The sequence below is a fragment of the Apodemus sylvaticus genome, chromosome 13 (assembly GCF_947179515.1).
Source record: "Apodemus sylvaticus chromosome 13, mApoSyl1.1, whole genome shotgun sequence".
NCBI classification, from domain to species: Eukaryota; Metazoa; Chordata; class Mammalia; order Rodentia; family Muridae; genus Apodemus; species Apodemus sylvaticus.
In genome coordinates, this window is record NC_067484.1 from 23,397,356 (window position 1) to 23,469,444 (window position 72,089).

Consider the following 72,089-nt stretch of genomic DNA (forward strand, 5'->3'; position numbering starts at 1 on the left):
ATCTAAGTTTTTGGACTGGTGATAGAATTATCTACTTGGTTTCAGAAGAAACTGTACAGTGAAAAATGTCCTCCCATCTAAATTACATGGACTCTGTTCTTACCCTGTGTGGTAACACCATAGTGTGACAAACTTATTTCTCCTCCCTACAGCCTAAATGCCAGCACACTAGTCTCCTTGTCACTCTGCTTCAGCGGCTGTCACACCTCTGGGATCCAAGGTCTGACACTTCCTGTTGCATGGATAAACCATAACTTACTCAAGTCTTTTCTTTTTTTGATAAATATCATTCTCTACGTACTTTAGCAAATAATCCATTGTATAATCTTTTATGAATAGCTTTTGGCTTTTTTTTTTTTTTAACAACATGGCCAAGTATATCTCTGGCTACATACTGATTTTTAAAAACCATTCTGCAAACATGCCAGTTTCATGTTTCTAAGTCTGTTCCTTTTGCTTTGAAAAAACCCCCTTTTCTCTCAGCCAATGAAGTCTACTTCATAAGACTCGGCTGGAGAATCGTTTTCTCTGAAGCCTTCTAGATTCCTCTGCCCCCACGTCTCCTCTCAGTATTCACTCCACACCTTCAGAGTTATCCCAGCATTCCACTGTCACCCATATGATTGGGAGCTGGTCCAGAATTCTGGTTGGTAGCTTCATCTCCGAATCTCTCAATATTTGGCACACAGTAGGTACCAAGTACAACATCCAATGTCCTGAACTTAGGGGCCCCTAAAGCAATGATGTGCAGGTGTCTCTCCCTGTCAGTGACCTCTTGTGGATTTTGAGGGTTGCTGCCAGGACAAAGATGGACTGTGGGTTTTCCCCTCCCCTCCTAGTTCCTTCCTTCCTGCCCCGCCTCCTTTCCCTCTTGGGACTCTGTTACGGCTGCCTATGAAGGCCCTGCTCATCCAGGCTGGACAGCAGCTATTACAGACGTTTAGAAGGAAGTGTAAAGATGGAGCCTTTGCTATGCTCACTTCACAGTTTCTTTTCTCCTCTCAAACTAAAAGACCAAAAGGCTTGGCAGTCAAATGTACATGCAAGTCACCCTTACAAATACTGTCCTGGACAGGAAGTTGAAGATTACTCAAATACTTCCCATTCAATCACTGTTGAATCACCAAAGGGCAACCTGGGGTTCGTCTTTAAAAAGACATTGGGTTAAATGGCTGGTCATGGTAGCATGTACCCATCATCCCAGCACTTGGGAGGGGTGGGGGAGGAATGGAGGATCTCAAGCTCAGTGCCATCCTGGGCTATATATCTAGAGCCTGCCCCCTGCCTCCAAACCAGGATGGGCTAACACTAAAGTGTGTCAGTGAAGAGCCTGAGGCTGCCAGTTGTTAGACTGTTTCCACGCGGTGGGTAGTTCCCTTTGCTCCCTCTTCAGTCTGCTGACACTATCAGGACTGTCTCCTTCCTCACAGAGGGACTGGAGTCTGTGGTTCTCTCTCATGGGAGAGGACTGTTCCTAGGAGGTGGAGGACCCCTTAAGGGACAGCAGGGGCACAACACTTTAAAGCCTCGGTCTGCACAGGTCAGGGATGTGGATGGAAAGAGAGGTGACATACCCAGGAAAGCCCTGCTTGGCTCTCTGCGAGTCCTTTGGGACAGTGGTCTTCAAAATGACTTCCTTGCTTGCCTCATAAAAGAAATTTGAGAAACTATGTTTCTTGTCCTTTTAGAGGTCATATCTAAAATGTTTCACTTTGACTTTAATGATGCTAAGCTTTATTATTTCTATCACATTATAAGTATTGGCATTTTAAAATAAGATTGTTACGTCATTCCTCAAGTATATCCAGGGGATCTGAATAGAATAACCCCTCTATCATCCATTAAAAAAATACACGAACAAGCTTTCCTTTAAAAGAAATTTTATATCATTCGCTGGTCTCTGAGCATGTCTTTCCGTTACACTTGTTTCTGAGCATTTTAGTGTAATATTTCAGGCTGGAAAGGTTTTTTTTTTTTTTAATTGACTCACCTATATTTCTCTTTGATTTGAAAACATCTTTATAAAATGGAGTCTCGGAGTCTTTTAAGGTTAAGAAAACCATTGTCCTCTTTGTTAGTGTTGCTGTTTCTTTCTTGAGACAGGGTCTCTCGATGTAGCCCAGGCTGATCTGGAACTCCTACAGATCAGGATGGCCTCAAACTCATAGAGACCCAACTACCTCTGGCTTCCAAATGCTGGGATAACAGACATGAGCCATCGTGCCCAGCAGGAAAATCCATCTTGACTGCATAACGAGTACAATGTATATTGGTCACTTTTCTGTTGCTGTGATGAAAAGCAACTTATGGAAGAAAGATTATGTTTGGGCTTACAGTTCCAGGAGAGAGCCTATGCTGGGGTAGGCGTGGCAGCAGGTACCAGAGCAGGAAGCTTAGAGATCACACCTTTAGCCCCACTGAGGAAGCAGAGTAGACTGGAAGTGGGTGAGCTACAAGCTCTCAAAGCATGCCCACTGTGACATCCTTCCTCTAGCAAGGCTGCAGCAGCTAAAGGTTTCATAGCCTCCCTCAATAGACAGCACCATAGCATAGACTGAGTTCTCAGATACACGAACTGTGCGGGACATTTATCATTCAAATCACCACTAATACCTAATTGATACAAGCAATATAAGATACTATATAAAAACAAAGCAACATGGTCTTTCTGTATAACCCAGCAGTAGCTATGTAGCTCAAGATGGCCTTGAGTTTACAATACTCCTGACTCAACCTCCTAAAGTCTGGGATTACAGGCATCTGCTACCATGCATGGTAAACAAATTTAGGCATAGGCAGAGTGTAGAGTTACTGGAAAGGTTGCTCAGTGAGGACACTTGCCACCAAGCCCAACAGCCCGAGCTGACCTTGACCTCTACACTCATGCAATGGTGTGAGCATGCAGGTCCTTGAAACATACTTGGAACATACGTGGCAAGCACTACAGCCAAGTAGGCGACTTCCCTTAAGGGGCTTAAGCCCTTGTTTATACCAATAAACCTTTACCTTTTTTAGAGGTGCCATGGGAAAGGGAAAAGCAAGGTGACAGCAGGGTTAAGGTTGGGGATACAGCTTGGTGATAAAGTGTTCACCTAGCATCTACAGAGCTAGGCCCATGGTGGGCCTCATTGAAAAGATGACTTCTGTCCAAGGGTAGTAAGGAGTTTGAGTGCAGGACTCTGGGGAAATGGGTACCAGGCAGAGGACACAGCCTGTGCAGAGGGAGCAAGTGGGGCGTCTCCTACCCTGAAGATTGGACAGACTGACAGGTGAGCGAAAGGTGAGCTGGGGGAGGCCATGGAGGGGCAGTGCTCAACTTAAAACTCTTCCAAGTAAGGAGAGCTTCACTCTGAACAAAATGAGGAACGTTAATAAAGAACTGAGTTGAGGCTTTGTTATTTATTTATTTTGGCACTGAGGATCAAACGTAAGATCTTGTGTATGGCAGGCAAGTGCTTTACCCCGGAGCTGCGTGCGTAGAAGCAGCCTTTACTTATTCCCTTTGTGACAGAATCTCACTATTTAGCTCAGGCTGGACTTAGTCTCTGCAGCCTTCTGATTGGTGCGATTACCTGGGGTATGCCACCATGCCTGACTGGTGGTGATGTGTTTCTGTTATGCTGGAAATGGGAAGGCACAGAATGCAGCCTGACTCAGGCATGAGGTCATCGTGTGGGGAAGAATAATGCTTAGTTTATGACCTGTGAAGTTTGAGATGTGGCAGATACCCAAAGTCCGGGATTCAGATAAAAGGGCTGAGCTGATATAAATTTGATGCTTGTCATCGTGAGATGATATCATATATCTCTAATGGGACTCAAAGTCAAGAGACTGGATGAGATCACTGAGAAAATATGTATAGATTTAAAAAAAAAAACCAGGAGATTTAAGGATTGAGCCTGGGGCCACTCAGTTAAAAGGTTCTAGAGAAGAGGTGGAGCCAGCAAAATGGCAGGGACAAAGAGACCAGGAAAACCAATAGGCTCAAACAAACAAACAAACAAACAAACAAACAAACATCCAAAACAGCTCTCTACCCAGTGATTACCTGTGTCAGCTGTCATAAAAACAGTGTATCAGGATGGGATCTAACCATTGCATTTAGCAAAATGAAGCTCTTTTATTTTATTTTATTTTTTTTTTTGGATTTGGTTTTTTGAGACAGGGTTTCTCTGTGTAGCCCTGGCTGTCCTGGAACTCACTCTGTAGACCAGCCTGGCCTCGAACTCAGAAATCCGCCTGCCTCTGCCTCCCAGAGTGCTGGGATTACAGGCGTGCGCCACCACTGCTAGGCGAAGCTCATTATTAACCTTTCCAAAAGTCGTTTAGCTAGAGTGTTAAGTTGTAAAGCATGATGGGAGGAGCTGAGGAGGGGGTGGAGGAGCTGCCTCTTCAGCTGAAAAGTGAGAGCACGGCACATCTATGACTTCATGTGTGCAGTCATATGTGTGTGTTTACATGTCTGCAGATGTATTGTATGTCTATATGTGAATAAATTTGTGAACATATATGTGGAATCTTGGTGACTTTCCTCAGGTACTATTTATTTATTTATTTATTTATTTATTTATTTATTTAGAGAAAAGGCCTGTCACTGGGACCTGGGGTTCAATAATTAGGTTAGTTTTGCTGGCCAGTGAGCCCTAGGGATATTTTTGTCCCCCACTTCCTAGCGGTAGATTACAAGAAGGTCCAGCTATGCCTGGCTTTTATGTGGGTGCTGGGCTCTCAGGCTTATCCCTAGCTCACATGTGTTGGTCTCAACACATTACATCCCTTGTTTTGGGACTTTATAGAGCCAGTATTATACGCTAAGTATGCCACTACTGGATGGGGGAACTAAAAATGAAGTTTTATCTTATGGAACACTCTTGCAGAAGTTTCTCAAATGGGGCAGAGAAAAGGCTTTGTAGGAGTGGAGAAGTAACAGCTGTTGGTAGGCGTACGGAATGACCGGTGGAGAGGGAACAGGGGTGTCACAGAAAAGAGGAAACAGTGGTGTGTGGGGCTGTGGACCTGGTGAGAAGGGTTGGGACCGCCTTCAGGGCAGAGCTAGCTTCAGCCAGTGTGTGAGCAGTTCCTCAGAATTAAGACATTCCTTCTAGGAGGGAGGAGGCTTATGAGATGGTAAAATAAAGGTCACATGTCTGGGAAAGTGGAAACTTGGATGGATTATTTGCTTTTTGAAAAAAATTAAAATATAGTTACATCATTTTTCCTTCCCTTTTTCCTTTCAACTGTTCTCACATGCCCTTTCTTTGTTCCTCTAAAATTCATAGCTACTTTTTATATATACATACACACATATATATACATATATATATACACACATATAAATTAAACATATACATATACATTATACATATATATATGTATAGATTATATATGTAATATGCATACCTAAATAATAAATAACATATATACCTAAATAAACAAATATAACTTGATCAGTCCATTTAGTTATTTACTTGAATGTATATGATTTCAGGACTGATCACTTAGTATTGATAACCACTTAAGAGACTCATCCCTGGGGAAGACACAGTATAAGGAGCTCATGGTAGACAATACACTTTCCACTGCTTGGGAGATGGAGAGAAGCAGTGTCCCAGGAGATAGTCAAGTTCCCAGAGCACAAGGTCCTCATCCCACATGGCCTACACTTCCTAGTGTGCACGCCCTGAGGTCCTTTCCCCTTCGTAAGTGCAATCAGTGCTTTGCTTTAGGTCCTGTATGATTCCCTGTATGTCATTATGTCACATAAGACCATAGCCATGCCAGGTGTTAGTGGTCCCCACTCTAAGGAGGCAGAGGCGGGAGGATCACTTGAGGTCAGGACTTTGGGGTCAGTTTTGGTAACATCTCTTTAAATGAGAAGCAACGATGTGGCTGGGGAGGTAGACCAGTTGGTGAAATAGTATCACTCAGCATGAGGATCTGGGTTCAATGCTTAGCACTCCATTAAAACTCCATGTGCATTGGCACATGTCTGGAATCCTAGCATGGGTGTGTGTGTGTGTGGGGGGGGGGGTGTATGGAGGGTGGGGAGGGGAGGCAGAGATAAGAGGAGTCCTAGAGCTCACTAGACAATTAGTCTAGCCAAATCTCTGAGCTCCAGGTTCAGTGAGAGACCCTATCTCAAAACAATACTGTGGAGTTTGACAGAGGAAGACACCTGATGTTGGTTTCTGACCTTCACACATCCATGCACACACCACACACCAGGTAGGAATACACACACACACACACACACACACACACACACACACACACACACAGAGGAGTTCTGAGAGTGAGAGAGAAAAACATCATAATGATATAACCTTGCTATAACTCCTATCTTAGCTGGCTCTGAAGAAGCAAGCTACCATACTGCGAGCTTCTTGGGGAGCAGTGTTTCTCAATCTTCCTGCTGCTGCAAACCTTTAACAGTGTGTCTCATGCTGTGGTGACTCCCCACCCTCACCACAGAATTCTTTTTGTTGTTACTTTATAACTGTAATTTTGCTGTTATGAATCCTAATGTAAATATCTAATATGCATGATATCTGATGTGACCCCTGTGAAAAGGTGGGTCGGCCCTCAAAGGAGTCTGTGACCCATAGATTGAGGACTACTGCTGTGGAGTACCTGGGAAGGCCTCTAGCTGACAGGCAGCAAGGGACAGACTCGTTTTGAAAGGTGTGAAGTTCTGAAACTGAGTTTTACATCCCAGCCTGCACAACCTATTTTGCAGGTGTACAGTAAGCAAGTCTTGAAGGTCGCCTTCAACTCGAAATTCCCGCCCCTGTTTCCACTGCTCACGTTTGGCCACGCCGGCCAAGGCCCTGGAATGTGTGACTCCTTGATTGTCGCGCGCGCCTCCGAGTTTAACCTTTGGAGCCGGTGTGATGAAAGGGACTGAGACTTGCTCCCCCCACCCCCACCGCTCCAAAGTAAACTGCTACAAATGCCCGCACACGGTACGGCCGGGTCCACCAAGGTCTTCAAAAGCTAACCCCACCCGGCAGGCCTGCCCATCACTCATGCCGAGCTGTCCCACGATGCTTGGGTATTGGACGGCCCCGGCGAAAAGGCGACTCCCTGCCGGCGCCGCTGCGCGCACTCAGCCCGGGCCGCGGGACTGCCCGCGGGCGCCTGCGCACTGGGACCCTCCCTGCTCTGGGCGGGAGGCGGGGGCAGCCGGGAGAAAGGAGCGCTGCGGGGGGAGGGATGGGGGGTGGGAAGAAAAGGGCCAAACCCTAAAATACCCGGATGTGGTCTCCGCGCGCGCATGCTCAGTGTCCTTCCGACAAGTTGGCAGCAACAACACGGCCCTGGTCGTCGTCGCCGCTGCGGTAACGGAGCGGCTCGGGTGGCGGAGCCCGTGTTCGCGCCCGCCCGCCCGCCCGCCGTCCTCGGGAGGCCCTTCCCGCGCCGCGCTCCGCGGCCGTCCCCAGGGGCGGGAGCGCGTGACTGGAGCCGGCGCCCGCGAGCGAGGCCCCCCGCGGCGGGGCGGCTCCGGAGCTCCAGCGGCCCGGCCGGCGCGGTCCGCGGCGCGGCGGAGAGAGGGGCCGCCTGGGCCGGACGCCGCAGGCGGGGCCCGCGAAGCGACGGCGAGGCGCGGCGCGGCGCGGCGTGGAGCCCAGGTAACGCGCGGTCCTCCCCTGCCCGGGCCTGGGTGCCCGCTCTTCCCCGCCCCGGGGCGGGCTCCCGCGGCGGCCGGCGCGAGCGTGGGCCCAGCGGGGGCTCGGGTGGGTCGCCCCAGTGCGCCCCGGCCCCGCGTGCCCGCGCGTAGGTCCCGGGCCTCAACTCCTCTCACAGTTATGCGCTCCCGCCGTCCCGGGAACTCGGGCGCCGGTCCGGTCCGCGCCGCCGTTCTTTGTTGTTCGGAAGGAGTTTGGCCGCGGCCCGGGCCGTCGCGTCGGACCGGCCCGAGTGCGTTCGGCCGGAGGTGCCCCGGGTCGGTCCTCGTGCCTCCCCCTCAACCCCCCAGCAAGTGTTTGTTTTCTCTTTGTCCCCACTTTCTCTTCCTGGTTGTGTGCTCTGAGTTTACGTTTGTAGCTTTGATTTGTTTACTTTTTTGGGTATTGTGGGTGATGGCGGCATGCGGGAAACATTCTTAGCGCCTAACTGAACCACCCTCCCCTAATAAAACGTGTCTCCTAATAAAAGGCGTAGTTTATTTTATTGTTAGGGCTACATGCATGGAGCGTGAAATTGGTGGAGGGCGGAGGGCGTTGGCTTCAGCACCCCAAACTGCTGTTATGATTTCTCAAGCCAGATTTTCAAAGACAAGGGCGTGTTTAGTTAACTTGAAAGGTTCCTTTGCCAGGGGTTTTAAAAAGCCCAGTTTATTGATAGCTCCTCCCCACTGCCCCACCCCACAAAACCCGGAGTAAACATTTTAAAATTCAGGTAATTCATTTTAAAATTTAAAAGTGCCTTCAGTTTTTTGATAACTTGAGGTGGGATTGACACTTACTTTAGAAATAAAGTAACAAGAAAAAGAGAAGAGTTATTTTAAGCACCCTGAATTCGTGTTCTGCAGGCTTGTAATCTCGCTTAATTTTTTAACAATCGTTGAAGTTTGCCAGATTTAGCATCCTTTCCTCTCAGTAGCAGCTTGATTCTTTGAACGTCTTAAAAAACAGGTTCAGGACTTTCTGCTGACACAAACCATGTGGAATCTTAACTGAAAGTAAAGAAATCTATAAATTCCACAATTAGATTTCAAGCACTACATTTGAATAGTTTTTATTATAGATTTTTACAAATTTGCCTTGCATTCAGGACATGAAGCACTTGCAGTTGAAATGTATGTAGCATAGGATATTCAGAGAAGTAAGTTTTCCCTACTGTAGACTGTCTCTTGGATATATCTGATAGGATTAATACATGTTATTTAGAGTGTAAATGATTGCTTTAATATTTTTTAAAATGCAATTTCTCCCTAATGATTTGTTCAGTATACTATTGTTAGTCTATAGGGCGTCCTGCCCCTCTCTTCAATTCCTGACTACCCCTGTCTCTCAGCTTCTCAGGTGCAGGAATACAAATTGCTACATGGTGCTCATACACTCATGATTGTGTTTTCTTCAGTGAGCTTGTTACAAACATGCACAGAGGCAGACTAATACCCATGACCTGAAGCAGCTTCATACCGGACGTGATGCATTATGTAGGCTTAAATTGCTGGAATCCAAAGAGAATTGACATAACTTTTTTTTTTTGTGTGACTGTTGTAAGACAGGTGGCTTTTTTCTTTGCTTTCTAGGCTTTTGAGTGAGTATGCATTAAAGAGATATTACATATTTTTGTTTTTGAAGAAGTAGTTGACTTTTTGGATTAAATGCTTCCACTGTAAATCTTAAATTGGGAAGAATTAAACTTGTGTTTACAGAATTAAGGAAAATTTGTGCTAAGTAAGTCAGTGCAGTAATTTGGAATATGTTTTATAAGGACCTGAACTTTCCTGATGGCTTTGCTCTTAAAATAGTTCTGCTTATACAAGGTGTCCAGATGCTTTCTTTAAGGTCACTTCCATTTATGCTACATGTTAATTCAAGTATTTCTGTTTGTGAGTTTTGTCTCTGGATTTTCTGCTTCTCTCTCTCTCTCTCTCTCTCTCTCTCTCACACACACACACACACACACACACACACACACACACACTGGGGTATTAATAGTGGAGGATTAAAATAATTTATGCAGACCAATCCCTCCCATTCAATCTCAATTAGAACCTGTTTTTTTTTTTCCCCTCTGATTGAACCAGAGTTAGAATAACATTGGCACACACTATTCTAATTGAGCTGTGCATAGCTGGGGCCTGTACCAGGGCAGTTAACTCTGCAATTTGCAGAGTTGGTTAAATCTAAAGTGCATACTTGGGCTTCTTTAAAATTTGATCTCCTGATGAGAGCATAATCCTTTTTTTGATGAGATATTACCTATTTCAGTTCTATTTTATCCCCCATCTAGTTGATGCCTAGGTTTTTGGTTTTCTTTTCATTTTTCATTCACCCAGAATGAATGTCTCTTTATAAACATCTTGTAATAGCGGTTTCAGTGCTTCCTTGTATGGTTGGATTCCTCCCTTGCCACCTTAAAGCCATGAGGAAGACTGGCTCAGGTGATCTCAGTTATGTATGCAACTAACCTGACTAAATCTGTGCTAAATGAAAGCTAAAGTCAGAGCGGAATGTCACATTGAGTGCTGCTTTCTCAAATTATTTAATTCTTTTCCCTCATCTGCTGATTAAGATCCACTTAAGGTAGACATTCAGATAACTGATAAATATATATAGATAGCATGCATATGAGCTACTTTTGTTATGATACTATAAGCATCATAATATTCTCAGCTCATGCTGATGAGTCACATTTAGAGTTGTTGGATTTTTTCCCCCTTTATTTTAATATGTGTAATTTTGGTAATGGAAAATTTGGCTGAATACCAGCGTCTCAGAAACAAGATATTTTAGATTGTGTCACCTTGACACTACTACATGATGTAGCTGGCATCCAGGAAAATTTATTTGGAATATGAAATTGAGGACTAGGATAGCTAAAGATGAGGACAATGCTTACTTAGGTAAAACTAGACTGCTCGATGCTCAGGTGGGTGCTTAGATTGCTAAGGTTCATAGGTCACAGACACTATAGACAACTGTCTTGTGTTAATCAGTTTGATGTTGATTCTTTTTCAACACAACTGCATTTTATTATTTATATTTTAAATAGGATTTGTTTTCCCAGTTTATAAAACTTGTTACCATATGGGGTTTATTTTTTATCTGCTCTAGCCCCCCTGGTGCTAGGGCTAGAACTTAGGTCCTCATGAATGCCAGGCAAGTTCTGCCTCAGAGCTGCGGCCTTGCAGCTCTTTCTACTGCAGTCTTCACTCCCAGGGTCTAGGAGCGGTGATTTCAGTCTTGTTTGAACATTGAGATTTCTTGGAGAGCTTTACAAAACATTGATGCCTGACTCCTACCTGTAGAAATTGTGATTTAGTTGGATTGGGCTGTGAAACCACAGTAGTTGAGCCTTAGGGTCTTCATCTTCTAAGCTGGTTGTTTTACATTATTTTCTTTTCTTTCTCTCTCTCTCTCTCTCTCTCTCTCTCTCTCTCTCTCTCTCTCTCTCTCTCTCTCTCTCTCTCTCTCTCATTTGTTTAGGGGACAGGGTCCTATGATGTAGATGTGGCTGGCCTTGAACTTTGGGCAGTGCTGTCATCTCTGCCTACTAAATAATGTGATAACAGGCCTGTGATATCTTGCTCAGTTCAGCTCTACATTCTTGTTAATGCAGTGATATATTCATGCAGAAGGTAACCATTGCAACTCTGATTTAGTGAGCCCTTCTTCCTCTCTTACCTATCCCCCCCACTTCCTGGCCCCCTTACTTTATTTTCAAATTATTTGTACTTTTCTTTTTTCTTTTTTTTTTTTTCCTGAGACAGGGTTTCTCTATATAGCCCTGGCTGTCCTGGAACTCACTCTGTAGACTAGTCTCACCTCGAACTCAGAAATTTGTCTGCCTCTGCCTCCCAGAGTGCTCGGATTACAGGAGTGCGCCACCACCGCCCGGCTGTTTGTATTGTTTAGTAACAAAAAATTTAGGACACTTTTCTTATGATCATGAGATTGGTCTCTAGATTAACATTTAAACTCCCAATGGAATTTGGTTTCTTTTTTTAAAAAAAAATCCAATGTAGATGGATGTTTTGCCTGCTTGTATTATTTCACCATTTGTGTACTTGGTATGGGGGTGGAGCAAGGAGAGGGGGCTGTGGGTCCCCTGAAATTGGAGTTACAGATGGTGGTGAGCCACTACGTAGGCTCTGGGATTTGAATCCATGTCCTGGAAGAACAACTAGTGCTTTTTAACCTTTGAGTCATATCTCCAGCTCCTTATTAATTTTTAGCTACACATATGTGTGTGTGTCTTTTGCAGGTGACTAAGGAGGCCACGTGCCCAAGGTGGGTGCTGGGAACCAAACTCCAGTGTCTGCAGAAGAAACAGTGTGCGCTCCTGTTCAGTCCGTTCTTCTTTCAGCTCTGGAATTTGGTTGTGTTAAGGGATTAGTCTGCTTGGAAGTGATAACGTTTTCTAAGCATGACTTCACTGGCCTTTTAGAAGGAAGTCACATTCATTAACCCTGTACAGTCGGGGTTTGATTTATGTGTTGTAAGAAAGTTGCTCAGCGAGCCTAACTGGTTGGCACCTCTTTAGGGAGATAGATCCTCTGGGTGTATGGGGTTTTTTTTGGGTTTTTTTGTTTGTTTGTTTTGTTTTTAAAGTTTTCATAGTGATTAAAGTTAGGGCCTTACCTATGGTTAGACTAGCGCTGTGCCACAGAGTTACTACCCCTCTTCTTGTTGTTCAACCTGAAGTCAGGGCAGAGTGCTGGTCTATAAAGTTATCTCTCTTGGCTTTGGAAGAACGATTTATACAATATAACTGTTTTTGTCCTGTAACTCCATCACCTATGCACATGTGCGCCTGCACACACTTCAGAATGGGAGTGGGCTGGAAGAAGCATAGCTTCACTATTGGATAAAGCCCCCTTGATTGTGAAGGTTTGGTTATTCATACTACTTATTCTTATTTCTTTATTTCTTTACTCTTTATACCTTCTGATCATCAGTACATTCCAGTGTTTTGTTCAGAACTTACCAAATTCTAATTTACATGTTTTGAATGCATCTTTTATTATTAAACAGAAAGGACTTCTGATAAATAATTGCTCTTCTAGTAAGGTATGATTTTTGTAAATATAGATGAATGTATACAGCTTGAACTTTCTCAGGTTAAGTATGTGTATATATGTGTGCTTGTGCCTGTGTGTTTGTGAGTGTTTATGGATATTTTGCCACAAGTCCTTGAATTTCAGATCATCTTCCCTCGGCCTCTTGAATAATGGGATTACATATTTGTGCCCACACCTGCCTTCAAAATATATTCATAAATGTAGAACTGAATTAAGGGTATTTATACCCTTAGTCACTGATAACTACTGACTAATCCCAGAGAAGTTAGTTAATAGGTGGACAGTCATTGTGTCAGTTGAATCATTTGGTGGAAGGATGACAGAACTAGTGCTTAATTAGCCAACTGATGCCAGGAGTTGTTAGCCTAATCCACATAGTGAGTTCTAAGACAGCCTGGGCTATGGTTTGACCCTGTGTCAAAACAGCAAATGAACAAACAAGTAAAATATCCTGTAAAGAGATAGTTTAGCATTTGGAAATCTGAGTAACTCCATGAACTTGTGTTTCCCTAGTTACTAGTTCCCAAGGTTATAAATCTGTCCAGAATAAGATATGGAGATTCATTTTCATGAGGCACCGAATGCATCTAATGATGTAGACCCTATGTAGATCACCTCATGTGGTGGTGCAGTCTTTACTCCATCATTAGAGGTAGAGACAAGAGGATCTCTTGAGTTCCAAGCCAGCCAAGGCTTCACAGTGAAATGGTTCTTCAAAACAAACCAAAAAACAAAAGTGGTAAAGTTTTAGTTGAAAGAATAATTGTATGTGTGTAGTTACTGAAATGATGTTGGTAATTATTCTTAAAAGCCTCTTTGTTATTACTCTTAAATTCGGTGTATTTATTTGTGGTGTTATAATTTGTTTTGCTGTGTTTTTGGTGGTGTGTGAAGAGAAGCCTGTGAATTAGATCAGTGCTTTGTAGAACTGACAGCTCTTCAGGTTGGGCCCTTTAAGGTAGGCTTTAGGACCTGCTGGAGCTACTTGGAGCTTCTGTGGAATTCTGATCCAGCCCTCGTCCAGTTGTCAGGCATTAAAATACAACATGATTTTCAATCTTTTAAAACAGTGGTTCTCAAAATATGCTATGTGGACTTCTGGGAGGCCCTATGCACCTTTTATTAAAGAGGTTATGAGCTCAAAATAATTTTCATAGTAGGGCGGAGACATTATTGGTCTTCCCTTGTCTAGTTGCATTGTGGTACAAGAGCAGTGTGGGTGGGGCGGTAGTTAGTGGGTAGAGAAGTCACGGATAGAGCAGTAGTTAGTGGGTAGAGCAGTAGCTCCTTGGCATGAATTAAATGTTTACTTGTGTTTTTTACATCCAGGTAATATGTTGAGCATTTGAAAAAAAAAATTGCAGTTTCACTTAAGAGTGCCCTAAGAATTCTTAAGTTTCACTTAAGAATGTGGTGAAGAAGTAAACAGTTTTAGCTTTTAAATAGTCTATATTTTGTGTGCTTAACTAGAAAGTGTGTATGAAACATTTGTGCACGGTCAAGTGTACTGCTCATGTCTAGGAAAACTACTTATGTGACTGATGGCTGCCTGCCGCTTCTCACGTGGGGCATCACCGTGACTCCCCTCACAGAGCAGTGCCTGTAGGTGGACTGCAACCCCTTAGACCTGGTGAGAGTGAGCGATGGTCGGTGACTGAGCTGTTGGAAAAACGCCAGTCTTTCAAGTGAACATGAGAGTTCTGGAAAACTTAGTTCTGTCTGCATTAGTTAGCTAGTTTTCTAATACTTAAAAGATTTTCTAGTGAGGTTTTTGGTGATTTTTTTTTTTTTTTTAAGGAATGGGGTTTTTAAAGATTCTTGAAAGCTGAGCATAGTTGTTGTGCCTGCAATCCTAGCGTGTGGGACGTAGAGGCAAGATCACACCCAGTCTGATCACATAGTGAGTTCTAAGACAGCCTGGGTGACAGTTTGACCCTGCGTCAGAACAACAAAGGAACAAACAAGTAAAATATCCTGAAAGGAAATGGTTCAGCATTTGGAAATCTGAGTAACTCAATGAATCAGTGTTTCCCTAGGTTCCCAGTTCCCAAGGTTATAAATCCGTCCAAAGTCAGTTGTGGAGAGTCATGTTCATATGGGCAGTGCTTTGTATACTGTGTGCAGCCTCACGTGGAAGCCGGAGGGTTGTCCTACCACTTTGCTTTTGTTTCCTTGAGTTTGCTTTGGTTTGGTGCTCAGCTCCAGAGAGCTGTTTGCCTCGCTCCAGTATGGCTGCCACGCTTGCGCTCAACTTGGCTTGCTTTGCTTTTTCTTTATCTTTATCTTTTTCTTTTTCTTTCTTTTTTTTTTTTTTTTGGCATGGGTTTAGGGAATTAAACTCAGGTCTCATGCTTGTTCCCTGACTGAGCTCCTTCCCTAGCCTCATCCAGCATGCAGGCTTCTGTGCACCAAGTCCAGAGTTTCAGGGTTCAGATTCACTTAGTAACCTTAACTGGTCACCACTTGCTAAGTTTTGGTATTGAATAAAAAAGGATATCCATTATTATCTGAGGGATATTAAAATATTCTTTCCAATTATACATATCTGTGTCACATTTTCTTCCTGCACTTTAAAATCCATAGCAGATTTAATGCTAAAGAAGGTAGAATTCAGCTGTCATCTGTTAATCTACACAGTAAAGAAATTTGCACAGAGGTAAAATAGTGCCATTCTTATTGTTAACTTTTGTGTTCTGGAAAAGATTATTTTTTTGTAAAAGTTATTTAGGCTATCATTAGTGGGCCTTTTGAGAAATTTAAATTAAAATTAAAATTTACTTTAAGTTTTAATTTGTTTCAATTTGTAATAGATACATGTTGATATAACCCATATTTTAAAAAATTAGGGTCAGAAAATAGACAAATATGTAAATAAAGAGTATCAGAAAACAGTTTGATCAGTGTAGTTTTAAAGTAACTAGTTCTGCATTTTTTTTAACTGGATTGCTAATAGAATATATTCATATGCTTTGGCTTACCTTGATGATATTTCTAAGATGTATATTATGTAAATTTTGTTCAGTTGTGCATTCAGGAACATGTAACAGGGATTTGCTGGCTTGAGTTTAGATGGCTAGATTCAGGATCCCAACCATTTTTGTCAAAATTACCTTTTAGATTTGATTTCTTGTTAAACTCTTAGGTTAACACTTACCAGTGTTAAGTCTAGTGTAAAAGGGACTTCTTTCCCTCCTTTGTAGGGAAGGTCTCATGGATTTCAGGTTTGTAGCCTGCCTCCAGCTCTCCAGTGTTAGAGTTTTAGGCATGTGCTACCTACCATACCTAGTGTATGTAGGCCAGGGGATCAACCCAGGCTATTTTGCTAGGCGGGCAGTCTACCAACCAAGCTCATCCCCAGCCTTCAAAGGGCTCATTTTCTTTTCTAACATCCCTTCCCATTTTTCATCAAAAGTTAATGTTACTGGCTTGGGTTCTTTCCATGCGTGGGACTCCAGTGTGGCCAGGCTTTCTTTGGTTCAGCATACTCTGGGAATTGTCTCACCTGCCTAAGTGAGAGTTTTCCTGGAAAATCAGACTGCCTTTGCAAAAGGAGGAACTATATGCTGGTCTAGGAAATAGATGCCCTACATAGTATTTATTGATTCTTTTTAAACAATATACTAGGTGCTCTCTGTGTGACTTTTAATTTATGGCAATCCTCCTGCCTCAGCCTCCCAAGTGCTGAGATTACATTTATGTATGATTCAGCATGCCTAGCTTCAGAACCTGTTAATTCTAAAATCAGATTATTTCATTTAAAGCTGGTGTTGTGAAAAACATTTAAATCTAAGACTTAGGAGTCAGCAGCAGCTCCAGTGGTCTCACCCTGTTCTTCCTGCAGCTGCTGTGCAGATTCTCGTTGTCGCCTTGGTTGTATTCGTTCACCTTATGCCTTCAGATGTTCTCTAGCTGCTCACCTGTCAGCACAGCATCTAGGTTGTGAGTTGTCACAGGGAGGGAAGTCTGAGCAGTTGCTTTTCTTGCTTATGTTTAGAATTTCTTCCCAGTCATTTTTCATTAATCTAGCACTTCAAAAGAGCAGACCTCTTGTTCTTTTAAAGAGTATTTCCATGCTAAGTATTAGTTTTATAATCACTTACCAAAGCATGTAACTTCTGGGAAACAAATGCCTGGTCTGTGCAGTACAGTTCCCTTCATCTCCTCTCACCTCTCCACACCTGCTGCTGATGTTGCCGTGGACTCTATCCCCAGCTCCCGAGTCTCTGACAGAATATGTGACTCTTCCATCGCCCCTACATCCCTTAGCCTGGCAGTTCATTTTCATGTGTGTGGACAGTATTTTACCAAGTATTTCGAGGGCTCCCTCTCCTTGAAATTTGTGATAGCCCAGGAACTATTGTCATTTTGGGTAGTTTTTTTGTTCTGAAGGATAGTCTGTCTGCTTTTGAAGGATGCTTGGTACTGTCCTCTCCTTTCCTGTTAGAAGCCAGTGGTACTCTGCTTCTCAGCTTCCCTTCCCTTCAGTGACCATCAAAAATTATGCCCAACTAAGTACTAATCAGGCCTGACCCTGCTACACTTCTGATATCAGAGGACAGGCATATTCAGAGTGTTATGACCAGAGACCAAAAATGTCTCTGGATATCTCCAGATGTCCTTTAGGAGACTGATTTGTTCTGTTGAGGATCACTGGTATTGTAATATGACTATGGCCAATCAAAGGCAAGGATAAGTAATAACTTTTAAAAGGAAATGCACGACTCCTCCTTTCCTTCTTTCCCTTTCTACCTCACATGGAAGGAGAATGCTCTGTCAGTCTCTGATAGGGCCGTGGGTAGTAACCAGGTGGATCTGTGATGAATGAAGAGCTTAAGCAAAATACATCTGTAAACAGTGGGTATCTGGGGACTTGGTTATAACTGTAGCATAGCCCTTTCTACCTTGATTAATGCATTATATCAAGATGGGAACGTTTTATGTTGTCCTGTTTGCTTCCATACCACTTTAGTTCTTATGTATTTGGTAATATGGTTGTGTTTTCTAGATGTGTTGTACACACGCGCATGACTAGGGATTGAATCCAATACTGCATACTTCATAGGTACCTGTTTCACCATTACCTTCAAACCCTAGATTCCAGGCACTTGGGAGGCAGAGGCAGGCAAATTGAGGCCAGCCTGATATACAGAGTGAGTTCCAGGACAGCCAAGGCTACATAGAGAAACCCTGTCCTGAAGCCCCCCACCAACTGCCCCCCTCCCCAAGAAAAAATATTATTTTATGAATTGAAATCTTGCTTTGTTGCCCAGCTTTTTAAACCTTTGTACTCAAAACAGTTTTATTTCACTTGGATGTATAGCAAATAAAAATAGGTATACAAGTCTAACCTTTCCCGGTAAAGCATAATTTATTTGTTTTTTTTGCTGTACATAAAGTTTTACAATTTATTGAAGATCAAAGTAAGTTTGTGTATTAATAGGATGAATATGCTTGTTGATTTTTTACAAAAAGAATATGTCTTTGCTAAACATTTGAAGCTGCCAGATAGAAAATATTTTCAGTATTTTTGGAATTGGTCAATATTTTGATTTTATGAACATCAGTGCTGACAATACTACTTCATACACACACAGGACAAGGTGGAAGAAGGATGTTTAGAGCCATTTCACAGTTGTTGGTACTCTAGTTTCAATCCTAAACCCAAATTCATTAAGCAAGTAAAAGAAAATGAAACTCAGTCACTCAAATGACAGTGTTTAAGACCAAACATTCTAATACAGTATAATCCAAAATTACTCTAACTTGATACATGTCGAAGAATGCTGGCAGGAAAATGCTGTCTTTTGTCCTCTGCAGTTAAACAATTCTGTTTTAGTAAGATCTGGGAACTGCAGTAAGTAAGGAGTAGTCTTGAGTCTGGCTGCAGCAAAGTCACACATTGAGTGTGAGGAAGCACTGGCAGAAAGAAATGCCTTGGCTTTAGTACTTACTTTTTGTGCGTTCAAAAACCTCTTACTATTGGTGTGTGTGTGTGTGTGTGTGTGTGCGCGTGTGCGTGTGTGTGTGTGTGTGTGTGTGTGTGTGTGTGAGAGAGAGAGAGAGAGAGAGAGAGAGAGAGAGAGAGAGAGAGAGAGAGAGAGAGAGCTCTATGTTTAATTTCAGGACCTCTAGATGGGATCATAAATTACAGTTAAGAAACTGTGGCCCCGGTGGACTGCTGATGTGCACCACTACACCCAGCCAGAGTCAGTTCTTACTGAATAAGCATTGCTCTTTAAGTAGTGTTGTAGACATTTTTGTGAAAGGGCTTTGTTGGTGGGGTCTAAGTGATAGCATTCTGGAAGACACAGTGAAGAATTATCTTGGCATCTCACAAGACTTGAAAATGTCCTACAAACTCACATAGGAGAAAAATAAACTTAGTGTATAGTCCAATTTTTTTTTCCTTATTTGAAGCTCTTTTTTGAGCTTTATCTATTCACCATTTGAGAAAATCAATGTCACCAACATGTCCCAATATAATGTTTGTCTTAAAAAGTCCGAATATGTAACTCTCATGTTTATGAGGCCATATAAAGTACAAGTATCTTAACTCCTTTTTTAAAAAAGAGTTTGACCAACGCTAGATACATATTCTGCTGAGCTACACTCTGGGCCTTAGCTTCTTTAGTCACATTTCTGATTTGGTATACCTTACATCAAAATACAGGCCTTACATTGTCAGTCTTTTCCTTCTTTATTAAAACAGTTAAATTTCTTGAATAGATTGCATTTTAATTTCAAGACAACAAAGGAGGTGCTCTAGGTTGTTACAGAAATGGGATGTTGGTCTGAGAAAATGCTTTCTTGATACATGCCTACTAATCTGTAGCTCTAGAGTGTTTGCAAGTGTGGGTTTGTTGTTTTAGTCAGTTGTGGCTCCTACATGGCTTTGTATATACTGTTGCATTTTATTACTCAGGTAGTCTGTAGGGTGGGCAGGACAGATAGATACTGTGCCCATTTCATAGACCGGACCACACAGAGATTTAAAGAGGTCATTTATGTTGTTAGAACTTTAGTTGAAACTTACAGCTTTCAGTAAGAAACTTACAGACTTTACATGTCAGTATTTGCCCACATCCATTACATTTCTATAGTCTAAAGTTATACAATGTAGGAATACATTTATATATCTCTGCTGATACTGTTTTCTTGTAAGAAACTTCTAAATTCTATTTAAGATCCTTATCCAAGGAATACAATAAAATCTAAGATAGGAGAAAACTGTTTTTATGAAAACTAAGTTATTTTTGTGTTTAAAGAAACTTAAAATTGATACAGCCTTTGCAATACTGCCAGCTCCCAGACAGCCCAAGTTTAATAAAGAATAACCTTTAATATTGACACTGTGGAAAAATGGTTAGATGCATATACTTAAATTGTACATTGGTAGGAATTTATAATAACTATGGAATACAAATGAGCTTCTTTGCAAACTTAAGTACGCAAAGACAGTACCACAGAATAAAAAGGGTATAGTCAGTCTATAGACACTTGCTTGGTATATGTCAGTGTCCTTTTTTTTTTTTTTTTAAACTGCTGCAACAAAGCGCCACAACCAAGGCAACATAGAAAAGAAAATGTGTAATTGGGGCCATCTTCAGTTTCAGAGGGTCAGTTCTTGGCTATCATGGTGAGGAGTGTGAGAGCAGAGGTTGTGGGGTAGGAAGACAATGATGAGAAACCCCCTCCTCTACCTCCCCTGCCCCAGTGACACACCTCTTTCAGCAAGGTCATGCCTCCTGGTCTTTACAACTTGGGACCAAGTATTCAAACATAGGAGCATGTGGGACTATTTTTATTCAAACCACCAAAGTCAGGAACTACATGGTGTTGGGAATTTGAAAGGTGAAACTGTTTTCTTGACCCTCTAAATTTGTAGTGTTATTTTTTTTTAACTCTTAGAACTGAGAGACAGATATGGTGAAGTTACTGTAATATGACATGTAAAATATAATAAAGGATAAGAAAGATGTATCTTAAATTTGAGGTAAAACAATAAGATAAATATAATACAATAAGAAAAAAATAAACATTTGGGGAAGAAAATCTCAGGGATTGAGAGCAAGGGGGCAGTTAAAATATTTTGAAAGGAAGCTAGGCCTTAATTGTTGAGTGGTTAAAATGGGGGTGAATGAATGTTTTAGGCCAAAGAAATACTATGAGTTAAGTGTGTGAAACACAGCAATGTGTTTGTTGGACAATATGTGGGACTTACTGTCCTAGAGGATGACAGTTCCAGTTTTCGGTCCACAGGTGTTTTAGTTATACTGTTCATTTATTGAACAGTGAGACAGAAGAGACACCAAGACCAAGGTTAGTTGGGGGTTTGCTTACAGTTTCCGAGGTTTAGTCCATTATCATCATAGTGGGAGCATGGCAGCACTCAGCGTTGGAGACCTGCATCCTGTTCTGCAGACAGGTTATGGGGAGGGCTTTGGAAACTTGAGAGCATACCTGCAGTGACACACTGCCTCCATCAAGACTACATCTCCTAATCCTTCTAATCTTTTCAAATAGTGATAAAGCAGTCACATACTTGAGCCTACAGGGGGCATATTTATTCAAACCACCACAACAGGTGTTTGTGATATAGAAATTAACCTAGTGAGTCTGGCAGTGAGAGGTATCAGACTAGTAGTACTCATGTTAGAATGGAGTTTTTTTCTGTTCTTTCAGTCTGAAGATTGAATCTTGGGTTTTTAGCATGCTGAGCAGGCATTTTATAACTCAGCCATATCCTGACCTTAGGAAAAGAGAGAGAGAGGAAGAGGAAGAGGGAGTGTGTGTGTGTGTGTGTGTGTGTATAGGGGGGGTGTGACAGGTAGGTAACTCTAACTGAGTTGTACAGTCTGGCATTGAATCTATGGTCTTCCTGTCTTAGTCAACCAAGGAGGTGGGATTGCAGGTATGCACTACTATGCCTAGTACTATGCTTTCTCTTTTTTGTTTACCTTTTTTTTTTTTGACTATACAGTGATTTCCTGTACTTCTCCCTTCCTCCCTTTCTCCATAAATAAATCATTACTTAAAAGTAAGACTTTGGACACTGCACATGACTGTCCTTTTACACACCCTTCCCTATGCCTTTGAACTGCGAGTGGCTAACCTCTGTCATTGTCTTCTTATGTTTCCTATGATATACTTTATTAGGAGAAGATATAAATGAATGTGTTTTGAATAACATCCTTTAGAAGCAAATATCTTAGGATTCAGACAGTGAGTGCTTTATACTGAGTACCATGTACAGTATACTTCATATTGTTTTTTCTCCCCTGAGTTCTCCTTTTATTTTCAGCCTCGGGGTTAAGTAACTCTTTGTCTAACAGTTTAGTATAACTGGAATCCTAATCCTGATCTCTGATTCTGCCCACCCTTGTGCAAATAATCTTTTTCTGGAAAGTGTCTCTTCACTGACTGTTTATTAGCTGGGTTTATCTTAGTTAGCACTTAGGAGACTGATGAAGGGGTATTGTGGTGGGTCCAGGCCAGTGTGGGCTACAGAGTAAGACCTTGTTTCATATTTCGTATTTATATTTATACATATGAGTAAGTGATAACTATTGACAGACGTGAAATTTTGCTTCTTTATGTGGGGGTATAATGAGTTGAGAAGCATTTTAAAAATAACTTTAGAGCAGTAGTTTCAGCCTGTAGGTCGTGATCCTTTTGAAAATTGAATGGCCCTTTCACTGTGGTTGCATATTGGATACTATGCATATCAGATATTTACATTATGATTCATAACAGTAGCTGAATTATAGTTATGAAGTAGCAACGAAATAATTTTATGGTTGGGGGTCATTACAACATGAAGAACTGTGCCAAAGGGTTGCAGTAAAGGGTTGGTTGAGAACCAACCACTACTTTACAGGAAGTGAATGTTAAATACCAATGATTAGTGTGAATTCTAAGAAGGGTCAGAATTGTAGCAGTGGCATAGAAAATAGGGTACAGAAATAACTAAGGAAAAATTTGGAGTAATGGCACATTTGGTAAGACTTTAGTATACCTTTGCAATAATGAAAAGACCTGAATTTTTAATGATTTTGGAGTATCAAAACTAGCTATATTTTATAATTAAGCTATTTCAAACTTTAAACATTTACTATAGGCATTGAGTCTTTTGAATAAAATGGAACAGTTTTTCTTCCCAAAATAATTGTATCTACCTTGTGAAATGTGTTCTCATCTCTCTTTTTCTTTCTTAGATTATCCTGCTCACCAGATGTCGTGACAGTTTTTCTTGCAGCATTGGCTATTGGTTTTCACTGCCTTCAAAGGATCAGAATTACTCCTGAAATTGGAAAATTTTTGATTTAAAAGAAAAAACTTGAACAAATGGACAATATGTCTATAACAAACACACCAACAAGTAACGATGCCTGTCTGAGCATTGTCCACAGTTTGATGTGCCATAGACAAGGTGGGGAAAGTGAGACATTTGCCAAAAGAGCAATTGAGAGTTTGGTAAAGAAGCTGAAAGAGAAAAAAGATGAATTGGATTCTTTAATAACAGCTATAACTACAAATGGAGCTCATCCTAGCAAATGTGTCACCATACAGAGAACACTGGATGGACGACTTCAGGTTAGTCTTAGAGTTTTGTGTGTCTTCTGTGCTGGTAGAATAATAGATATTTTTAAATTTCCTCTTAAGTTACTACCAATTTAATGTGAGCTCCATCTCCATATATCTATTTCATATATTTAGAGATTTATTTTTATCACTTATGTGTGTTATATGCGCACATGTGTGTACACTGAAAGAGGCAATAAGAAAGCATTCCCAGATGCTGCCACCAAACTGCTTGTCATAATAGAGCATCGGGCATTCTCAGTGCTGGGCCAGCTCTCAGGCTTCATGCCTCTGACTCTTAACATGCTGTGCATCTTTTGCCAGTGTGCGTGAAGAGAGTATATGGAAGAATAGACAAAAGATGGATGTTATCTTTTTTATGTTATTATTCAAAACTCATGCAGTGAAGAAAAATGGAAAAATAAGTGAGAAGCCCTATATTGAGAGCTAACTCCCTGTACAGCACGCCGGCATTCATCTTAAGGTTCCTGCTCCCACCCGCCAGCCTTTCTGGTACTGTAAATATACAGACTTACGTATTGGACTCCTGTGATTATCAGAGTATGAAACATGTAGTGGTCACTTTTTTCATTTAAAGGTATATACATGAAGAAGTATGGAAATGTGATGGTAGATCTTAGAATTTTATTTCTACGTCTTAGACATAATTTTTTGACAAATTCATACTTTTTGCATTTTAAAAACCAGAGTGCAGGCCTTAAAATTGAACTCTGGTCAAATTCTTGCTTTAATGTGTGATTCTGGATAGGTTATTTATTCTTTGTAACTCAGCCTAACCTAGAACTTGAGGTTTTTTTCCCACCTCAGCCTCCTGAGTGTTGAGATTACAGGTGTGTACGCTAATGCTCTAATTATTTTGAACTTTGGATTTCTCATCTATGAAAGGATAGTTGCAGTCTGAAATGGGCTGTGGGGGTGGAATTATGTGTGGGACGCTCAAACCTGTTTTTCTTAGTGTATGCTGAAGACATAGCTCTTCTGTGACCTTAAAAGGTGTGAAGATTTCTTTTATCTTGGCAAATAAGCAGGTCCTTAGGTAACATACCTGAGCATCCTCTAATTCAGGTCAGTTCTGACCCAGTCTACTTAAGAGATGCCAATCATAATCATCAGCTTGTTTTACTTGTACTTCTGTTTGTCTGCTGTAAAGAGTTCCCACAGTTCCACTCACATGCTCAAGCATCTCTCCTAACTGAGGAAACCTTATTTACCATAACGAAGGGTATTACAAAGGCTCCAGGTAGACACATAGGCAAGGTAAACCTCCATAGCCTCTCCAGGACACCCAGCCTCCAGGAACCACGTGGTCAGCTGTCCCAAGCTCTCAGACCCTGCTCTTTCTTTCTTTTTTTCTTGCAGGTTAAATTACCAAGACATAATTTAAATCATTGTAATTAACTCTACATTATAACCTTCTCCTTCAGCAGAGACTGGGGAGTGGGGCCTAAAGTTCTGCCATTGTCGTTCCAGTGGTTGTCCCTCCTGATGATCCTCTGGACCTGTAGCCTTCAGTTAGCTTAGACCTCAGAAAAAGCAGCTTTTAGAGGCCTAAACTTTTAAAGGAAGGAAACTGGAGCGAAGCTGTGTGATGCTCACTCTGTAGAGTAAGTCCCTCGCATGACATGTTTAATAAATGATTGTGTCTTTTTCTAGGTGGCTGGTCGGAAAGGGTTTCCTCATGTGATCTATGCCCGTCTCTGGAGGTGGCCTGATCTGCACAAGAATGAACTAAAGCATGTTAAATATTGTCAGTATGCATTTGACTTAAAATGTGATAGTGTCTGTGTGAATCCATATCACTATGAGCGGGTTGTTTCACCTGGAATTGGTAAGTTGACTGTCACTGCAGCACCTTCATTGATGTGTAAAGGGAAAAGACCCTAGTAATATTTTATCTTTTCTAAGTTAAAGCTTATATTTGAGGACCACTTAAGACTTCAAATGAAGTTAAAGAATCAGAATTAAAATTTTATTTAAGCTAGGTGTCATGTCTCAAGCTGGCCAAGAACTGGCTGTGTAGGCAAGGATGTTTCTTGATCTTCCTTCCAGTTCTTGAGAACTGGCATTAGAGGCACGCACCACCATGCCTGGCTCAAGAGTCGGGTATTTTCAATGAAATGTAAATACTTAAATCAGAACAAATTTGTGGGGTTTTTTTTTTTTTTTTACACTTCTAAAACGGAATATATAAAATTGATCCTTTGCTTACTTTGTACATCATTGTAGCAAATTGGATGGGAAGCATCTGTCTATCTTCTATCTATCTATCTATATCTAGCCATTTACCCTACTTTTACATTGAATTGACTCATGAAATTTTGTAATCTATGACTTAAATTGATGTTCTGTAACTTAAAATGTAATGGAAGATATGTTCATGGTAATGATTTATGTTTTATTTTCTTTCCCTTTAAAAAAAAATAAGATCTCTCCGGATTAACACTGCAGAGTAACGGTAAGTAACTGGATTCTTGTAACTTTTTCTGTTTTCTTTTAACATGTCTTGTTCATAAACAAGTGATTTGTGTAGGAGGTAGTAACACAAGAGAAAAATTGCTACACTGAACGTGCAGATATTGTAGAGGAGGTATGCAGTAACATGAAAATTGGATTTATTACATTATTTTATGCATTTGAGTGTTTTGCCTGCGTGTATGTCTATATTGTGTGTGTCTGCTGCCAGTGGAAGCCCCAGTGAAACAAAAGGCTAATGTGTTTTAAGATAAGAAGATCTACTTGGTTTTAATTTGGGTGTTTTGGTATGTATGAAAATGGAGTTTTAAAAATCGGTTTATTAACAAACTGAAATCTCTTTTAAAAACCTAATTTGTGGAGATGCTTTCATTGCCGTCTTAAAACAGCTTGTGTTCTAAACCAGGGAGTAAAGTGGTGCTTTCTTCACTCAACTTTACAGTTCTGGAAAGGGCTGTTTTCTTCCAAGTGCCTGGTAATAGAGGGATGCTTCAGGTTCTAGAACTGTGGATGGTGGTAGTGGGAGCCTTGATGGTCTGGGGATGGTAGCTTTAGGGTTGCTGACATCTCTACCTCCGCTGACTCAGAACATCTGGAAAATAAGCATCCTTCAGGGCATCACCATCCTCTATCCATGGTTTTGGAATTCAGGTTTGGGAAGCTATAGTGACAGTTTCAGAATTTCAGTATGGAGTGGTTGTGAGGAGTCCACATCAGCCTTGTGGATCCCCCTAGTGGTAGTTCTGTAGACAGTCTTGCCTGCTTTAATTTGCTTAGAAAACAGATTTCTCACACATTTCACTTTTGAACTGGACAAAAATAATAGTAGGCTAGGTAATGAACAGCTGAGAAGAATGAGACATTTCCTTCCTTGTCAGCTTGGATTGTACAGTCGTCAGTTCTAGCATGGCTCATGTCTTTCCTGAAACTGACCATACTGTCCGGTGTATTCATTTTACAAATACTTAGTGAATTTTTTATTGCCTGCTACTGTGCTTAGGGATATTAGGAAAAATGTGGCACAGTTCTTCTATTCAGAGTCTTTTGGAAGAAAGAAAAAGTTAACAAGACATAGCATGCTTTAGGGTTAGGGCTTGCTTCTGTGCCAATAACAGAATGCCCAGTGACTTCAGCTTTCTTTGTCACCTATGGAGAATTCATTTGTTCTTTCATACAAAACTTTACAATCTTATGACTACTCTAAAAATATGCATTAAAAGAGCTTACAGTTACTAAATGATTATTGTATGTAAAGTACTGGGCTAAATGATTTATGATTATTTTAGTCATGTTCTATTGCTGTGAAGAGACACCATGACCACAGAAACTCTTATAAAAGAAAACATTTAATTAGGCTTGCTTATACTTTCAGAGGTGAAGTCCATTTGGTGAGGAACGTGGTCCCATGCACACATACATGGTAGCTGAGAGTTCTACATTTGAATCCAAAGGCAGCAGGAAGAGAGAAAGATATTTAGCCTAGCTTGAGCTTTTGAAACCCCAAAGTCCACACTTTGTCCAACAGGACCACACCTCCTAATCTCTCTCAAGTAGCATCACTCCCTAATGACCAAGCATTTAAATACGGGAGGGAGGCTGTAGAGACCATTCCTATTCAAACCACTCAGTGACTGTTGTGCCATTGTCCACTGACAGTTTTCTGTGCTGCGTGAGGTTATTTTCACTTTTCCTGATTAGGAGACATGAACCTAGAGAGCAAGGAACTTGCTCAGCTAGGAGTCACCGTAATGTGGGTTTGCCACAAAATATTAAACCACAGAACAGTGTCATAAAGTCAGGCTCTGTGAAGTTAGAGAGTCACGTTTGTTTTTATTGATATAGCTATCACATTTGTTACAAGAATATGTGCAACATGGGTACACAATTCATTTTTTTTCCCAGTAAATGAATTTGTTAAATATAAACTCGGAAAGGGAAATACTTTACAAATTGATATCTGTAATGGCTATTCTTAGTTGTCAGCTTGACTAAATCTGTAATTGATAAAAAACCCCAAGCAGCTAGGCACAACTGTGGGAGACTTTTAGTTAAATTAGTTAAAATCCAGATCACTGGAGATTGGAAGACTCACCTTAAGTCTGAGCCCCCAGAGTTTTAAAATACATGGAAGAAGGACACTTTGGTTCTTTGCCTACTTACCCTCTTTCTCAATGGCAAGTTTATTTGTTTACTGATGCCAGAGCACACTTCTTTGGAATTCCAGTGTATGCTGAAGACCATCTAACTCATTGTGGATTGGGTAACTGCTGGATTCTTGGATTTACCTTAGGAAGACAAGCTGTTGTAAGACACGCTTGACTACAACTTGTAAGCCACTCGAAGAAACCCATTTTTTTTCAGTCATTCTACTAGTTCTCTTCCTCTAGAAAACTCTTGACTAATAAAGGGTTGTGGTTATAGAGAAACAGAATTTTAAGGATGAATTCAAGTATCTGGAGCAGGCTTGGACATTTGCCAATGCCTACACTTACTGAAAATTCCCCTGAAAGTGTGGAGAACACTCAGAGCCCACGGGTAGAAGTATTTAAGGGTTTGCTGTTTGGAATAGGGAATTTAGTGATTCTGTATATAAAAATTTTGACAATATGTGGAATAAGGAAAATAATAATGCTGGCTGGTTGCTTCTAGCATTTCTGCATAAATTGACAATTGACAAAAAAATAAGTTTATGGATAAAATTAACCAACTTCTAGTATCTCAAGATGCAGAAGCAGAGGAAAAGAATAGAACTTAGTGGAACACTTGACTAGCTTCAGGTGTGTTAATCAGCCTAAAGATTTTTAAGTGTGCCCTGGAAGAGGATTTTCTCTTTAGTAGCCATAGAGCTGAAAAGTTTCAGAAAATCAAACCAAAGCCCTCATTATAAGATTAGACTTGAAAGATACACAGGTGGTGGTTCACACTGCATTTCCCCTTAACTCTCCTATTTGGCTTATGCAGAAGACAGATCCTAAATCATGGTGAATGACAGTTGACTGTTGAAAACTTAAATCAAGTAGTGACTCTGATTGCAGCTGCTGTACCAAATGTGGTGTCCTTACTTAAAGAGATTACAACATCTCCTGGCACATGGTTTTCAGTGGTTGACCTGGCAAATACCCCTTTCCAGGTACCTATCTGTAAGAACTATCAGAAGCAGTTTGCTTTTAGTTGGCAAGGCCAGCAGTATACGTTGACAGTTTTATCTCAAGAATATATTAACTCTCCAGACCTGTATTGTGATTTAGTTAGAAGGGATCATGTTCATCTGTCTCCTCCACAAATATCATGCTGGTCATTTATATTGATGACATTATGGTGATTGGACCAAGTGAGCAGGAGGTAGCCACCACTTTGGACTCATATGCACATTGGTAACATTCAAAGGATAGGAAATAAGTACAACCGTAATTTAAGGGCTTAAGGGCTTCTACCTCCGTGAAATTTTTAGCTCAGTAGTGTGGGTCATGCAGAGATATTCTTCTAAGATAAAGGATAATTATTGTACCTAGCTCCTTCTATCACAAAGAAGGAAGCACAATGTTTAGTAGAGCTATTTGGATTCTGAAGATAGCACATTCCTCCCTTGGGTGTGTTACTGTGGCTAATATAGCAAGTGATTTGGAACTCTACTATCTTAGAATAAGGCCTGGAATAGGAGAAGTTCTTCAGCAGGTCCAAGCATAGACTCGTAGACTTATAGACTCTTCTTATAGACTTATGGGATGTCCCTTATGAGTAGTTGACTGAGAAAGAGATGACTAGAGCCTACTTGGTTCTGTATGTTAAGCAGGCACCGCCTAGGGTAACTCCACCAGGCACCAGTGAAAGACAATCCTCTCTGTGAGTAGAACTTGAGATAATAGTACACTTGGTTATGGTTTTGCTTTGAAGGAGAAATGGTCAGATATAAGATTGTTGAATGATTCGTTGGTTGTAGCCAGTAGTTTGATGGGATAGTCAAGGAGTTGGAAAGAACTTAATTAGAAAATTGGAGAGACATTTGGGGAGGAAGTATGTGAATTGATCTCTTTGAATGACTAAGGATGTGAAGATGCTTGTGTCCCATGAGCATGCACATCAAAAGGTGACCGACCAGCAGAGGTGTTCCGTAATGAAGAAGATAGGATGAACTGTTCTGTTCTGTGGACAGCCTTTGTCCAGCTGTCCCTGTCATTGCCCAGTGGGCCCATGAACAGCGTGCCATAGTGGCACAGATGGAGGTTATGTATGGGTGAGACCACATGGACTTCACTCACCAAGGCTGGCCTGGCTACAGCTGCTGCTGAGTGCTTAGTGCTGATCTGCTAACGACAGAGACTATCACTGATCCTCAGATATGGCACCTTTCCCTGGGGTGACCAGGCAGCAAATCTGGTGGCAGGTTGAGAACATTGGACCATTTCCTTCACAGAGAGGAAAACCCTTTGTCCTTCTAGAATGGATACTTAGTCTGGTTATGGATTTCTGTTTCCAGCATATAATAATACTTCTGCCAACAATGCCATCCATGGACTTACAGAATACCTTATCCACCACTACGGTATTCCATAGAACATTGCTTCTGACCAAGGAACTCACTTCATAGCTAGAGAAGAGTGACAGGGTACCCTTGGAATTCATTGCAGCTGTCTTTTGCTATTTTGTGGGTTCTTCTTTCTTCTACCCTTCTTTTCTTCTTCCCTTTCAACCCCTAACACTAGATAAGAGATTAAAAAGGATAGAGAGGAAAGGAAAGAGATCCCTAAATAAAGTCAGGGATCCAAAAAAGGGAGACCTTATCATGAGACTACTTCCTGCTCATTAGGGGCATAGAGTTCCTTGAGGCAAGTTTGGTCTTTGCCATTAGGATATCTAATTTCTTCTAACTATTGTTTCTTCTTTGCACTTAACTGCTTAACAAACTGCAACCAACAATAACTGACAACTCACCCACCTCTTGGGGCCCTAGCATTCATATACCCCCTGAAAAGTTCTCAGAATTCCAAATGTCACAGAATTGCAGAAACTATCTGCACCTGGCAAAGTCAAGATCCCCTTTTCCCCACCGGTGAACGAGGCAGCTCATAGCTTCTGTGGGCAATCTGAAGTAGCCCCATATCCCACACCTGGAATTAAAACAAACACATATAATATTTCTGTGTTTGTTTGTTTAATGTACGTGAGTACACTGTTGTCATTTTCAGACACATCAGAAGAAGGCATCTGATCCCATTACAGATGGTTGTGAGCCACCATGTGGTTGCTGGAAATTTAACTCAGAACCTCTGGAAGGGCAGTCAGTGCTCTTAACCGCTGAGCCATCTCTCCAGCTCTATTTCTGTGTTTTTAAAGAAACTAAAATTCCAGAATCCTCACTACAGATCAGCCTTTAGAAGACACAGCTACAGCACCAATTAGCACCAGCCTGGAGGGTGGGGGCAGGGTTCTCTAGAAGGCAGCATATGCTTGGAATATGGTTTCTCCCATAGTCAGGATTGATGGCCTAAGGACTTAAGGGGTGGAAAAGGGACTAATTCCACTCCCTATCACCCCAAGTGATCCACTTGGGGTAGATCACTTTGCTTTCTGTCATGGAATCTTAAGTTCTGCTGGCTTAGAAATTTTGGTTGGAGAGCAAGAGTACTTCTGCAAGAAGATACAGGAAACATTCCACTTTTTCCTAACCACTTTGGGGTTCTGATGCCCTAAACCTATAGTCTAAGAAAATAGTAACAGTGTTAGGAAGGGTGATTGATCCAGATTACCAAAAGGTAATTGCATTGGTTCTCTACAATGGAAGTAAGCAAGATTGGTCTGAAGTATAGGGTATCTCTTGGTGCTACCATGTTATGGGATTAAAGTCAATGGGAAAGTACAAAAGCCTAATCCAGGAAGGATGATAAAGGACACAGACTCTTTAGGAATGAAAGTGTGGCTCACTTCCCCCAGAAAAAGAATAAGGACCTGCTGAGATGCTTGCTGAGGATGGAGGAAATATAGAATGAATAGTAGAGGAAGATAGTTATATTATGACTAGTTGCAGAAATGATGTTTATAATTGACATAAATGTTTCTTTCATATTTTGTTATGTGTTTTTTTAGATATTTGTGGGTTTTTTCCCTGTTATTTTTTATCCTGATGTGTAGCATCAGTTGAGATAATACCAGTGTGTAATTGTATCAGAGATACTAAAAGAGTGTCCAAGAAACAGTGTCGCTTTTTTAAATTTTTTTTTTTTTTTGGTTCTTTGGAGACAGGGTTTCTCTATAGTTGTCCTGGAACTCACTCTGTAGACCAGGAATCTGCCTGCCTCTGCCTCCCAGAGTGCTGAGATTACAGGTGTGCGCCACCACTGGTGTCACCTTTCTAAAGTACCTAATGTGCTTCTGGTTGTATGTGGGAGACTATATCGTGTTAGGTGTAATTTTGACCTGATTATTGGTTTCATTTGGAAATTAAGCATGAAATAAGATGTGATTGTGTCAGGTTGACAAGGAGTAGAAGACTTGTGTAGCTAGTGTTGATTGTCAGTTGAGTATGTTATATTAAAAACCCAAGCCTAGACTAGGCATACCAGTGAGGGATTTCTACTTAATTGGACTATTTGAGGCAGGAAGACCTATTTTAAATTCAGATTGCTTGAAGTTGGAAGACCCATCTTAAATCCGGCTGTACCTCATGGCAGCCTATATAAAGGCACAGAAGAAAGAAATGTCTGCTTTCTCCTTGCTTGCACTTTCACTGGCAAGTTCATCGATCTTGCTGCTGAGGCGTTCCTTCACTGCTGTCAGCCTCCTCCTCCAGGATTGCCATATATACTGAAGACTGGCTGAGACATGGAGTCTCGTGGACTGAACTGGATTCCTGGACTTTCCTTCAGGAGACAGCCATTGTTGGACTAGCTTGACCACATCCTGTAAGCCACTCTAGTAAATCCTTTTTATCAGTTCTGTTCCTCTAGAGAACCATATCTTTTTTCATGGACTTAAAAAGTATAGACTGTGTTTTTTAAATTAGTTTTTTGAATAAGCAGTATAATTGGTCCATAAATGAAACAGTCTAGAAAGGTAACAAGTGAAGGTAACAAGTGAAAGTGTGCCCCTTCCCTGCTTGTGTAGTCATGTGGGTTAGGTCCCAGTATTTGCGTTCAGGGCTTTATTCTGCATGCATTACTCTCCTTTATTTATAAAAATCTTCTGGGCCTTGGTGGGTTGTTTTTTTTTTTTTTTTTTTTTTTTTTTTTAAGAAAAGTGTGTGTGTGTGTGTTTACTTGGCATCATTTCTCTTATGAGTTTTTGAATAATACTCAGGTTTCTAGCCTTGGTGGTAAACCATCTCCTAAGCCCCTAAATCATGTATGTCACCATAGTATTTTGTTTTTTGTGACTTGCTTTTTTTTTCTCTTGTCAAAAACTTTGTTCTAGACTTTTATCCTAATTGGTATCTTAAGTTTTTACCAAGAAATAGACATTTTAAGTTAAATTGAAAAAAAAAAAATTCCTAGGCTGGCAGCACTTCCAATCTTTCCCTCCCTCTCTTGAAATTGTTGGCAATTTTATTTCTGTACATAAAGGTTGATGGAAAACCATTACTAATTATATTAAAATAAACTGAGCATTTTAATTGAAAAGCATAGTAAATAAAATTAGTAAACCACATTCTAAACTACAGCTTGAACACATATAGCATGCTGTTTAATTTTGGTACAGTGGATTTGAGATCAAGTATATATTGTTACATGCATCATGAGTGGATAGCACTTTATCAGAGCCATCATTTCTTTGATTGCAAAATCTAAATACGTCTTTTAGGAGAAGGCAAAGACTGGTCTGCACAACACTGTATTGCCAGTTGCACATCTGCATCAACAGTAGATTCTTGGCATGGCTTGAATACATTTTAGCATCATCTAGAACTGTGGTTACATATTGGAAGGCACACTTCAACATCCGTTCATAACTCTGGGCTCATTCTGTAAGTTCCATATCCTTCACGACTTGTGCATTTTGAGTAGCCATGGAATCTTGTCAGACTCCATGATAGAAGATGATCAGGCTTCTCAAACTAAATCATCCATATTAATGTACTTCAGTTCTGGTCTTGATATAAGTTCTCTGCCTAGTATGTTTCTTCCAACCCATGGTGTTCCAGTGAGCAGTCTTCTCTCATGTGCCTAAATATTTTTTTTAATGTTTGTCAAAAAATTAAAGGATAAGATGATGACTTTATTTAATAACGTTGCTGACAACCTAACACAGCTGAGAAAAGATCCAGAGCTTATTGAACTTTCTCCTAGATTTTTAACCTAATCAGACTCTGCAGTTCCTAGATAAGACCTACCATTTCCCTAATGTTGGGTCACCCATGGCTATAGCCCTCAGACTTACATGACAGATTTCGGGTATTTCTCCCTTGAATGTAATATCCTTGACTGAAGCAGGACTGTATAGAAATGATCAGTTCTTCTGATGTGGACGGGATGGAGGCCTATGCTGAGGACCCTTTACCAGCCATTGATTGGGTCATCTGGTGCCTCTTGAAGGTTGCTGGAACTCCTGTTCTCTGTAATGGCACTCGCAGAAAGCTTTGTGATTCCCAGCCAAGTGGCTTGTATAAAGTTACTGAAAGAGCCGGGGAGTAGGATCATATTGGGGAAAATGGTCTCCTGTCACCTGATGGGCTTCCTCTGCATAGCCTGGAATAGAATAAACAGGAGTATGATAGTCCATAGCTCCATGTTGCTCCAGTGTGGGTATTGCTGGGGCTCTGATGACCTTTCTGTGCTTATACTGGACGAACAGTTGGGCAACATCAGAGACATGTTGATTAATCTTTTCTGTCATAGTTTTGATATTTTGGACATGGAGCCCGTTGTCTGGAAGTTGGCTCTTAAGTTCAGCTAACTCAATGGTCAACATACTCAGTCTTTCTGCTGGCTGATTGATATCTTTCCACATGTATTGTACCATTGCTTCAAGTGAGTCAGGCCTGTGCGGTACTGAGGAGAGTCATCAGCTGACCACATCAGACTGGGTGCTTGAGTGTGTCCTTGTAAACTGACTCAGTAACTTTTTACATTGGTGTTCCTGAGAGACTCCTGAGGTGTGCGATTTTAGGTGCTTTTTCTCAGGTTTGACAACAGCATTGTCTTCAGTGGCTTGAGGATGAGGTTAACATGGGAACTCAAGTTTACCTATATAGATGTCCTCAGTGATGTCTACCCAGCCACTTTGGTTCCCAGGGAGGCAGGTGAAGAGATAAAAGCATCCTGTGTCTGGTGGAGGGATTATTGACCTCAGCAGTAGGAACTTTGCCTTAATGCTCTTCCTTCATGAGTTGATCTTTCAGAAGGATTCCCACGATGAGGTCTCAAAGGGTCTTGATAAGGTTCTTTTTCTCTGCCAGTTAAAGAATTAAAAGGCAGGAAAAATATGAAGTATAACAGGTGGCACTGGAGAAATCTCTGAACACTGCAAACACCAGCGGAAAGAATCAGCAGATTCTGACCTAGGAAAGAGTTTATTGGGACGAGGAAACACATATAGCAGACAAATAGCGAAAACGACCTGTTGGGAAGCAGGGCAGGAGTTGGGAAGCCAAGAAGTCCTAGTTCCAGACTTGTATTTGGCAGAAGAGGCTTAGCTGTTTATTAAAAGGAGACAGCAGCAGGTTCTTCTGGATGACAGTTGCCCGGGTACTCTTCTCAGAGCAGTTCCTTCAAATTCCTTTCAAATTCAAAACTGCTGTTTCCTTTTGTATTAGCATTGCCAGTAGGTTAAAAAAAAAATCCTCAGTCACTTCAACAAAACCCTAAATGTCTAGGAATTAAATAGAGATGCCAAGATCTTTCTGAAGAAAAATCCAGAATTTTGCTAAAAGAGCATAATTAGAAAAGCTTAACCATACCCAGCTAATTCCCTAAACAGGAATTTGTTTATTATTATAATTTGTTCAACATTAGTATTTGGGGCCAACTTTTTAATTTAAAATTCTTTGTACATAGAGTATATTTTGTTAATATTCCTTCTTTCTTAACTCCTCCCACATCCTACCCACCTTCCTATTGCATACCTGTATATGCCCCACCCCAATCACTCAACACCATTAAACAAAAACAGAGATCCAAATAACCATCAAGGCAAAAAATACCAAAACAGAAAATACAGAATTGCTTTTGTGTTGGCCAAATACTTGGGCCATGGGACCTGCCCTGGAATGTGCTTGATATACCCAGTGGTACTCCATTGAATAATTTTGTGTCTGTTTCACCATCTCAGTGCTGAGATTTTTTGTTTGTTTTGAACTTGCACGGGTCTTGTCTGTATTGCCAGTCTCTTGAGTTCACACTTATATCAGTCCTGTTGTGTCTTGAAGACATGTTTCCTTGGAGTCATCCACCATTTCTGGCTCTTACAATCTTTCAGTCTCTTCTTCAGGGCCTTGAGGGGGGAGGGGTTTGATGACTCATTGGGTGTTGTAGAGTCTTCTGCTCTCTGCAGTGTCTAGTTGTGAGTCTCTGTTAATTTGCACTTACAGCAAGAGAATCTTGTCTGATAAGGGATGAATGATACACTGATCTATGAGTATAGCAGTGCACCCTTAGAAGGAAGGCATGTTGTTGCTTTGTTCCTTTAGCAGAATAATAGTAGTAAATTTTCCTCTAGGGCCTATGAGCTATCTAGTCTCAGATTTGTGACACCTTGACAGTGTCAGGTATGGGTTCCCTCTTAGGAAATGGGCCTTAAATCCAATGACAAAGAGTGATTGGTTACTCCTAAAACATCTGTACTACTATTATAATAGTAAATCTTGTAAGCAGGTTGCTCTTGTAGGTTGGACTTTTTTACTGATACATGATAATGTGTGAAGTATCCATGGAAGTTTCTTTAAGATGTATTTTTATTGTGTGTGTATTTTTGTGTTTTTGAGTTTGTGCATATATGTACTCTTGAGGCTAGAGGTGCATCAGGAACTGGAGTGATAAGTTATGAGCTATGTGACTGGGGTGCTGGAAACCAAATAGGGATAAGCAAGCAGCTCGCTTTAACTCCTAAGCCATCTCTCCAGTCCCTACTGAAACACCAACATTTTCATGTTTCAAAGGTCAAAAAAGAGTTGGTGTGCAGAAACTTGAACAGATTTGGAACATTTCTACTGTTAGAAGTCTCAGTTCAGTAGATGAACAGGATAAGGAAAATAATACACTAGTTTTTCAGTTGAAGAGAATGTCTTTGTGGCCTTTCCTTAACAGCTCTAAGAAGATATGTAATACTAGAATTCAACTGATTGTAAACTTTACAGTAGTTATCTACAAGTATTAGTTCAAAAGCCTAAAGGCTGGTTTTACTGGATAGACAGCAAAGTCCAAAGCAGTGTGCCAAGACCACATGAGAAGGCTCTAAACAGAACTGATAGGAATACGGTTCAGTTTCACTTAAAAAATATAGCAATGCAAATCAATCCCTAGTTGATTAAAGATAAACTTTAATCTTCGTGACTTAGACACTAGATTGCTCATTAAACTGTGAAAACTTTTAATTGTTGAGTGTTCTCATAATTTTTATGTAGATTTTGAAAAAAAATTCCAGCTTGATGATTTGTGATCTCCTTAGCCTGCCTTCTGAACACCACATTACAGGCATACACCCTACATTTGGCTTCAGGTTGACTTTTAAAGGGACTTTCAGTATAGAGCAACTCCAAATGATATGTTAATTGTAATCCTTGGTCCTGGTTTGAATACCTTTCAAATCCCACTTTATCATATTGTGAAGTTCAGAAAGATGGAACTAAATATTTGTTTGCAGTTTGCCTTGAGTATGTGGCCTTCACAGCTGAGTAAACGTGTTGCTGGGCATTTGTTCTTTACTTATTTAGATGATTATGTACTTCTGAGTTTGTTAGAATACTGAAGAATATGTCTTCAAAGTTCAGTGAGTCAAATTGATAAAATTTCTAAAGTAGCTATAGCTAGTAAAATGCTTCTCTGTAATATGGAAAAAAATCTGATTTTGAATTATTTACTATGGCCAAGTTTTAGATACTGTCATATTACTTATAGCTTTTCTTGTGGAAATGGAAGGATATGAAAATATAAATGTGTGACTTTTTTGTTTGTGTTTGTGTTTCTATGTACAGCTCCACCAAGTATGTTAGTGAAAGATGAGTACGTTCATGACTTTGAAGGACAGCCGTCCTTACCCACTGAAGGACACTCTATCCAAACCATCCAACACCCACCAAGTAATCGGGCCTCAACGGAGACATACAGCGCCCCAGCTCTGTTAGCCCCAGCAGAGTCTAATGCCACCAGTACCACCAACTTCCCCAACATTCCTGTGGCTTCCACAAGTGAGTGTTGCAGTCAGATATAGTCGTAAGTTTTCCTCACCATTGACTATTTATGTGTAGTCACTTGGAGCTGTTGTGATCTTTCTGGTGCTGGGTGTGGTGTGGAGCCTGATACATGCCTCAGGTGAATGAATGCTCACCTCTGAGCCTACCACTCATTCAGCCTGGAAGGAGACCTGTTAAAGTGGTATTTGCAATGTATTTAACGTTTCAAATACTGAGACGCAGTCAAGTTAATGATCTTGATTGTAATCTTAAATTGAAATCTTACATGTGTTGTTAACTATTACATGCATAAGTATGAAGTCTCCTGTATTTTTCAGGTAGATTTTAGAGAAATATTTAAGTAGTTAACAAGTAATTTTTATTTAATTTTTTATTATTGTATGTGTTGAAATGTGTAATTGTGTGTGTGCATGTAATGTGCATGAGCACTTGTGAGTCACAGTGTGTTTGTGGGGGTCAGAGGACAACTTTGTGGAGTCAGTTTTCTCCTTCCATCGTTACATGGATCCTTTTTTTTTTTAAAGATTTATTTGTTTATGTATTTGAGTACACTATCACTCTCTTTAGACACACCAGAAGAGGGCATCGGATCCCATTACAGATGGTTGTGAGCCACCATGTGGTTGCTGGGAATTGAACTCAGGACCTCTGGAAGAGCAGTCAGTGCTCTAAACCCGCTGAGCCATCTCTCCAGCCTTTTACACGGGTCTGGGTGACTCGGGTTTACCAAGCTTGTATAGCAAGAACCTATACTTACTGAGCCATCTCACTGGACCAGCAAACAGCTTTGAACCAAGATGTTTATAAAATCTGTCTATGCAATTGAAGGTGGTTTTTTTAGTCCATTATTTTATCGGAGAGGGTAACTTTATAATAGTCTTTTCAATTTTCTTTTGTGACTACTTGGGAAAAAGGCTCTTTAACAGACTTGCTTTTAATATTTATTTCCTGGGTAGACATCAAGTATTTTTTACCAGTTTCAGTATAAAGCTAAGATCTACATATTTGAAAAGGATCCTTGTGGTAAAAATGTTACCTTTTACACCATTTCACTGTTCTGTTCTCTTTTCTTCCTTCTTTTCCTTTCTTTGTTTCTTGATCACTTCAGTTGAAATTAAGACCTTGCCCATGCTAGGGAAATCCTTGCTCACTGAGCTATACCTCCAGCCTAGGCTAAACTTTTCTGGGAGCCTAACAAAGATGGTGTGATCTGGTTTTGTTTGTATTATTTGCTTTTACAACACCAAAGGTCCAAGGACTTCCTGCTTTATAGAATAGAGTCATTTGCTTATTTAATTTAAAATTTGTTAATTTTTTTTAATGTGTATGACACACAGGTACATGTGAACGTGTGTGCAGTGTACCCATGCAGAAGGCTGGGACAGCCTCTGTGTGTGCTGTGTACCCATGTAGAAGGCGGGGACAACTTCTGTCGTTGGCCCTTTCTTTCCATCTCGTTTGAGTCAGGGTCTCTTGTTTGAACTGCATCTGCCAGGCTAGCTGTCTGGTGAGTCAGTGATTCTTGACTTTACCTCCTAGGAGGAAATACAGACACATACTATTGTATCTAGCTTTATTTGGATTCTGGGGATTAGAATTTAGGTCCTCATGCATGGGGAGCAAGTGTTTTACACACTGAGACATCTTCTTAGCTCCTAATTATTATTTTTAAAATTAAATGGCTTATAGAACATGTGAATAGTGTTAATCACATTTGATTGCTAAGAGCATCGTTTAAAAACCTATATTGGCAAGAGATTTTGATTGATAAGGATTGATAATTTGTAACTACCTAAGAGAATGTTATTTTATCTATGTTAGACTCAACATTGAAAATTTAATCTTTGTTACAAGTAGATTTGTTTCTGAAATGTTTTTGCCCCACTCCTTTTCCTTCTTCCTAGGCTGGGGTCTAAGCTAATGTGTCACCCATAATAGGCAAGAAGTTTCCCACCTGGTATGCCCAGCCCTTGTAATAGTTTCACAGTTTCTCATTAGTCCATTTCCACCACTTAAAAGCAGTATTTTTCAGTGGTCACACTCAGCACAGATAATTTGTGTTCACATTTGACGTGTGTGTGTGTGTGTGTGTGTGTGTGTGTGTGTGTGTGTAGCCTTGGGGGAGGGGCTGAGACAAGATTTCATTCCATAGGCCAGGTTTGGACTCCTGATTTCCATGTCTCCACTGCAATGCTAGGGTTACATGTGTGGCTGCATGTCCCTACCTCACATTGCTGGCTTCCTGTCTGTATTTACTCATTTGGAGTGTGGTTGACAGAAATGGTGGAGATGGAAAATAAAGTAGGTGACATCTTCTTACATGGAGATCACTGTTGGGGCCCGGGGCTGCACTTGATTTATAGTCTCTGGAAATCAGACTGTGTTCAGGAATTTCCAAGGTGACTTCATCCTGACCTTTTGCCTCTCCCCTCCCCTCCCCTTTCCCTCCCCTCCGCTTCTCCCCTCCCCTTCTCTCCCCTCTCCTTCCTGCATGGAGAGTTGTGCTTGAAGGCCAGTAAAAGATGTGAATGAATGAAATATATCCAATTCTGCCTTAATACTTTTTAAAGTAGTTTTTTATAATTGAAATATATATGTTAGAACTTGTGGTGAGATTTTTTTTTTCTTATATATGAAAAGATATATTGATAGAGTTAAAGGAAAGACATTAGACAGACAGGGCTGGGAAGGCTTTTATATGAGCTGGGCTTACACTGTGACATCGTGTCCACGGCAGTGGCGTGCTCACTAGAGAAGAGAGCAGCGGCTTTGCAGGTCTTGGTTTTAAGAGTTATGCTGTGTAGGACACTTATGCTGTGTCCTTGTTTTTGTTTCTGTTATTTTGAGACAAGAGTCTTACCAATTATAGCTCAGCTGGCCTTGAAGTCATCTTGCTTCCCTTCCTTGGGCTGGGATTATGGCCATACTCCTGTGCCTGGCAAGCTCCTTTTTCTGATATGTTAGATTGCAGTGACTTTTAGTTTCTGATTGCACTCTATAGTGCTGGTGACAAATAATAATAAGAACCTTTCGGTGCATTCCAAATGGAGTAAACGCGATTTAATGCTTGCTTTAAGAAATACATTTTTCCCACTTACAAAATAAAACCTTACAATGCCAAATAATAAAACAATGAAACTTATTTTGAGCAAAATAGGAGCCAAATGAAACTTATTTTCTTGGTGTATTACATAGGGAGCAACTAAGTTGATATAAATATGGGTGCACAGTGACATTCTTGGCACGATTCTGTTTATGTAAAAAGAACATGAAAATGTTTAAAACTGACTGATAGGTTTTTGTTGGTTGTTTTACAAATGCTGTATTGGTTCCACGTGGACCTAGTTGTTGTTTTATTTTCTGTTACTTTTCACCCTTGCCATCCTTTTCCATCTAAAACATGTTTGTGCCTCCTGTGTTGTTGCTGTGACGTGCCATTGCCCTGCATTCCCAGCGCCAGTACCGTGGTACCTAACTTTATGTTGGTGTTGAAGATCTTAATCAGGAAAGTCCAGCGTGGTCTGGGTGAAGTGCCGGAGGGTTGAGCTGGCGTGCTTCTAAAGCTCTTACGACAGCTTAGACATGTGGCTGCTTTTCTCAGCATTGAGAGTGTCTGTGAAGAGATAGGCCACTGGTGTTAGTTAGGAAGACATGGCTTAAGAAAGGAACATTTTGAACTTCCGAAGGTTTGCCTTTATAGATATTTTTAGATTTTTACTTGATAGGCAATGGATGAGTTCTACTTTTGGCCCACATTTATAATTGTGGATTATCAGATATAATTAGACCTTCATTTTTGTATGAAAGCCTAAAATCGCATCTATACATGTGCCGTGTTAATGTCTTCTTGTTTCTCTAGGTCAGCCGGCCAGTATTCTGGCAGGCAGCCATAGTGAAGGACTGTTGCAGATAGCTTCAGGGCCTCAGCCAGGACAGCAGCAGAATGGATTTACTGCTCAGCCAGCTACTTACCATCATAGTATGTACATGCTTTTTAAAATCTTTTAAATAGTTGAGAAAAAATAGGCAGCCTTTATAAAAGCAAATTAATGCATATGGGCCTTAATTTTTAGACAGCACTACCACCTGGACTGGAAGTAGGACTGCACCATACACACCTAATTTGCCTCACCACCAAAACGGCCATCTTCAGCACCACCCGCCTATGCCGCCCCATCCTGGACATTACTGTAAGCTCTCGTTTTCATTGTAAGCAGGGCCTTTTTGTTTTCTAGCTAGGACTTTGATTTCTATTTTCTTAAAAAATGGTTTTGCATTCTTTATTCATCTTACAATTTAATTTTATTAAATGATTAGTGCTTTTTACTTTTTCAGTATTTTTTGTAAACAATTCTTTAATTAGTTATCATATCTCCGTTTTGCATGATGTTCCCTAAGTACATTCATTTCACTGTTGCCAATGGTTCATCAACACTACATTTATTTCCATTCATTTGTTTCCTTTATGTTTTTAGGTTTTTTATGTGTATCCACCCACAGTCGATTTAAGCCCTTGAGTGCTATATGATCTCAAGGTTTCACTCCCTGCAGAATCATAGCAATAGATATCAGAGATGCTTAGATATTGAATCTATATAGCTGTCTTTTTCATATAGGCGTCATTGGGAACAACACCCTACACAGTCCAGTTTTAGGCAGAATAGGAACATTGTTCCTTTGACTTTAAAAATCAGAATTACAGGGATAAAGAAAAAAGTGAGGAATATAAATCTTCCATATTACTTTTCCTTTCATTTTAAGATTAATAGTACAAAAATATTGGGAAGTACAAAAGGCATAGATAATAATACTACAGTCTTATAACCCAGGATACTTCTAGTATTATATCCTTCTAGTCATATAAGTGAGTGTGTGTGTGATATGTATATATGGGGGGGGTTCATGCTGTATTCTTATTGTCACATATCGGTTACATTACTATCTTCCCATGTGTTCAGAGAATGTGACTTTTAATGGCTGCCTGGACCAGTGTGTATAATTATTGGGTTTGCTCTATGATTTCTGGTCACTTGTTTACATCTTCTAAGCCTCAAAGGCTTATAATTGCTTGAAGCAATATTGTAAAAAGTAAATATAGTAATTTTGTGAAATTTTTAGCACAATGTGTTAACAAATAATAAGCTTTTAATTATGATTGCTACTGTTCCATTATATAAATATCCCTAACTTAATAAATAGAAGCATTTGTTTTTAGAAAGGCTAGCAACTTAAATCATTATACATTGCATTATTAATTTTACTATTATGTCATACAAATAATTTATAAGTTGTATTAAGTATTGCATGTATAACTGGTAAATTGTCAGATAGGATTTGTCAGATAACACTAAGAGGTTAGCTGTTAATATTACAAAATAATTCAGGAAATAAACTTTTAAATTCTTGGCATAACTTGATCTAAACAAATTTTAAGGCTTATGATATTTATATTTAAGGTTTATTAAAAGTTTTAGCACTCAAAAACTATTAATAAATAAAATGGGGGTTTTATTCTGTTTTCTTTTAATAAATGAAATGGGGGTTTTATTCTGCTTTTTCTTAGGGCCAGTTCACAATGAACTTGCATTCCAGCCTCCCATTTCCAATCATCCTGGTATGTATATTTCAGAATTGATTTCCTGTATGTAGATTGACTATGATAATTGGTATGCATATGCCAGTGGACTATATTGCAGGGTAACTAAACTCAGACAGTGTAATATTCACTGGCTTAATTCGCAGTTTAAGAGTAGTTGATAGTCACACATAGACTAGTTTTTAACTCTGAAAGAAAAGTAAAAACTATGTTTTAAAATCAGATACTAAGTATAGAATTACCAGGTTTTGGCATTGAATACATAAATATTTAGCAGAAGGAAACTAAGCTTAAGCAGAATTGTAGACTAAAAACCTGGGGAAGAGGCTAGTGCTGTGGTTTAGTGGGTAAAGGGGTGTACTGTCAAGTCTGATGAGACCAAGCGTGATCCCTAGGGCCCATATGGTAGAGACAGACTTTGACAACAGAGCAACCCTGAAAACTTGAAATCTCAAAGGCACGTGAGGTTTTCTAATTCTTTTTTTCTTTTTAACTTATTTTCTTCATTTCAAAAGATACAAAGTTAGTTGCCTCTCAGTATCCTAGGATGCCTCTCAGATACCCAGTTCTAAGACTCAAGTCCTTTGTATTAGCCATGTAGTATTCTCATATGATCTATACACACCTTTTAATATATTATTTGCAAACATAGTATCATTTTACGTAAGAGACCTGAAGCAACTGCAGGTTTTGGTGTCTGATGGTTCTTCTGGAACAACCCTTTTTAGACATAGGACAAGTGTATGTTTCTAATAAAGACTTTAAAAATATAGCCACAGTGACCCTTACCTATAAGTTTAAGGATAACCTAGTGTTTTATATGTAGCTCAGTAGGAGATGGTCTGCAGGAATAAGGATGGTCCAGTTCTGAAGAAAGGAGGAGGACTGAATGAAATGTACAGTACAGAATAAGTAATGGCAGTTTAAATTTGCTTCATTCTTCTTACAGTGCCCCTGCTGTTTAGAGAATAATATTGGCGACTTCATGATACCTCTGCAGCAGCCTGTATTGACATTGGTACCTATCTTTCTGTAGAACATAGAAGTGGCTTAATGGCAAATGCATCCCGAAAGGGATCTTTGTCCACCGAATTGCAGAAAAGGAGTAGTTCTTCAATTATACTTCTAGTATAGCATCTGTAGGTTAGAACCCAGGTTTTGCTTGAAGATTGATATGAGAGAGTGCAGTTCAGTTTGGGCAGTGCCATTCCAGGGTTGGTGGTTTTGGTTGCTCTAAGAGGAACAAGCCAGTTAGCAATGTTCCTCCATGAGCGCTGTTTTTGAGGCTGTTTTTGTTTCAGGAGTATGTTCATATGCTCATAACAGATTTATAGGTTTCACATTCAGATCAGAGTAATAAAAGAGTAACTCAGGGAGTCTACTAGGTATCCATGCAGATTTTGTATTACCTTATTTTTATTTTTGGGAATTAAAGATAATACTTTGGAGAGATACATTTTCCATTACAACTCTACAGTAGTAAAAACTCGTGCTTTACAGTCCACCCCTTCTTTACAAACAGTATTTAGCTGAGTTCTTATATTATAAAAACAAAAGAACCTCAAATCAATCTGATTAATATCTTCATTTTTTCATTAATTTATTTAACACTTTAACACCCCGATCTCAGCCCCTTCCCTCCGTCGTTCACAGTCCTCCATTACAAGCTTCCCCCCTTCCACTATTAACTCTCCTTTTTCTCAGAGAAAGGAAAGCCCCTCTCCCTTTGGCACCAGCCCACCCTGGCATATCAAGTTGAAGCTGGGCTGAGCGCACCTTCTCTCACCAAGGCCCAATGGGGCGGCCCAGCTGGGAGAACGTGAAGACAGTTTGCTACAAATGTGTAGGGGGCCTAGGTCCAGCCCATACGTGATCTTTGGTTGATGGTTCAGTCTGGGCCAGATTAATTGACTGTACATCTTTTTACAGTGTCTTTAACCCCTCTGGTCCCCTCAATCCTTCCCCCACTCTACCACAAGACTCTCTGGGCTCCACCTAATGTTTGGCCATCGGACTCGCCATCTTTTTTCATCCACTGCTGGATGAAGCCTCCCAGGAGACAGTTATGCTAGGCTTCTGTCTGCAAGCATAGCAGAGAATCATTAATAGTGTCAGGGGTGACTCTCCATGGGATGGGTCTCAAGTTGGGCCAGTCACTGGCTGGCCATTCCCTCAGTCTTTACTCCATCTTCATCCTGCACTTCTTGCAGGCAGGACAGATTTTGGGTCAAAGGTTTTGTTGGTGAGTTGATGTCCTCCTCTCTCCACTGGGTGAAGTCCTGCTGGGCCACAGGAGGTGGCCACTACCCCCAGTTACTAGGAGTCTCAACTAGGATCACCTCCATAGATTCTTGGGAGCCTCCCCCATTTCAGGGCTCTGGTTTGTCCCAGAGATGCCCCCCACCCCTAGTTTCCCTTCTCCCACTACCCCTCCTTTGGATCCCAACAACCCCTCTCCCCGAAACTGGTTCCTTCCCTCCATTCACCTCCAGTGTCTTATTTCCCTTTCTGAGTGGAATTCAAGCATCCTCCCTTGAGCCTTCCTTGTTACTTAGCTTCTTTGGGTCTGTGGATTGTAGTATGGCTATCCTGTACTTTATGGCGTATATCCACTTATCAGTGAGCACAGACCGTGGTGTCCTTCTGGGTCTTCGTTCCTTTACTCAGGATTTGCTTGCACATTTCAGGATGTACTCTCTGGACCGAATAGCCCCAGTTTCTTGTTTCCTGCTAGTCCTGATAAGCTACAGAAGTGGGTTTGTTTTTGTTTTTGTTTTTTGTTTTTTTATGTGGTTTGTCTTTGAGGCAAAAATAGCAAAAAAAAAGTTTAAGGGGTATTTTGTATTAGCCTTCCATTATTTTTAAAATAAAACCTTCCCTTTTGACTGCTGAGAGTGAAACAACTTTCTGTGAAGTAGGTTGTAGCCTAGCAGCACCAAGCTCTTTCCCACTTACAGCCTTGTGTCCTCATAGATAGAGACTTCTTCTTTCCGCCATCTTAGGTCATGGCTTTCCATTATTGGTTTCAGTTGTTACCTAATGCAACTTCCTCCTCATTCTTAATTGCTTAAAACTCTTTGTTAGCTCTCAGTAGGTCAGTGCATGTCACTCTGTGTAGGCTGCAGCTTATTTAAGCCTCACTGTGTTGTGTGTCTGGGGTGTTAGGCAGATGGGATCTTGGTGCCAGGGAAGTAATGAATTTGCAGATATTCAATTGATAATGATAAAAGTTTATTTTTCTCAAACTTGGAGGCTACAAAACTTACCTTTTTGTTCTTTGACTTTTGCCTATAATGAAGCTTCAGCCATCAGTAGATACTGGGAAATACATTGTAATTGGAAGCCTCACCTTCAGCATTCGATTCATTTCATAACAAAATTTTTGTTTTTACATTAACTACTCAAAGATCATAACTGCAGTTCTAGGGGATCTGGTGCTCTGTTCTGGCCTCTTTGGGTTCTTCACACATGTGGTTCACATACACACATGTAGACAAACAAATGCTATGAAAATAAATAAATCTAAAAGATTTTTAGTATAGAAAATAACTCAAAATGTTTCAAAAACTGGTGTTTAAGCAATCATTAAGGTATGTTTTATATGGTCTAAACAAATATATTTAAAGAATCATATTTGCAGTGAATTAATTGGATTGATATTACAAAATATTCAAGCATTTTTTGAGCCATCTCGTTTTTCGTTTTCTTTTGTGTAGTCCACAGTCTTCCTGTGTAGTCCACAGTCTTCCTGTATAGTCCTGAGTCATCCAGGCTAGCGCCATTCACCTTCTTCCCAAATTAGCTTCCTGAATGCTGCTTAATAACTCCTCATTGGAAAGGACTTTCTTTGTAGCTTGACAGAGCTTTGCCAAGCAATTAGGTGCCTTTGTGTGTTAGCGCCTTCTTCTAGTGCTGTGACAACACCTAAACAATGCAGGTTAAGGAAGGGAGGATTTCTTTGTCTCAACAGTTTGAGGATGTAGCTCACTGTAGCAGGTGTAATGGCCGCTGATCTCTTCACTCTTCACTGCTGCTGTTACTTGTGTGTGACTTCAGCCACATAAGAGTTTGGTTGCTCTTGGCCAACTGTGTGTAGTTCACGTTTCGCTGCCCAAGGTTTTGCTCTTTCACTGTAGACCTGAATGAGAGCTGGGAGCAGTACCTATGGCACAGATGGAATATTCCGCTGAGACTTATTTCATCCACCAAACACATTAGCCCATTACTTTCAAGTTTGTCCTGACTAAAGTTTACAGAACACAGGCAGGGTCCAGCCTGAGTCTAACCAGCTTCAGATAAAGTGCCTGGCCTTGAGTGTCTGTATTTTGTATTTCTCTTAGCAAACACATACCAGAATGACCCCTAAAGCTCTATGTATGGCATTCTAGGGCTTTTCAAGATCAAAGTTCCAAACTTCCACATTCCTCTTAATTCCCACAGCTCATGAACCACGCGGTCAAGCGGGATTACAGCAGTGGCTCCATTTCTCAGTACTGTGTTTCTGTTGTGCTTGTTTGAGAAAATGTGTGATGTAAGAAAGGAAGGTTTAATTCCAGTTTAGAGGTATAGTTCGTCATAGGGTGTCATTGTGGCAAGAGGATTAGGAGTTGGGCACATTACATCTGCAGTCAGGAAGCAGTACCTGTGCCCTGCGCTCTTCTCCTGTGTCAGCCCAGAGTGGGTCTTTCTACCTTAGTTAACCAGTATGAAACTGTCACACACTTTCTCAAAGCTTTGTCTTTTAGGTGATTGTAGATTCTATTGACAGTATCAACCAGCATCCTGTAAAGTGTGTTGTTTAGGGGTGTGTGTGTGTGTGTGTGTGTGTGTGTTTAATTAAAATTTCCAGTTTTCTTTCTTTCTTTCTTTCTTTTTTATTTTTATTTTTTGGGAGACAGAAGTTTTCTACATAGCCCAGTTTTTCCTGGAACTGACTATGTAGACCAGGCTGGCTGGTCAGGCTGGCTGGTCAGATTTACCTGCCTCTGCTTCTGGAGTGCTGAGATTAAAGGTGTTCCCCACTTTTGGTTCAATTAAAATTTTCTTTTGAGAAATTGTACTGGCTGGTTTTGTGTGTCAACTTGACACAGGCTGGAGTTATCACAGAGAAAGGAGCTTCAGTTGGGGAAGTGCCTCCTTGAGATCCAGCTGTGGGGCATTTTCTCAATTAGTGATCAAGGGGGGAGGGCCCATTGTGGGTGGGGCTATCCCTGGGCTGGTATTCTTGGGATCTATAAGAGAGCAGGCTGAGCAAGGCAGTAAGGAACATCCCTTCATGGCTTCCGCATCAGTTCCTGCTTCCTGACCTGCTTGAGTTCCAGTCCTGACTTCCTTTTGTGATGAACAGCAATGCAGAACTGTAAGCTGAATAAACCCTTTCCTCCCCAACTTGCTTCTTGGTCATGATGTTCGTGCAGGAATAGAAACCCTGACTAAGACAAATTGGTACCAGCGTAGTGAAATATTCCTGTGACAACCTGACCATGTTTTGGGAAGGACTGTGGAAGGACTTTGGAACTTTGGGTGACAACCTGACCATGTTTTGGGAAGGACTGTGGAAGGACATTGGAACTTTGGGCTAGATGATGCATTTAGTGTTATGAGCTCTGTTGAATGTTCTGTAGGAGCTTGGAAGATAATGTTGAGAACAGTGCAGAAGATGGAGGCCTGGCTTGTGAAATTTCAGAGGGAAGATTAAAGACTCTTACAGTGTTCATGTTTTGATTGTGAAGATTCTGTGGTTTTGGTTAGCTGGGGCTGAAGAATCAGCTGTGATTAACAAGATACCAGAACCATTAAAGCAAACCTTTGTGTTACTGGGACTATTGATGCTGGTTAGCTGGAGCTAAGAAATTAGCGGTGATTAAGAAGAGACCAGCATCACTGAGGTGAAATCTTCTGGAAAGTGTTTTCTGAGAGCACAGAGAGTGTGTTCCAGAGATAGGCACAGTTGTATTTTGTGCTGTGGCTGGACTTGGTACTGTGTAAGAGTCACCCAGATGGTACTGGTTTTGAAGGCATGAAGGGGTCATGAAGAACAGCTGAGGCTCTTAGCACAGTGAGAGGCCACGGAAGGCCATTGGTGAAGGTGCAGCCTCAGTTGCAATTGATGGCCCAGGACTTGAAGGTGTCATGCATAGGAGCAGAGGCTTGTCACCCTGATGAGAGGCTATTGATGAAACCTAATTACAGTAGAAGATAGCAGCGTTTTGGAGATGCCAGTACCATGTGATGACCACCAAGAACAGCAGCAGCAGTGGAGTACAGGCAGCTGGAGCCTAGAAGACAAGCTGTGTGCTACAAAGGGCAGAGCTGGAGTAGTGACATAAGCCCTTAGAGGAGCCCAGAAGATCGTGAGTTGGATCCCAGACATTGAACCATTGGAGTTTAAATTTTGCTTTTGGTTGTCACTGTGCCCTGATATGTTTCCCTCTTGAAGGAAGAAAGTATTTTAGTGGAGCCCACAGTTAAAAGACTTTGAATTTTAAAGATATTGGACATTTTAAAGTGATTGAACTTTTAATATGTAGACTGTGGGACTTTTAAAGTAATTTAGATCTTGGGGATGAATAAGAAAGTAGGGTTGAAACTTAATAGTGATGTATTTGTGTGTCAAGTTGACAAGGGGTCAGTTGTACTGGCTGGTTTTGTGTGTCAACTTGACACAGGCTGGAGTTACCACAGAGAAAGGAGCTTCAGTTGGGGAAGTGCCTCCATGAGATCCAGCTGTGGGACATTTATTTTCTCAATTAGTGATCAAGGGGGGAGGGCCCATTGTGGGTGTTACCATCCCTGGGCTGGTGCTCTTGGGTTCTATAAGAGAGCAGTCTGAGCAAGCCAGTAAGGAACATCTCTCCATGGCCTCTGCATCAGTTCCTGCTTCCTGACCTGCTTGAGTTCCAGTCCTGACTTCCTTTTGTGATGAACAGCAATGCAGAACTGTAAGCTGAATAAACCCTTTCCTCCCCAACTTGCTTCTTGGTCATGATGCTTGTGCAGGAATAGAAACCCTGACTAAGACAGAAATTCATTCATTAATATTATATTTATATCATTCTTTTTACATATTAAGTGTCAATACTTCATTGGGGGGGGGACTTGAAATATAGGCTTTTTTATAAAAAAAATAAAATAAAATACTATAAAACAAAGTATTGTTTTAGATTGTTGAAAGTTTTGATTCAGATTATACAAACTATAACACATCATGATACAGATAAATTCTGAAGACAAAACTATTATTCCCTTCCTAATCTGTCATAAATTCTTCCTCTGGGGCCGGTGCAGGCCTTTTTTTACTAAGGTCTTGGGTTTCAGATAGATTGTCCCTCAACTTTGTAGGCTGAAGTAAGTGTCCTCCAGTCACGGTCTGTTCTGTGACACTCTTCTTGCTCCCCATCCTCCTCTCCCCATCCACCACTGCCTGACCTCCTCCTGCTCTCATTCTGATTCTCCGCACAGTGTTGCTCATGATGTACATTTCACATTCACGTGCTCATTCACCTTGTACCTGCTTGCGGTGTATCTGTGAGGGCCTGGAAACTCTTTCATTTGCTGTTTTCCATGTCACCCAAAGATTTCCCAAATATTCTATAGATATCTGTTAAATAAACATAAAAGGAAAACCAAAAAAATGACATGTATATGAATTTTCTTTAGTAATGCAAACAGTCAGGACTAATTGACTGTATTTGCAAGCCACATCGAGCATGGTCTCTTCTCCCGCTCCACCCTGATAGTCACTTCACATAAGGAAACTATGTTCAGAGCCACAATTGTACTACTTCACTAAACTGCTAACAATACAATACACCTTGCTGTACATGGGATATATGTACACAAGGAGAATGACCTTTGATTTTTGAGAGACAGCCATCTCCTGTAAAATAACTACATAATTGTAAGTGTAAGCAGGACTTAGGGATTTTTATCCTAATTAGGGGTCTGTAAAATCATAAGAAAGACTATGTATTAGGGTTAGTGTAGTTTTTAAAATTGAAAATTCAGGTCACAGAACAGATGTGAATTCAAATGAACTATCATAATACAACAGTTTATTTTAGACTCTGGTCAATTTATTTATTTAGTTTCTTGGGGCAGAGTTTCACTGTGTAGCCCTGCCTATCCTGGAACTTACTTTGTAGACAAGGCCTATCTCATTGAAATCTGCCTTTGCCTCTCAAGTGCTGGTGTGTGCCACTGCTACCTGGCTAGAGTCTGATTTCCAGTGTACTTCAAGCTCTCGTTGACTTGGTCCTTAGAGTGTTAAGGTATAAGTACTTTAAATGTGATATGGAAATCACTCTTCTTTAAGTATTTTACATTCTTAGTAGACTTCTGTTTGTTTCCTTAGCCCATCGCCCCTTCATCTTGGTTTAGGTTTGTTTGGTGTAGTGAACACCTCCCTCCTAATATCTGTTACAATGGTGCATATTCTTTTCATTTGTTTTCTGTAGCTCCTGAATATTGGTGTTCTATTGCTTACTTTGAAATGGATGTTCAGGTAGGAGAGACATTTAAGGTTCCTTCAAGCTGCCCTATTGTAACTGTGGATGGATACGTGGATCCTTCCGGAGGAGATCGTTTTTGCTTGGGTCAGCTTTCCAATGTTCACAGGACAGAAGCTATTGAGAGAGCAAGGTATGTTTAGAGAGTAAAAAAATTGAATAGTACATTAACTTTTATTCTACTATTGCTTTTCTATATATATGAGTCTTAAATATAGAGAAGTTAAGTCATTTTCAATTCTTAGAACTTGTAAACTTCCATTTTAATGTAGGTACTTGGTAAATATAAATATAGAGTTAAAAAGTAGCAAGTTTTCTTTGTTTTACAACTATGATTTCTGTCTGTGCTATCCCATTCAGTAGCTGTTAATCATATGTGGCTTTTGAACACTTAAAATATTGCTAATGTAATTGAATAGCTGGATTTACATGTATTTTAAATAGCTTTATGTTATCAGTGGCTGATGATTTGAGCAATGTAGCATATAAGACTCAGTATTCTTATAAAAGTAGAAATTATATAGGGCTGGAGAGATGGCTCAATCATTAAAACATTTGTTATGCTATAAGAGTGGAGTTCAGTTTCCAGTACCCACAAGTGCCTATAACTGTAGCTCCAAAGGAGCTGATGCCAATTTCTGACCTTCATGGGCACCTCCCCCAACACACTCACTCTCTCTCTCTCTCTCTCTCTCTCTCTCTCTCTCTCTCTCTCTCTAAAAGTAGAATTTACCTCACTGAGTTATTTGGGTTAAATGAAATTTGTGTGAGTACTTCTGATATATAGTAAGTACTGTGTCTTTATAAAGAAATTAATGTATTTATTTGTTATAAAAATTGTTAACAAGGCTGCCTTTTAGGTATTGTTTTGTATGCACCTGAACTGAAACCTGTTATAACAAGATGAAATGGAGTTCTGTCTTTCCTTCCTTAGGTTGCACATAGGCAAAGGAGTGCAGTTGGAATGTAAAGGTGAAGGTGACGTTTGGGTCAGGTGCCTTAGTGACCACGCGGTCTTCGTACAGAGTTACTACCTGGACAGAGAAGCTGGCCGAGCACCTGGTGACGCTGTTCATAAGATCTACCCAAGTGCGTATATAAAGGTCAGTTGCATTTATATGTAAATATTTTAGACTTAAAAACCTCTATTGCTTGAAGCCTGGACATGGAGGTACAGGAAGTGGAAAGCGGTCTTTGGTTGATATGCTCTGGCCAGAGGTGGAGATACTTACTATCTTGTAGTGGTACATTCAACAGAAGGCAGGAGAACTGTGAGTTCAAAGCAGGCTGGGCTTTGTGAATCTCAGGACAGCCTCGGCTGCATGATGCTACTCCATCTCAGCAAACAGGAGCACCAGCACGACAACGTATGCGTGTGTTCAAAGGGTAGAACACATGTTCTGGGGAATCTGTGCTTTACTGTAAGCAGCTGTGTAGTTCTGTGGTTGCTTTTATGTCCTAGTGTTTCAGATTTCTGAATAAAGTGATACATAAATTCTTGAAAACATTGACTAAAATCTCCAAACCTGTATTCTGTAACACACAATTGGTGAAAAGTAAACTAAAATTTCATGCAACTAGTGTTTAAGCGTTTATGGAGGACTGTTGTAAAGTTAAGAGTTTCAAGGGATGGAACAGTGGAGGCTCAAATTTATATTTGGTGGTGAGGACAGTCTTAGAAATGTGGTATGGCTTGGCTGAAAACTTTGTTTTCCACTCTCAGCATCATAGTTACATGGATGATGTATGGAAGAAAGGTTTCCCTCAGTATCTGGTCCATCATTTTTATTCATCTTCAGATTGACGTCCTCCGTTTTCATTTTTGTGGTTTCTTGTAATATCTGCCACTGTGTACTGTTTGTTCAGCTGTGTATGTGATCATTTACAACATAATTGTACTGTGCCCATGTGTGAAGATTATTTGGTTGATTTTAATGATTTGTGATAGGTGGGGAGGAATGTTGAGTATTTTTTTTAGCCGATGTTTAAATAGTAAGATTACATATGGGCTAGGTATAGTGGTACAGACTTGTAGTCTAGTACTTGGGAGGCAGAGGCAGAAGGATCTCTGAGTTCCAGGCCAGTCTAATCTACATAGTGAGTGAGACCCCTTCACCCTCACCCCTAAAGAAGAATTACATATACTATACTTGATTAGTGATGGGCTTTTAAAAAGTGATTACATATAGGCACTGTAAAACACAAGAAAATAGGAATTTCATATAAGCTATCAGAATTAAACCTAGATGATTGTTAATAACTTTAGATAAAGCATCAAAGGCTTGATTTGTAAAAACAGTTTATAATTTGTACTTCATTAAGACTTGAGTTCTAGGATAAAGATTAGAGAAGTGGCTCAGTGGGCAAAGTACTTTCTCCACAAGGTTCAGGATCTTAGTTTAAAGTACTTGTCCACCTTCCAGTGGCCCGAGGTGGGTTCTGAGTCTATGTGAGGTATCACATAGCTACCTGCAGTTCTAGCTCCAGAGAATGAGACACCCTCTTCTAGCTGTCCTGGGCATCCGTATACACACACACACGCGCGCACACACACACACACACACACACAGAGAGAGAGAGAGAGAGAGAGAGAGAGAGAGAAAATGTTTTAAATGTAATAACTATAGATGCTTTCTTTTTTTTTAATTTATTTACATTTCAAATGATTTCCCCTTTTCTAGCCCCCCCACTCCCCGAAAGTCCCGCAAGCCCCCTTCTCTTCCCCTGTCCTCCCACCCACCCCTTCCCACATATAGATGCTTTCTTATATAGTGGCAATGCAGTTTTCCAATACTTTTTCCAATTTTAAGCATTGTCAGAGATGCTGGCCAGAAATCAGAGCCTTCCTTTTGTAGCTTAAAAGACAACTTAATAGTTTTGACTTTGAAAGGATGGGCAATTTCTTACTTGTTCTTTGGAAACAGATAGCTAGCTCTTCACAAAGCAAGGGTTAGCTAGCCCATGGATCTGCTGCAGACACTGATGTACCTCTTGCTGATATCCAAACTGTAAAAATTTAAAAACTTATTTTGAAGAATTATGTGTATGTGTGTCTTCATGTATGTCTGTGCCCCACTAGAGTGTTGGGAGCCCTTGGAGGCTAGAAGAGGGCATGAGAGCCCTTGGGACTGCAGTTATACAGTTTCACGCTGTCGTGCGGGTGCTGAGGATCAAACCTGGGTGCTTTGGAAAGGCCCTGAAATTTAAAAACTTCTAGTTAGTTCTTTTCTTGTGAGAGGCAAATGGAACTCTGGATTGTTGATATAGTGCTTGTTGGCTTTTGATGAATGGAATCTTTGGTAGTGCACTCATATATTAAATTTACACTTTTGCTTTTAAAAGGTCTTTGATTTGCGGCAGTGCCACCGGCAGATGCAGCAACAGGCGGCTACCGCGCAAGCTGCCGCTGCGGCCCAGGCAGCAGCTGTGGCAGGAAACATCCCTGGGCCTGGGTCCGTAGGTGGAATAGCCCCAGCGATCAGTACGTATGCCTTTGATTTTTCTGTTCAAAGTGCAATGGTAACTTTTAATCTTGACTCACTCAGTTGATCGATTGTTTTAAAGAATAATAGAAATTAAAATTTTTGCTGGGTTATATATAACATTTGAATTTGTAAAAACCTTTCTTCTATTGTAGTTTCTCTTTTCCTGGGATAGGAGCCTGTTTGCATCAGGGAATAAAGGGGGTTGGCATATCTCAGTCTCCTATTATACTTGCTGCCTCACCAGCCAGGGCTTAAATCACTGAGTGCTTGGCTTTGTGCTGCTGGGAACAGCTATTGCAGGTTTGGAACTGGACACCTCCATTTAGGTACAGTATTCTGAGCACAGAGAGAGCTAAGTGAGGGTGGCAGTTTATAACTTGTAGACTTAATTTTAGGGTAAAATTGAACTGTGCCAGGTTTCACACTGATGGGGAATTTTTTACTGCAGAGTTAAACTCCTGACTATAGACTTTTATGATGGAAACACGTGGCACCCATCTTCCACGTCTGAAGGCATAACTAGTGATTCATTCAACCCCTGTTCTTAACTTCTGCAGTGTGGTAAGCAAATCACACTGGCTCAGAAAACTGCAGTGACCCTGCAGGGTTCTCCACAGCGCTTGCAAATCCTCCCTATGAGTTCCATGGTGATAATGATAAATGTGGACTGATCATATGACAGTGTGTTCTGAATAGAAAATGAGATACAGAATCTGTAGTGACATATGTTTAAGAGTTTACAACTTAGGTATATATAAGACATCACTAATTTAATTATACAAGATTGGGGATCTAAACCATTTGCTAGTTTTAATGTTATAGACATGATCTGTTTTCTTAAGAATTCAGACTAGTATTGAATTTCTTATTTTTATCCATGCTTCCTCCCTCCATATTATCTTAAACTTAGAGGCAGACACAAGTTAACTGAAATGTCTAAGAGAGGCCAAGTACATGACCTTCTGATGACTAGTTCTGTCTTGCTCCAGGGTGGCAGTCAGATGCTGAGGTTCTTACAGCTGTGGACACACCCTTTTACAGAGATGTTGATTTTTACTCCTATACCCTACTTCTGAAGAGAGTGGGGGAATTATTGGTGGCATGTGGAAGTTTACTTCCTCTCTGGTAGTTAAAATTGCATATATGAAATATAAACCATCATAACCAAATTTTCACTCAACCATTGATAAGGCTTAGTTCTGCAGTTACGTTGACACTTTAACAGAGAAGTTGTATGCTGAGAGGAAAATCAGTGAAGAAGGCAGACTGGGGAGGATGGGAAGGGAGGACCCTGTGCACTGACACCCTCCACGCTTCTGCTTCTGTTAGGCCTGTCTGCTGCTGCTGGCATTGGTGTAGACGACCTCCGGCGCTTGTGCATCCTCAGGATGAGCTTCGTGAAGGGCTGGGGCCCGGACTACCCACGACAGAGCATCAAGGAAACCCCGTGCTGGATCGAGATTCACCTCCACCGAGCTCTGCAGCTCCTGGACGAAGTCCTACACACCATGCCCATTGCGGACCCACAGCCTTTAGACTGAGATCTCACCCTACAGACGCCCTAACCATTGCCAGGATGGTGGACTATGAAATATACCTGTGTTTATAATCTGAAGATCTATTGCATTTCTGTTCTGCTCTGTCTTTTCATAAAGGGTTGAAAGATGTGTTTGCTGCCTTGCTCTTAGCAGACAGAAACTGAATTAAAACTTCTTTTCTATTTTAGAACTTTCAGGCATGGCTCAGAGCTTGGAGATCAGGAAGATGCAATTCTTTCTAAATCTTCACTGGTTGTTCTATATGAAGGAGTCATTCCAGTGCTGGGAACTCAGCCCCTTTTAAGTGCGTGAGAGCTCCTTACATGCGGGACCCGGGTGCATGACTCTGCAGAATAAAGTCAGTGTTGCTGATTTTAAGGCTGAGAAGTTCTCAAAGATAAGTCACCTGTTCCTTAATGGGCAAGTTATTGTCGAACATACTGTGCTCATGTGGCACATGGGCGAGCCAGTTTTACCAAGAGCAACTTCACTCTCTTTTCAAAACCTTTTATCAACCTTTTATTCAGAATGTTTTTTGCAAGTTAAACAGTGAAGGTGAATTAAATTCATACTGTCTTGCAGACTTCAGGGTTTTTCCCCAAGACAAAACACTAATCTGTGTGCATATTGACAATTCCTTACAATTATCAGTCATAGAAATGCCATTTAAAATTACAATTTTTTTATCCCTAATGGATGACCGTTATCAAGATGTATACCTTGCCCTGTTAAACAGTAAATGAATTCTTCTATATTTCTAGGCACAAGGTTAGTTATTAAAAAAATAAAAGCCTAGGGAAGGAATTTTTCCCTTAATTCATAGGGAGAAGGTTTTATATTTATAAAAAACACTAAAAGCAGTGTTGCTCTGCCTGATGCTTCACTGTTCTGCAAGGTGGCAGTGCTTCAACTAAAATAATGAATATTTTGGAAACTGCTAAATTCTATGTTAAATACTGTGCAGAATAATGGAAACAGTGCAGTTGGTAACAGGTAGTTTGGATATTTTTGTACTTGATTTGATGTGTGACTTTTTTTCATATACTGTTTAAATCATGTATGTTTGACATTGTTTAAAATTCAGTTTTTGTATCTTGGGGCAAGACTGCAAACTTTTTTATACCTTTTGGTTATTATAAGCCTTTGTTTGCCATCATTGATCACTCGGTGGTGACTTTGTAGAGACTGAAGTAGAGGAGCTGAGACGCATTGACTGTACCACAGACACATGTATACTTTCTACCTAGTTACTAGCGTAAATAAAACTGAGTCAGTATACGAAGTTGAATTCTAGGTTTGGTTTTTAAAATGTTTTCCTTTTGCACTTTTGAGTCCAATCTCAGTGGCAAGATGCCTTCTACTGAATGACAGGCAGCACCCCGGCTTCCCTTCACCCTCTGCCGGGACTTCCCACGTACTCTGTGGATCATGTGTAGAGTTGGAGAGTTTTTGAGCTTTTATTTTACTGTAGCAAAAAAATAGGCTTGGATAAATAGTGTGAATAAAATCAAGATCATAGAGATGTTTTTACTGTTGAAAGTTTTCTGTGAATTTCAAATTGCAGTAGGCATTTGAGCTCTGGAAACACTGTGCATAGCAGTTCTCTTTGTGCCAACAGAAATGACCACGTCCTGCAGCCCGCTTCGGAATGTTCCGGAGGCGCTGAGAAACCTGAGTGCTGCTGCGACTGGTGACATCTCAGTCCAGCACACACGCCCCGTGTCGCAAAAGCTTCTTCACCAGTTTCTACTCTTATGTACTTATAAATACTTTTGTTACAGACCTAATTTTATATGTATAAGTTTGGTGATTTTTTTTTAATGTTGTATTGACAGAATTATAAAAAGATACCTTCTCTAGAAATGTTTGTCTTTAGATCTGTTTCACTATGGATGGGGAACAGGAGTGAGAAGACTTAAGTTTTAGTGTTAACAGGTTTTTAAAGATCCAGGTTATCTGACCATGCAGTGCTGTAACTTGATGCTTCCAGTTGTACTTTATGGAAAGTTTCCCACATTTAGTCATCTTCATAAAGTATGTGGGAAATATTTGCTAAGAAGTATCTCTTCAGAGCCGAGCCACTTGTCTTAGTTTTCTTACTAAGAGCCATAGAAATAATTTCTGGTTATTGATAAAGTTTGTAATTCACCTGTCCTATGCTTTTAAGGAGTCTAGAATTCCTGACAGCTCACTTAAACTGTTTATTTTTGTTCCTTATACATTGCTATCTTTGAATAAGACTTTAAAAAAACTTCCCTAAGTTTAAATTTTTTTGGGATAAAATAGTTTTCCTAGTTGTTTGAGACTGATTATGATGTGACTATGGTTCTGGGTGGGGTTTTTCTAAGTCATAGTTCAAAAGTCTCCCAACATTAAATTTCAGTGGGCACCCAGTTTGAAACTGTTCTACTTTTGTCTTGTGCCTTTCTGTGCATGATTAAAGAGAATCCGTAATGGTATTGCCTTTATTTACTTGGAAGTAGGTTCTTTTCTGGACTAGAGTCTCCCTTCATCGCAGTCCTCCACTGCCCCTGCTGTATGGAGGTGCTCAGCCACTGCCACCAGCTTGCTTTCCCACGCTGTCTTTTTGTACTGCTCGAACCCATTGCTCCTGTAAACAGTGCAGGGTCACAGATGGTGAGCTCCTGAGGGAGGGCCCACGCCTGCAGGATCCAGCAACAAACATGCTCAGCTGTGCTGGGCGTCAAAGTTAGAAATCCAGTTTTGTGGGGAACGGTGTGGTTTGTCTTAGCAACTTAAAGGCAAAGTAACTCAGAGGTTTTACAGTCCAGAGGAGGGAATCTTCTTGGAATGCTTGGGAAGTTCCGTGGAGGTGAGATGTGTTTGTTCCTGGCCTGCTAGTAATTTGATAATTGTCACTCTTTAGAATTTTTTTTTCTCAAATTTTAATTTGCGACCCATTAGCTGAGACCCCTTGGAAGGGACAGGTTTGTCTAAAGCTGGCCAGAGATGTTTTTGGTAGTTGCTGAAGGTTCCTGTCTTCTTTGATGTTTTCTTTAATGGTCGTTAGTGAAGTAGGAGTCGGGTCACTGTCCTGAGTGGAGCAGGAAACGACTCTTGTAGGTGGGGTCTGGAAGGGACTAGCTCCGTGGAGCGTCTGTAAATGCCCCTTCGATCCTCTGCATGACCTAAAGGCTGGGAGATGAATATCCTGCTCAGGCCTTTCTGCTCTTCCCTTCTGATAACCCAGCGATCTCTTCTCTGATGCAGTGAGCAGTATGTAGAAAGCCAGCGGCCTTATTCCTAGCAGTAGCCTTGGCAGGACCTTTTCTTCAGTACCAGGAGGCTGCTTCTCTGGCGTTCTGAGGAATCAGAGTTTTCATCATCTTGCCTTGTTATTATTGGCAGGAGCAATTTACACAAATCAGAATATACTGGTATACCATTTCTTCTTTTCCTCTCCCTGCTGTCTCTCTGGACCTCTGGGGCTTCTGAGATAGACAGTACTGCCTAGCCATTCCTAAATGCCCAAGACTGCTGTGGATTAGATGTTCAAGTGTTGGGCTCTCCTCTCCCATCCTCTGTCCTGACAGCTGCGGCTTCTTGAGTGGTTAGTGAGCCTCTCCTTAGTGGTTTCCGGTTGGCTGTCCTCACTGCTTAGATGAGGGAAGCAGACAAGTGAGGTGATTAGTGTTCACCCAGGACCTCCCCTGGAGGGGGTTGAGGAGGACTTTGGTGCACTGCTATTTGGCGTTGTTCCGATTGCTGCCGTGGTGGTCCCCGATCCTTGGTGAGTTTTATATGGTTGATGTGTAGAGAATTAAGTGACTGACATTCATAGCCCATAGCTGCCCCTCTCCCCAGTGTTTTGAAAGATTTAGCTTCCACTGAATTCACTCAAAAAGCTGTCCTGTTGGCTAGAGGCTCCAGCAAACCACACAATCTTGAGAGACCGTCTCTGCTTGCTTCGTGTCCTGACCCTGCTCTCTCTCTGGCCTTCCTCTGTAGATACTTCTGACCTATAGGTGCCTTTATGAGAATTGAGGGTCTGAGACCATCCCCCAAGGAATGGCTGCTGCGATGAGTGATGTTTTCAGGGATTTTAGCATCAAATTAATTAATGAATGAAACTTTTAAGTCCTCTTTTTCTTTTCTCCTTTTAATATAGGAAGGACTGAAGAGAAGTTCGGTGAAGACAATCATTCTCTGTGTTGCTGTAAATGCTCTCACACAGTTTAAGATACTTTTCTCCGTAGCTCTAGAGTTCATGTTCTTGTTCAACGTAAAACAGGCTCTGGACTCACTCTGACCGTTGCACTTGTAGTTCATGACGTCACGTGTCCTTGGCAAGTCATTCCCGTCTCTGGGCCTCAGCCCCTCGTCGGTGAAATGAGGCATTGGACTATTCTGCCAGCTCTGGCTTCTAAGTGCCCTTGCCCACTCTGCAGCAGTTGGAGGTGCTCTCTGCCCTCCGTCTGCTGTCTGAGGGGGGTCTTACTTTTCTCTTCATTATTCAGAGAGACTAGGCTTGACCCTTCAGTGCTCGTTCTTCCGAGGACAGGTAGTTACATATGTCCTTATGACTTCTTTTTAACCAAAGGCCTAGCACCACCTTGGGGGCTGCAGTACGTACTATACAGAACACTGGGGTGGGGGTGGGGGTGGGGGGTGGGGGCAGCTTCGTTTCACTGTGTCGTCGTCTGTGTTCAGAGCCTCTGCAAAGGCCTTCGTCTGTCATGACATTCTGACTTTGAAGTTAGTATGTGTATGATACTGCCCTAAGTGCTGGCGATTCTTCACCTAAAATGGATTGAAATCCTGTTGTAAATGCCTAGTAATATTAGAGGTCCTTTCTTTGGGTCTTTAGGAGCTTAATTCTTCTACACTCAAAACAGGAAGTTCTTCAGAAATTATATCAATATTTTAATTGATGCTATGAAAAACAGTTGCAGTGATGACTGTTCACTTTATTTTTGCTTCTTTTATATCCATTTTGATTAGACAACTTTTGGCTGGATCATGCCTTTCAGAGTGTTTTCTTCCAGCCTGCTTGGATAAGTATAATAACCAACTTTGTTATTTTTAAGGACCTGGGAACCTTTCTAGGGGGGTGGGGTGGGGGTGGGGAGTCCTGGTAGAGGCCACATCTGTGGCAGCTGTGAAGAAGGGATGAAGCCAGCTGCTCTTGCTAAGGCTGCTTGTCATTGGTAGAAGGACTCACGGGTTTGGATCAGTTAAAAGGCTAAGTGTAGAGTTGGCAAACGGGGAGGGATTTTGTTCAATGCATCTAATGTGATTTAAAAGCATGACTCCCTACAGGTTATGGAAACTGGTGTGCTGCAGATCCAGTGTGGAAGAGGACTGGGTGTTGGGGACAGATTGGTGGTGACACAGCTCTGTCTCCTACTCTGGGCCCACTCTTAGCTTGTGCTCTTAGGAAAACCTGGTCAGCTAAAGGCCCATTTTCTTTCTATAGACTTTTGCTTGGTTGAAGTCTGTGGCTTAAAAAAAAATAGTTGAATCTTTCTTGAGAACTCTGTAACAAAGTATGTTTTTGATTAAAAGAGAAAGCCAACTAAATCATTATGTGCTCATTTGTTTTCTTAAGCTCGTAGATGTCTTTGATCTGGAAAGAGTTCCTGAGTTTTACACTTGACATCAACGGTTTTTTTTTTTTTTTCTGACTTTTGAGATGGGAAATAATGACATTCTAGAGACAACCTAGGAATAACAGTCCTTAGTCTTGTCTCTGAAGATGGGGCAGGAAGATAGTGACTTGGGGACACTGGGTGGAGTGTGAACCCCAGGGGCTTCAGGGAGAGTCGAGGAGTGGGAACCAGCCTGGGGAATGCTCCTGCCCTCTCAGTTCCAGGCTCTAGGAAAGTCAGCTAAGTGTGCGCACAGCGATGGTCTGTATGACTGCATCTGTTCTTGATGTGATTTTTAGAGGTGCCCATCAGGCCCAGAGACTTGTTTGCTAACTTGAAGTTGGCAGTATTTTAGGAGAGAACTTGAGGAAAGTAGATGGATAGGCTTAGGGGGGGAATTCCTTTGTGGACCACGTGTCAGGAGAAAGGGAAGGTATATATTTTTATCTTTCTGCCCTTGGCTTCCCTCTCCCTGTTTTTGAGACCCACTGCATAGTTTTGGCTGGCTTTTGAACCCACCATCCTGTGTCAGCCTCTTGTACGCCAGAAAGGTACATGCAGTGCCTCCCAAGGGTATGACGACACAGGCAGTCCATTAAGGAGACAGGAATCCTAGCCGCAGCCACCTGACAGTTGACCCTCAAAATACATGAAGCAAAAGGTGCTTGAGACACTTCAGCAACTTAACTGAGGGCACTTACCACCACCTGCAGCTGACAGGGTCTGGTTTGACACGTGCAGGGTAAGACACACATGCCATAGGTTTCTGCTGCTGCTCTGAGAAAGATCATAACCAAAAGGGGTGGTGCACTCCCCTGGGCAGGTGGTCCTGAGTTGTGTGAGAAGGCACACTGAGGAAAGCCACGAGGGGCAAGCCAGCCGGAGTGCTCCTTGGCTTCTGCCTCCGATCCTGTCTGAGCTCCTGCCCTGACTTCCGTTCATGAAGAACTGCCGGCTGCAAGGTGAAATACTCTTTTTTTCCTCTTAAAGTTGCTGTTTAACTGAACTCAAGGCCTCCTCAGCGGGAGGGAAATCATGCCTGGTACAGTGAACCCAGCCAAATACCTCTGTCTGCTGCATCATGAATCTTAGAATTTCTACCACTTTGCTAAACCAGTAGAATCCCTCTTCCCATGTATTCTGAATAGTTGGTGCCCATGGTTAATTGTAGCTCCCATTCTATTACAGTAGCTTCTTTTGCAGAAGACTATTACAGAAATCCCCAGCTGGTCAAAATTCAGAGAACAACTGACTGGGGTGCCCAGCCCTAATTGATACATCTGCAACACAGCCCCTCCATGTAAGACTGGTAAGAAAGGGAACATGGAGGGAGAGGGAACGAAGAAGCCAGACAACCAAGAAGTCTGCTACATCAATTGTTTTCTAGATAGGACCAAGAAGTCCAACCCAGGAAATCTCAACAATATGGGAGCAAGATGGCAACAGTGACACTAATTGACATACCAATGTGAGGCCAGTCTCCTGGAACCCCACCCCTCAGGTGAAGAGCTACAGGCCATTAACTGCTGAGCAAGGGAGAATTGGCCTTCCCAGGATGAGCCCCCACTGGCTATCCAGTACTAAGTGGCCAGCCTTGAAAACACACGCAAATAATACTAAACTGACTCAGCAGTTATATATATTTTACATACATAGAATATGTAAAGCAGGTTATATATAATATAGTTTATGTTTACTACAATTATATAAATTGTGTAGTATGGACAATTAAAGACTAGGAGGACAGGGTTTAAGGGAGCATGGGAGAGTTTGGAGAGAGGAGAGGTAAAGAATATATTTTAATTAAAAATGAAGAAAGTGACCCTATTTCCCAAAGCAATCTCCAGGTTCATTTCAGTCCCCTTCAAAATTTTACTTACATTCTTCACAGAGTTACAAAATACAATCCTAAACTTCATAGAGAAGCACAAAATGCCCCAAACTGTGGCAGCAGTCCTTGGCAGGAAGAGCAGTACCAGAGCATTTAATCTCATTACAGAGCTGCAGTGACACTCCCCCCCCCCACACACACACACACTAACACAAACCGTGTAGACCAGAAGAGTGGGATGGAAGACCCAGCAATACAACTACATGTTTTAGCCACATCATTTTTGGCAAAGCTGTCAAGAATATATGTTGTAAAAACAGCCTTCCTGCTGGGTGGTGGCAGTGCATGCCTTTAATCCCAGCACTTGGGAGGCAGAGGCAGGAGGATTTCTGAGTTAGGCTGGCCTGGTCTACAGAGTGAGTTCCAGGACAGTCAGGGCTACACAGAGAAATCCTGTCTTGGGGGGGGGGCGGGAGGGGGGGAGCCTTCCTGACAAATTGTGCTAAGAAAATTGCATTTCCATAGTTAGGGGAATGAAATTAGATCCATCTCTCTCCCCTTGAAAATGAATTCAAAATGGATCCTAGACAAAGATTTCAACTTTTGGATATACTCACTGATAAAGTGGATATTAGCCTAGAAACTTGGAATACCCAAGACATAATCCACATGTCAAATTATGTCCAAGAAGAACAGAGGAGTGACTCCTGGTTCTGGAAAGGCTCAGTGCAGCAGTGTAGGGCAATACCAGAACAGGGAAGTGGGAAGGGGTGGATGGGGGAACACGGGGAGGGAAGAGGGCTTATGGGACTTTCTGGGAGTGCGGAGCCAGGAAAGGGGAAATCATTTAAAATGTAAATAAAAAAGATAATCGAATTAAAAAAAAGAAAAGAAAAAAAAACAACATTTCAACCTTCGAAACAGCTTAAGAAATCCTTCAAAAGGCAAGCATAGCACGGATTTTCTGAGCAGACTCCAGTAGCACAGAGTTGGTGTACTAGTTTGGATTCTCTTGAGTCACAGAACATATGGGCAGTCTCTATATAGTTAGGGAATTTGTCGATGTCTTACAGTCTATAGTCCAACTCCCCAACAATGGTCAGCAGCAGCTGTGGATGGAAGTCCAAGGATCTAGCAGTTGCTCAGTCCCACGAGGCAAGCAGGCAAGGAAGAGTAAATCTTTTTTTCTTCCAATGTCCTTATATATCTCCAGCAGAGGGTATGGCCCAGATTAAAGGCTGTAGTTCTTCAGCAGAGGGTGTGGCCCAGATTAAAGGCGTGTGCCTCCATGCCTTTAATCCCAGATGATCTTGAACTCGGAGATCTGCTTGTCTTAATCTTCTGGAATTCATAGCCACTATGCTTCAAGATCTCCATACCAAGATCCAGGTCAGAAATTTATATCTCTGAGCCTCCAAATTAGGATCATAGGTGAGCCTTCCAATTCTAGACTGTAGTTCATTCCAGATAGAGTCAAGTTGACAACCAGGAATAGCCACTACAGTTGGCAAATGGGATTATATGAAATTGAGTCTTTTGTGTGACAAATTTATCACCAGAATGAAGAGATCGTCTACAGAATGAGAAAAGTATTTGCCAACTATACATCAGAGAGGGGATTGGTAGCCAAGATAGATAAAGAACTACAAAAAATTAAATGCCAAAAAGTCAAAAATTATTGGATCAATAAATAAGCTAGTTAATAGGACAATTTCAAAAGGAGAATTACAAATGGCTTACAGTTAGGAAGGTGTTTAAGATCCTCAGTCGTCATGGAAAAGTAAATTGTGTTCGGTTTCCAGAATGGATACTGTCAAAAAATAAAAAAAATAAAAAGCCAATGGTAACAAATGCTTGGTAAGGTTGTGGGGAATTAGAAGTCGACAGCTGGTCAAACCCACAGGTCAGTAGCCTCTCCCTCTTGGGTATTGACAGACCAAGGTAATGTCAAAGTGAGCCTTGCAGACCTCGCTCCTGCTTCCCTAACAGCATAAAGCATCTTAGGTCCACAGCTGGGAATGCATGCACCTCTGATGGTCTCTGGGAAATCTGTAACTTTCAAGTCTCAACTGAAATACACCTTCTCAGAGGGCCATTTTCTGGCACCTCAGAAACAGACCCCACTCCTTCTCTTGATACGAACACTGCGCAGCTCTGACAAGGGGACAGAACAACCCAGTGGGAAAAAGCTAACCCTTCATCAAATCACGAGAAAACTGAAGAAAAACGAAGGTTCATCCAAGACCTTTGAAAAATTAGCATAGGTGTGTGTGTGAGTGGGCCACAGCTTGTGTGTGGAACTCAGAGGACAGCTTCCAGGAGTCAGTTCTCTACTGCTTGGGGCTGGGATTGAACCCAGGCTGTCGTTCTTGATTGAGAACACCTGTATTTGCTGAGCTCCCTCAATGTTCCTTAATCTGCACCTCATATAAAAATTAACGGTATCGCACAAAATCTCATCTAACATCCTGGCCTCCACATTCCCTGAGCCCTCCTAATCTTCGGTTTCCTTCCCACTCCCTCTACCATGTCCCAGCAACCCACTCCTACTGGTGTATCTCCACCCTGTCACCGGTACCCACGTGTATGTGAGCCTTCAGCTCCATTCTCTGCTTCACTGTCATCCCCAGGCCAGGTGTGGTGTGATTTCATGAACGATTGCATAAAACCTCCGTTCATTATTCTCCGTCTCCTTTATCTTCCTTATTTAACTGTTACTGCATTTCATATATTAAAAAAAAAACAAAACCTCTTGATCTTTTTCCTTTACTGCAGCCCCACCCCCTCATTCTCAAACAAAACCAATTGTCTTATTCTCTTCTTCACATAGGCAGATGAACAAACTTGAAGAAAAAGTTTCTGGTTGATCTAACAACGCAGTCAACGACTTCTCTTCTTACGAACACTCTGCACTGATTTTTCTCTTCTTCACGGGTCACCTTTCCTGGCTCATTCTAATCTGCTCAATCGCCAACTGCTCCAGTAAACTATGTGTCTTAGTCAGGGTTTCTATTGCAAAGAAGCACCATGACCAAAAAGCGAGTTGGGGAGGAAAGGGTTTAATTCAGCTTACACTTCCACTTTGCTGTTCACCACCACAGGAAGGCAGGACTGGAACTCAAGCAGGTCAGGAGGCAGGAGCTGATACAGAGGCAATAAGTGGACGGTGCTGCTTACTGGCTTGCTTCATATGGCTTGTTCAGCCTGCTTTCTTATAGAACCCAGGGCCATCAGCCCAGTGATGGCACCACCCACAATGGGCTGGGCCTTTCTATTGACCACTAATTGAGAAGATGCCTTGCAGTTGGATCTCATGGAGGCATTTCCTCAGCTGAGGCCTCTTTCTCTCTGATGACTAGCTTGTGTCAAGTTGACACAAAACCAGCCAGTACACCATGCCTGGATCCACTGCTGGGACCTACTTTCATTCTTCTCTGGGCAATCTCCTGTGTCTTTCAAATCTAAGCTGAAATGTACCCTCCGAGATGTACTTCCTGATACCTCTGGCTCCCATAAACACTTCGAGATCGTCTTATTTATTGACATTATAGCTCTAAAGCTCTTTACATGTGTTTAGGATATAAATACGACAATAGGGGGGTTATCTCTTCCAGATTGTGGGCAATTTCAAGTTCTTTCCCTTTTTTAAAAGATTGTATTTATTTATTTTATGTGAGTACACTGTAGCTGTCTTCAGACACACCAGATGAGGGCATCAAATCCCATTACAGATGGTTGTGAGCCATCATGTGGTTGTTGGGAATTGAACTCAGGATCCCTGGAAGAGCAGCCAGTGCTTTTAACCATATATAATATAGGCACTTTGATTATTTTTACCCCTCCATTATCCTCTCTTATCCCCTAATTTTGGATATTTCCCTGAATGAGAAAATGATTGTTTCCAGAGCCACAAGCATCATTGACAAACAACTGCGACTTCGTTGTATTTTCACGTTTATCAAGCGATTGGATGAAATGGATTAAGACTTCTTCATGTATTCACAAAGATCATTCTCCCCCAGTTTTAACAAGGAGCGCCTAGAGTTGCATACAGCTTTAGACACTACTAAACAAAGACAAAGGTACAGACAGCCTCAAGCTTGATTAACATTTCAGGGACTCAAGAGGCACTGGGAGTAGGAGGATGCAGGAGCAGCCAGAGCAGAGCCAGGGGGGCTGAGGCCCGACTCCGATGAGCCCTAGAGGACAGGCGGAGGATGAGCCTCAACAGAAAGGCAAGGTCAGCCCGACTTATCCTGACATTAAATGACCTCAGCACTGCCCAAGAGGGACAGGCCATATTCCAAGTTAATATTCCGTTTTACACCTGATATGAGAGGGAGAAACACAGGCACTTAAGCCTGGAGTAAACACAGTCATTACTGTGACCACAAAGCGTTACCAATGGTCCAATAAAAAGGGGAAGGGGTCATGGGAGATGCCAGCCAGTCTCTGCAGTGGCACTGTGAAGCTGCTGCCCTGCCCTGTGACTGCTCACAAACCAATTGTCCTTTCTTGTCGAGTTCAGGTGTGTCCTCACAAAGGGCACGTAAGCGTCGTATCCCCTGGTACCTATGAAAGGGACATTGTTCAGGAATAGAGTCTTTGCAAATACAGTTGTGGATAGATGAGATCAGTATGATTAGTATCCTTACAGAAAAAGGAGAAAGAGTCTTAACTTTTTAAAAAAGAATTATTAATTTTATTTATATGAGTACACTGTAGCTGTCAGATACACCAGAAGGGGGTGTCAGATCCCATTACAGATAGTTGTGAGCCACCATGTGGTTGCTGGGATTTGAACTCAGGACCTCTGGAAGAGCAGCCAGCGCTCCTTACCACTGAGCCATCTCTCCAGCCTCCCAAGTTTTAGTTTTCTAACACTGCCAAGAAGACAGATCACCAGGGACTGACCCAGCAGCAGAGGCAGGAAAGCACCCCGTCCGCCCTCCCCGCCAGGTGTCCACAGCTTGACCTGTCACCTCTCCAGAGTGTGCTATCTAGGTTGTGGTGCTACTTTACAGCGCCACAGGCAGTTAGTTCAATGCGTGTTCTTTCATTCCTCAAAGCAGTCTGTGACCAGTCAGAACTGGTGTTGTGCTGGGGACCTCAGGTGATTTTGCTGTGGGAATTGCTCCGGAGGACCGGAGGATGGCCAGATTTAGGCATGCAGAGCCTCCGGCTGAGAAGGTCGAGGCTGGAAAACTGAGGTCATGGTGTTTAAGCACCCAGAGCAAAGTTAGGGCAGGACTTGGCTTGTTGATGTCACTGAGGATCAATCAACGGGACCGCTCAGAACAGGGAGGAGAGGGATAAATGATTGAGGGACAGAGATGCAGGTGGGAGGAGCGGGTGTGGGGGGGCGAGCCGGGCAGGGAGTGGGGGTAGGCCACCAGACGATGGCACCCCGCTGCTATATCACATAATTTCCCCATGGATAACTTGGTTAGAGGGTCTCCTCATCTGTCAGATGTGGATCAATTCATGACTGTGTGACGACTCACTGTTGAATCTTGAGCAATTCTTAAAACTTTTTTGTTTTTGTTTTTATAAAACACAGTAATACTTTCTTAGGAGTTAGAAAAGGCATATGTAAATTTCTCGGCAACGGGCTTGGTGCCTAGAAAGGTGCTCTAAAGCCCAGCTGACACCTTCATTAGGAGATCTTTAATGCAAAGCCCTGAAAAGGATGTCACCTGGTTTTTGAAAGGGGTGGGTCTAGTCACGCATTTACAGGAGGGATGTGGCCTGGGCTCTGGGGCTCTCGCTTTCGAACAGGCTGGCAGACTGTAGGTATGAGGTAACCCTTGCGCCGAGGGATCAGGAGGAGTTTGTCATGATCGATTGTCTGGAAGATGCTTCTCCACACACAGATGCCCAGGGCCGGCCGGGAAGAAGGCCAGCAAGAGCGATGCTCATGCGGTAAATCAAATTACCAGGAATAGAAATCCCAGAGCCTTGAAGATGTATAGCCCTGAGGTATCACACACCAAGATCCTTGAAATCCGTGCACGGCTGCTTATCAGTGCCTCCAGGTGTTGGTACTCGGGGCCACCTAAGAACTCGCAGAACGTCCTGGTGGGACCCCAGGAAGGAGCAGCAGCTTTCCCTGGGAAGACCTGGAGGGCTGAGCTCTCGAGCTCCGTGCTTTCCCGAAGCCACCACTGGGCGTCGCCATTGTCCCGCAAAAGGCGCAGGCCATCCGCCTAAGGCGTCTCCTTCCCCGACCTGGCTCTTTACAGACTTCCCCGAGGAAGCCCACGGGTCCTGGCACGCGCCGCCCACGCTCGCTGCAGTCTGCGCCCCCGGCGGAGGCTGAGACCTGCGGGGCGCGGTGCACAAAACTAGGCGGCCGCGGGACTTCCGGGGAGATGGCTCTTGGAAATGTCGTTTAAGGGCGACAAGTAGCACATTCTTGAAGAGCGAGTAAGCCAGGCCCTCTTGCTCCCAGAATCTGGCTCAAGCAGTCATCATCTCTAGGGTCACCAGGCCAGTGGTACTCTGATGTCTCAGTGTCAACACATCTTCACACCACCACGGGTCGCAAATGGAGAGTGGTTACTCACCTGTCAGGTCCAGGGTGCTCCTTTGAGGAGAGGCTCTTCAGTGGGCGAGCCCTGGGACTTCGATATGGGGGGCAGGGGGACGGACACCCTAAGACAAGCATGCTGTGGACACACTGACTGTGGCAGGATGTACACAACCGGGAGAGAGAAGGGGGTCTTGGAGCTGGGATGACAACAGAGATGGTCACCTAGTGAGAAAGTAGCCGAAGTCCCAGCCAGACATTTTCACAGAGGTCTCTGCTCTTCGGACTGTTTCCAGTTCTTGGTTTAACTGTGACCTTTTGCTTTCTGTGTTGAACGAAACTCAGGGAGACTCATGGGAGTGACTGGCTGTTCTGGCGTCGCCTCTGAGTGTGTTAACTGTCCTTGCCACAGAAGCACTCGGGGCCCTCTCTAGACAAATCCAGAAGACCCGGCCCTGCGAGTAAGCAATCCCAGGGACGTCCATAGCTCAGGAGCCCTGGGGTATCACAGTCCAAGCAGCTCCCTGCAATCAGCTCAAGGCTGCTTATCCCTGCCTCAGTTTCCTCGTGAGAAATCAGGCCACCTTTTTTTCTTGGGTAATGGGATGCAGAAGAGAGCATTTACATCAGGTGCTTGCAGTCAGCCAACAGAGAAACAGCACGACTGAAAAATCCTCCTTCTTTTTTTTACTTCTAGAAAGTGAAGCTTTGAGGTGGGGGGTGGGGGTGGGGAGGATGGAGGGAGGGAAAGGGAGAGAGAGGGGAGAGAGAGAGAGAGAGAGAGAGAGAGAGAGAGCGCCTCCATTGCCACTGCTTTCATTAAGTA

The 72,089-nt window shown here is 41.7% G+C and overlaps 1 protein-coding gene across 1 annotated transcript; it reads left to right on the top strand.

Moving 5' to 3' along the window:
- Positions 1–7,299: 7,299 nt before the first annotated feature.
- On the top strand, positions 7,300–58,582 carry Smad4 (SMAD family member 4). Its single transcript, XM_052201448.1, has 12 exons — positions 7,300–7,628; positions 22,969–23,347; positions 25,010–25,184; positions 25,782–25,811; positions 37,950–38,162; positions 42,028–42,147; positions 42,242–42,358; positions 43,732–43,782; positions 52,221–52,404; positions 53,206–53,374; positions 55,614–55,752; positions 57,086–58,582. Exons 2-12 carry the CDS (start codon positions 23,099–23,101, stop codon positions 57,295–57,297), a joined length of 1,659 nt encoding a protein of 552 aa, XP_052057408.1. The 5' UTR covers positions 7,300–7,628; positions 22,969–23,098; the 3' UTR covers positions 57,298–58,582.
- Positions 58,583–72,089: the final 13,507 nt, after the last annotated feature.

Bases quoted from the DNA above. Each gene is read 5' to 3' on its own strand.
- Smad4 (XM_052201448.1), top strand. From the start codon at position 23,099: ATGGACAATATGTCTATAACAAACACACCAACAAGTAACGATGCCTGT. The intron at 42,148-42,241 runs GTATGTACATGC...CTTAATTTTTAG, and splicing joins GCCAGCTACTTACCATCATA to ACAGCACTACCACCTGGACT. The intron at 53,375-55,613 runs GTCAGTTGCATT...TGCTTTTAAAAG, and splicing joins ACCCAAGTGCGTATATAAAG to GTCTTTGATTTGCGGCAGTG.